The sequence below is a fragment of the Strix uralensis genome, chromosome 1 (genome assembly GCF_047716275.1).
Source record: "Strix uralensis isolate ZFMK-TIS-50842 chromosome 1, bStrUra1, whole genome shotgun sequence".
Lineage (NCBI taxonomy): Eukaryota > Metazoa > Chordata > Aves > Strigiformes > Strigidae > Strix > Strix uralensis.
The window spans coordinates 72,548,162-72,620,250 of NC_133972.1; the positions used below are offsets into that span (position 1 = coordinate 72,548,162).

General features: G+C 39.5%; 1 long non-coding RNA gene across 1 annotated transcript; it reads left to right on the forward strand.

The window, feature by feature from the left end:
- The first annotated feature begins 19,852 nt into the window (after positions 1–19,852).
- LOC141953848 (uncharacterized) lies at positions 19,853–51,252 on the forward strand. Its single transcript, XR_012632021.1, has 3 exons — positions 19,853–19,961; positions 47,616–47,838; positions 51,156–51,252. It is a non-coding gene; the product is annotated as an uncharacterized LOC141953848 (long non-coding RNA).
- The last annotated feature ends 20,837 nt before the right edge of the window (positions 51,253–72,089 follow it).

The window sequence follows — 72,089 nt, forward strand, 5'->3', positions numbered from 1 at the left end:
TTAGTGGTTATGACAAGATAAGCTGCAATGCTCATGTCCCCATCAGAAGCGGGTCTCCTAAGTTGTTTTGTGCCTTGATCAGATTGCCATCTTTCATTTGATCTTGCTCTCCTTTCTTAGGGAGGAGCTTTTTAACCTCCTGCTGAGTAAATGCTATGGGTCTAATGAAATTTGGGAAGTCTTACGCCTAATGTGTGTCAGATAAACAAAGTTGCTGAGTGCAACAGCCAATTTGGTACCATTTAGTTTTGCATCTGTGCTTTGTGTTTTGACTCCAGAAGGTAACACTGACATCTGTGCCACAGCAGCTGTGGATAGTTTGGAAAGCAAAGCAAATGGTTATTTTCTGTTTATAGTCCTTCATTACCTCCTTTTAGAAGTGTGAGCAGTGAAGAAGTAGTGAGAGAAGTGAACTAGTTCCCCAGAACTATAATAACATGGAGAAAACCTCATGTAGCCAATAGCCCTTATTTTCTTTTGTCTTCTTACTTTTTATTATTTATTCCTTAATTTGGCAGCATCTGCTTTTAAGTGCATTTGACCAACTGTTGGAAAATTAGATTTGTCTGAAGTTTTGACTTGCAAAAACACAGTGTTAAATGCATCATAAGGATGAATATTGAATTAATTGAAAAATCTGTTTCTGAATGTTAAGGTCACCTAGCCTCAATAGCTCACAGGCTTGCTTTCCAGATCTGATTAGTATTTGTTGACATTGAGAAGAAGGATACTGCTTTATATACAAGACTCATTTTTTTCCTCTCTTTTCATCATATAGCATAAAGCCATCTGAGCATAAAATGTCAGTCATATGCCATTGATACATTATGTCCAGTAACTGCTATGAAGTTCATTTTAATAGGAAGCTTGTCAAAAATTATATTGTGAATCATACTATTGAAGGACTTTGTGTGATCTGGCTGATGGTCAGTTATATAAAATCCAGTATGCAAAGGTAAATTCTTTTACAATTACTCTAGCTGTTAGAATTAATTGTAATTAAAAAAGTGAAAAATTTTGCTCAGCTTTATGTAGCACAATTACCTTAACACAAAAACATTGGAATGCATTTAATTTAGACATTTTTGAACCATCTATTACATATTTCTACTACCTAATTTTCAGGAATGCAGATATTTGATCTAGTTTTTAACCTACTGCTGTAATGAGGTAGTATGATAAAAACTGGCAACTGGCATGATAAGACACATCACCCCTTTACATTCTTTAATAGCAATGAGGTCAATAGAGTTAGAAAGGTCATTTTGGCAAGAATCCCATGATTTAGAAACAGTCTTCATTTCCTACTAGAGAATATAACTTTAGAACAATATTTGGAATATTTATGTTTACTTTAATCCTTTCTTCAAAGTGGTCTGTAAATACCCATTATTATAATTATATAATACCCATTAGAGTCCTGTGGGGTAGGTATTTCTTGTTCCCATTTTATAGATGGCAGCCGTGAAACATTAAAGAAAGAAAAAAAATTCATACTGGTTTTAGCGTGTCTTTTTTTCTCCAATATGAGTTGGACAGGAATCTCTGAGAGGGAAAGTTCCATGTTTCAAGTCAGGAACACAACTGTTCAACATAGTTTTTGAATGAGAAACTTTTGAATTGGGGGGAAAAAAAAAAAGCCTTAATTGTTATTTTTTTATAGAATCTGCACTAATTTTAAAATAATCATTAATATTGGAAATATATGGGTTGTAATTTCCTGGAAATTTGGATTTGGGTAAATGAAAACATATTTGTAGGAGTTCCCTCTCCCCTTCCTTCTCCCACCTTCTCCCTGCAGCTCTGTTTCTTTCTTTCCTCCCCCAATTAAAACAATTTTACAAAAAATAGGTCTTCAAAAGCCATAGAAAACAGACTACTGTTAAGACCTCTGATTATTTTTGTAAAGATTTTTGTCTGTGTCTCATAAAGGATGATACTGTACATTCACAGTGCTGAACTGTTCATTTATTTCTGAGAAAAGTAAAACCACTTTTAGGTCATGCTGCTGCTTTACACACAGTGGCAATGAAGATTGCTCTTGTACTTGTTGTTCCCATTACTATGCACTGCCACAGCTAATACTCAGAAATTATACAGGCCTTGATCCATAACTGTTCTCAATTGTTATTAGTCTCAGTTGCTTCACAGTGACTCTTCAGCATGTACAAATAAGCACTTAGATTTTTGCAGACTGAGGGTCTTAATATGTAACTGCATATGACCAAGTCTTGCCCTTGCCTCATGAAGGAAAATAAACCATACGTAAGCACAGAGCTCGTTAATATTTCCTTGAGTCCTTTCACCGTGGTTCAGTCACTGTCACTAATTTGTTATGATTGCGGTAACATTTCAAGAGTTTGCATATTTTTATTTTGTCTGAATGACTCAGTGGGGTCTTGGTTATTTTATATTACCTTGACCATCACAAGCAGAATCAGACCCAGATAAAATTATGTAAATGTAAATAAAATAAATTATTCTATTTTTGCAGATGTTCTTCATCTGGATTGAATTTGATTGTGGATGCTTGTCTCCATGCATAATGATCCAGAGCTAAAGGATGAAAGTGTTCTTGGAGCAAAGAAAACACATTCTGAATCTTTACTGTAAATTATACACTATACAAAATCAGTCCAAATTGTTCAAACCCTTGGACAATTACAATGTTATTCTACTCACCATGCTGAGTACTGTGTAATTATCATGGTTAGCAGCAGTTTGCTTGCTCTCAGCCCTGAAGGGAGATGCAGGCTTTACTGAACAAAAATAAATGCAGATGTTGGACCTTGTTTTGTTTTCTGACTCAGCAATTGAAAATACCCACAAAATGTGAAGGATTTTTTTTTTCTACTTATTTAGTTGATATAGTATTAACAAAAACAGTGCTATTGATCAAATATGCACTGTTATACATAATGGATAGTGTGGTTACTTGCATGATTAAGGAATTTGCTAGGTTGCAACCTCAAGCTTTATTTGTAAAAAGAAAGGGAAAAAAAAAATCAGTGATCTGGTTCCCAAAGGAGGAAGATCCACTTATTAAGAACCATTCATTTCTTCATTAGTTTTCTAGTTTATAGGCTCACCTTTCTCCTATTAAGTCAATGGTAGATTTGTTTGCATAGTTAATCATGAGTGAGACATACTTCACATTGAGTCAGTTTATTCTGTAGGGTTAGTTTACCAATTATACTCATAACGGTGATCAGTCTTCCTGACTAAAAGCCTTTCAATAGAATTAAATTCTGAGAACTTCTTTGGGGCTTATGGGCCAAGCTTTTGAACCTCAACAACTTCTATGTAATTGCTGGAAGGCTTTAATCTAAATCTCAAATACTTCTGCAAATTTTGGGTGGACCTACCTTACACTTGACATCAAAACTTGGAGCAAATCGCTCAGGAAATCAGTAATAGAGGACACCTTTGGACTGAAAAGTTAGGAGTTACATGTGGCATCAAGCTGTTTTGACTAGGAGATAATATTCATATATATTTTTGTATATTTTTATGGTAAGTTCTGTCTAATAAATCTAGTAAGTATTTATAATGTGCCCATAAAAATGCTATAAGAATATTAAGGAACAGTCTGAAAGATAGCAACCTCTGTCCTTCTGCTTCAATGCCCTGTTAGATACTATAAAGTCTTTCTCTCCCCAGAGAGGTGATCCCTGAGATGGGAACTCCGCAGTGGTACTGTTAGCTAAATTTGGTCTTAGCTAAATTATGTAAGTCTACCTGGGTCTTCTTCAATGTGGTACTGGCCACAGCACACTGCAACAGCTAGACACGTGGAAGACTAAGGCACTAGTCACTGTGCACATGCCCTTGTCTGAAGGGTAGCAGTTGAAGGAGACAGAAAATAGGATTAGTTGAAGTCTTTCCACTGTTTTCTTTTGCATGGTACAACACGTGTATTAAAGGAACTTAATGTGTGGCCTGAAACTGCTCCTTACTGTAGACTGACCTTCAAAGGTGTGTGAGGTTAGTAGTGGAACGGTTGATTCTCAGTATTTAGATTGCTGTGATACCTCTTGGAAGTGTTTTCTTCTGGTCAATGCACTTACAGCTTTGCCTCTGTATTGGCACAGATGTGCTCACTTTATTTCCCATTTTGCCTATGTCTTTACACATTTATTTCAGTAGCTCTTGGCACTGGCTGCATGTCCCACAGTTGAAAGATCTTTTTTCCATGGAAGCCTTATTAATTCCAGGGATCTGATTGCTTGCCTTACTTCCACATCTGTCTTCCTAACTTCTAAACATGTGCAATAGTAGAAGTCTTTCATTTTAGGGAAATTATGTATTCCCAACACCAATAGTTTTGGTAGGTATTTTACATTCCCAGCTAGGGTTGGAAGAAAAAGGAAAGTTTTCCATTAATTTCAGTGGACTTGGACCAGGTTTTTAATTCTGTATCCTTTTAATGTTGTATGTAAATGGGATTGGGCCATTCAGTTGTTTAGGTTCACTTGGGTTCTCAGTAGACTAATTTGGATAATTCTTCCATGTGCCAGAGCAAGCAAGAGCCAAATTAGGCCTTATGGGTCATCTTTTTATCTAACTGTGTTTAAGAGGGTGACAAGTACTTTTAAAAAAATGTTTTACAAGCAAGCTTTGTGCATTTTGTAACTACTGAAAAACACTTACATGCATTTACTATAAACAGCCTTGAGATCTAAGGATAAAAAACACTGCATAAGAGTGTAGCATTATTATTGTAATAGACTGTTTCTATGAAGCCAAATATTGTTTTGATTCCTGGTACTTAATTGCAGTTCTCACAAAATAGAACTTTTTCTACCTTTGATATATCCTTTTGCCAAATGAGTGAATAGGGCTCACTTAAACTCTGTACTGTTCTGTTCCTTTCTTTTTTTTTAAAAAAACGGAGATAATATTTTTCTTCAGTTTAAAATTCTTGATTTTCCTTTACTGCAACATAGTCTGTAAGTGCCAAAAAGACTGCAGTGCAAGGTTGTTTTCTCACTAATGTATTTTGTTTCAGTGAAAGTTCAGTCTCCAAGAGAAAAAATATATTTCTTAGAGGAAAAATATTGTGTTAATTGGTACTTTGGTGATATATTCACTGTATCCTGTTTTCAAATTTGAGTTGCTTAGAATGGAGCACTCTAACTTCTAAATGGATTTGTTTTTACAAAAAAAATTTGGACTAATGTTCTTGTGCATATGTATATTTTAGAAAGAAATGGACTGAACACACCACCACACCATTGAGTTGCTGTTGTATAGGATGTTTATTTCAGAGTGCTGCAATTAATCATGCAGAACTGAAAAATTAACCTATCAAGTGCATGCTAATAATGAACTCTTCAGAGCTGGTCAGAAAAAAACTGCTGTTAGCAAGTAGCATTATTGCAAGGCTTTATAGGTGCTGTGAACAAAATCAGTCATAAATGCCACAGTTTAATACCCATCTCCTATTTAAACTAAGTTAGCAGGAAACCATTTTAAGTATTTTTTCAGACAAAGGTCTTGAGTGGTAACTTGAAAACCAGTCATTAGCCATGGGCTTTCTGTGGGAGAAGCCAGCCCCATAGAAAACCATGAGGAGCTCAGATGTGAGCTGTTGCTCCTGGGAGGACCCTGGAATAGGCTAACCCTGGAGAGGAGATGATGCCTGCTAGGGAAGCAAAATAGCTCCTGTTAGTCAGCTGGGGGAATTTTGTGTCTGTGAGTGGTGAGGGTCTTGGACTCACAGCCTTTTATGTTCAGGGTTCAGCTGGCAGATACCACTACTCATTGAGAGCAGCTCTTCTCTCTCACTTTTGGCAAAAATTACTCATTCAACTCAAAAAGAGAAGGGTGGAGAGCGCCTCACACAGGGAAGATTTCCCCTAGGCTCTTAGCTTCTGCTAAGCACACTGCCTAGAGCTGAGTGGCATTTTGTACTGCAGGGAAAATACACAGTATCCTGGCTGCTGCTGAGCTTGGATCACATCACCACCTTTTTCAGCCCACGGTAATGTTGCTGAGGAGTACACTGTACAGCAGAATTCCCTGAAATTTAGGATGTAAAATTGCACTCCCTGTTGCATATCCTGGTTTTCTCTAAGTGTGTGACCAGTCAGTTGCTTTTGATATGGATTTGGAGGAGTCCTGTGAAAGGTTTAGTTGAGTCTAAGCACCCACAGCAGTGTAATCATGGAGGTGGCTTAAGAACTGACCAAGCTCCACAGGTATAGAGTTTTTTATTTCTTCTGGTTTGGCAGCTTTTTTTCTGTCTCCAAAATCAGAAATCTCTAAATGGAGCAACTGGCATATGTTTCTATTTTTCTACCAGAAAACTGGTTGGTGTCAAGTGGAGCTCAGTTGACCAGGCTCTGGTGGAATTTGGCACTGGTTTGCCATCCCAAAAAACTCAGTGTTAGTTTTACTCTCTTTTAGCCAGCTTTAACAACCTCACCCAAACTCTGCCTTCTGAGATTTGCCCAGGATATTGTACAACTACTTCTGTGCTACCAATTGAACAAGTTTTCTGAGCTAGCTGTGTCTGAGCTTGCTTACAGCATTTAGGACTGGAAATTTCAGACTAAGCTACTTGTGCTTGAGCAACAATGCCTAAATTCAGACCAGTTTTGAAGTCCTTTCCCCAACCAGTAGGCATTTTCTCAGTAGTCTACCCGGAGTAAAATGAGTTCCTGCAGAGTTATGGTTCTAAATCCAGAAATCTGCTCTACAACCACACTCCTCAGGGCTTACTGTAATGACATTAAAGTAGATTCTGTATTAAAACACTGAAAAGCTGACGTTCGAACATCTGTTACTGCTAAGTAAATATTATTAATGAATAAGTAGTTCCTCAAAGACTTGTCTGTGCTTATGCTTCATACTTTTATCAATCTTCTGTATATTTGTTTTTGTTCGTTTCTCCTGTAAGAAGGAAATAGCTTCCTTCCCTGAACTGTGGGTAAGAGAAGAGCTCTGAGGAATCACATTAATAAACTTGCACCCTGCATTGAATGGACAAGAATTTCTCTGTGGTCCACAGTTTTCCCAAGATAATTTTTTGTTTGTTTTCCACAATACTATCTGGTGAATAAACATGACTGTTCCCCACTTCCCATCTCTCACAGCTCGCTGTAGGTGACCAGTCAGCCAGTTGGTGCCAGATTAATGACAGAAAAACAGATTTTATTGTCCAAGTCAGCTGTGAATGATGGGACTCTGCTAATTCCCATGAAAGCTAACTCATCTTCCAATTGAAAGACTGCATTTACAGTCCAGGTTGTCACTGGGAGCAGATTTATTTTTTTTTTAAAGAGCAAAATAAACCACACACAGAATCTTTTTATTGGGGGGGGGGGGGGGAGGGGAAGGACAATTTAATCTATTTTCCTAAATTCTATACCATTGAGGCCCCTTCTCTTTTATCCCAGTGCAAATGTGAAAACTCTGGATCAGTCTTTCTTCTCATGGTCATGCAGTAGTCTCCGCTTTCTCCTTGACTTCTCCAGCAAGAGTAAATTTAAAACATAGAGAGATAGTGTGGGTTTTTTTGTGAGAGACTGTGTAAAACTTACTCAAATGTTGGACTTGAAGTTAGAATTAAGTGATATATTCTTGGCAAAAAATATTACAAAATAAATTGTAAAAATTATTTTAAAAATGACCAAACCATTAACGTCAGTGAAATGCTACTATTTATTTTGGTATTATTTATTTTATTACTTGTCTGTGACAAAATGATAGATAACTATGTATATGCAAGTATACATTTAGGAATATTATCCTGTTTCAAGTGCGAATCTTTGAAAGAAAGAATATATTGGCCCACTACTGATGCAAGTCAGAGTTGAGAGAAATAGTATTTGTATACAGCCTTTTTATTCAATTCCATCCCTGTCATCTTTGGAGGTTTTGATTTAATTTAAGGCAAAGTAAAATCATTCTTATTGTCTCCAACAAGTATTTTGGAGAGAATCCCAAGGAAACTGTGGCAGAATTGTTTGCTTTTACTTTTTTTTTTTTTTTTTTTTTTTTAAGTGTTTTGTGGGGAAGAAAAGATCTTCTATAACCTGTAAAGCAAAAATACAAAGATTACTGACAGTGGAGTTTATTTCTCTTTCATGGGAACAGTTCCAGCCACTAATCTATAATGGATTCAAACTTTAAGCAAGCCTGTCCTTTCCTCTTCTGCTCATCTGTGGAGAAATAGGTATTATGTTTGAAGGAGCAGTTTTTGTATGTATGTGCCCACACACATTTATTAGCAGTAGACTATTCAGGCATGCCTTTTTGAGACAGCATTAGACAAAGAGATAGTTTTAGCAAAGAGGCAAGAGTTGTGTGGAAATCTGTTTTATAAGGAAAAAAAAGCAAACATTAAGGATTATTAAGGATTGGCTGTGTACTCGTTGACACATCAAGTAGCCCATCAATTTACAGTGAGAACTAGGACCCTAGTGCAGTGGCCTTGCAGAGCCAAAATATAATTTAGGTTGGAAGGGCAGGACTCCTATTTTGTTTTGTCAGCAAACAGGGGAATTGGCCAGCAGTTCCTCAGGAATGACTTTCATACCATGCTTGGCCTGACAGATACTTCAACCATGTACTGGACAATACTAGTCATTACATTTTGTGCTTCAAGTATCTAAGCAGCTGTGGGAGGATCAAAAGTACATGCTGTTTAATCTGTTTGGTACCTTGGGTTGTTGTCTGACAAAGTCATTATTTGGGATGAGTGCTGCAGGTTTTGTCTCCTGAGCAGCTCCATCTCCCTGTGTCATACTTGATGAGTCTTTGACCTTGCATACTTGTTTTCAAGGCAGCATGCAACAAAATCAAACAGAAGCAAATAGCTCTGACTCTTGGAAGTGGCAGCAGTGCTGAAGGTAGAAAGCTGCCTGCTTTACCCATGCCAGAAAACAGAGTTTAATCTTCCTTAACAGCCACTCCCTGCCACCCTCCAGCACAGACCTCTGTTTCCACTGCACGTGTAGGGGCCGGAGGGTATACTTTTGGGAGGGTGTCAGCATTTGTGGTTGCTCTGTGGACTGACTTTCCCTTATGTATGTTAGGAGAAGGCCCTGTCTGGCTGTTTTCTGTGAACCTATCCATCAGCAGCACAGGAAGGTGAAAAAGGTAAATGAGGACTGCCTGAGAGGAGAAGTTGGGCAGCAGGGTGAGGGATAGCTGCTTGCAGTGGAAAGTCAGCCCAGGCGAGCACTGGGTGCTGAGCAGGAGGAGGTGTCTGCGGCTGCCAGAAAGGGCAAAGGTTAAGTTCAGCAGAAGGTTGAGGCACTACAAAAGACACCATCAGAATAAAAAGGCTTCTTCTAACAAGCCAAATCAGTTAATTGGGTTAATATATGTGATAAATATATTTTCTATGTAATTAACTCCAAGCACATTATTGATAAATTTTAATTACTTTATTATTAATGGCTAAAGCTTTTGTAGAACAGTTATCTATTTAACAAGCTACAGATAATTAGCTTATAGAGATATACATATATAGATAATTAGATATTAATCATTTAAAGCATGAACCATAATTTAGGAAGCCTGCTAATTGTCATGTAACTTTGTAAGCTATCATTTTAACTGCCAATGGCATTCATTTATATTTCTCAGCACTTCACTGCATATTTTCTATTAAAATAACTATAGGGGGAATTAGTTCATAAACAAATGCAATACAATGATCCTTTTATCTTTATGTTACAACTTGCTGATCCAAACCCAACTCAGTAGTGACTAAAATTTGTTGCTGCAGAACAATACTGGCAGAAGAACAAATGGATCCCGTGAATTAATTCAGGCTGATAATTAGAAGACAGTTTCTAACCATCTGGAATAGAAAGCAGCCTGCAGAAGGTTGTGGAACAGCCTTCAGAAGAATAGTGTAATGAGATAGTTGAAAATTTTTGAAGATGAAGCTTGATAAACTTCTGCATGGGATTGTTCAAGATGATTGGCCGCAACAATAGGGGGCTGAAATAAAAAAAGTTCATGCTGTTGCATTCAGTCCTTTTTGCAATGGGAGGAAATGCAATGTCAGACCTTAAGGCTGAAAATCTGTGTTATGGAATGAGGATGATGAATGTAGAGGCCAAGAACAGGATGGCCGTGGATCACTTCTCTTCACCAAGCAGAGGTGAGCTGTTGCCCACCACAGACCTGCTCTATTGTAAATCACAACAAATTATCACTGACATCAGTGGAAACAGGAAGCCACTTTTAGCTGAGAAGTGGCTTCTAAGTGCCTTTAGAGATGGCTTTGCTAGTCCTGTCTAATGCTTGTACTGCTAACTCCTAGATGCAAACTGACAATTGGATTAAGAGAGGAAATAGGAGTCTGTGTTGTCACTTAAGCTAAACAGTGGAAGAAAGGCTGTATTTCCCAAAGTCACGGCACCTAGCATTTTTACACAAAGTCAATGGTTTTGTGTCAGTGGAAGGTGTCAGAAGTTGTTACTGACAGGGCAGGGACACTTTATCTGCATCTTCTGTCCCAAACTGTCTGGAATTAAAAAAAAAAAGGTCAGGTGCTTGGTTAGTGAGAGACTGTGGAGGGCTGTACTGAATTGAGTGAAGTTGTGATGACTGTCATTTGCTGGTGGTCTGCCCCAAAATGTATACTCATTGCTTATTGGTTTTGCTGCATGAATTCTTCCTCAGAATAGATTCAAAAAGAGGACAAACAAATTCATGGAAACTCGATCCACTGACAGTTGCCAACCATTGCTCTGAATATAACTTTTGGCTCAGGAACTCTTAACCGGCTTATTAACAAAATTTAGAGGACAGGCAGGCATGAAAATGCTTACTAGTCATGTTCAGTTCTTGTACATTTCTCTAAACATTCACTACTACTGGGTATCAGAACTGTGACTCTTGAAATAGTCTAGAACCCTCACTCACTATGAAGTCCCTATGTTCATTCCTGATCTTCAAATACCATTTTTTCTCTGACTTTCTTTGTTCTGAAAGAAATAGATTTAAAGAGTTTTGAAAAATCAATATATCAGTTTACATTTTCAAAACGGTAGTTTGTATTACCAAATGGCATAAAGAAATATAGATGATTATTCAGCTTCCTAAGTGTCATTTGCATGAAACTTTCCCTGAGAAAAGAAATCTAATGGAAATATCTATTCATATATTGCTGTATATAGGATTCATTTGTTGCATGGAATATATTGAGTTGTTGGGAGATTTTAGTGTGAACTTTTCTTCTTGTAAGTTTGTCATGTAAAATGGAGCAGTCTACCATAATCTTAGAACCAGTTCAGTTAGGTGCTAAACTCTCACTGATGTTGGCAACATCAGCATATCGTAAAGTTGAATCTTTTATTTAACTAACAAGATTGATATTTGATTAAGATTATCATTAAATCACTAAATGTACTTAAAGTATTGTGCTTAATATTAAAAATGTCATAGAAATGAAAACTGTGAAATGCTACTGAATCAGGTAGTCTCAAACTCCTGCTTATCATCGCAGACTGTTACTTTTAACCAGAACTTCAAAAGCTCGTGATAGGCCAAAATGTTTTTGTTCCTTTCCCCCCTGCCTACCACTTGAAGCCCCTTAGGTGGTAGAAAACAGTGTACTATTTGCTCATGCCCTAACCTATTATTTGCTTCTGTCTTCACCTACTTTCTAGAAGCATTTCCCTAAATCTGTGTTGTTTTTCCAAATTAGAGGAAATACTTAAAATAATCTGTTAATTTGAATGGGATGCTTTTTTGTAAAGAAAGGCCTTCATGTAGAGGGGAACTACAGTGCAGGGCTAAATGCTTTTCTTCACAGGCAGCATAAACTTGGAGGGGCAAAGCCATTTGTTTTCTCTGGGTTAATGGCTTTCAGCTGGATGTCTGCTGAATAATGACTGAACTGCTACATCAGCCAGTCTCTTCCACTGCAAAACATGTGTTTGGTTAATGGCATTGACATATTGGAAGTTGGAATGAGCCTCCCCACTTGAGTTGTTCAAGCATGATACATCTTACCAGAGCAAAATTAAATAAGGAGATGTGACAAAAGAGGAGGATTCAAGGAAGATGATAGCCTGTTCTGAATGTGCAGCATCAAAGAGACTTTGGTTTTGACATCTCTTGTACCACTCGTTATTTAATCATTTCCATCCTGAGTATTTATTTTCTAAAAGGAAAAATTGGTTTTCAGATTTCGAGTCCTGTGGTTTTTATCTTTAGTATGTACTTGTACTACTGAGTGATGTGGAAAAAATAATAAACAGTAGAAAGCTTGGAGTACTCTCTCTAAAACTGCTGAGAGAAAAATTTCAAAAGTACTTAAGCAGCATGTAAAATTTTCAGGTGCCTCTTTCATTTAGTCATGGGATTAAGTATCTAAGTCACAGAGGCACTTCTAGAAAATATCATGGTGTTTCTATAGCAGGGATCAGTGTCTGGACCCATGGATACAAAATAAGTATCTTGACTGTACCATGAGGTATACCAGTTTGTGAAATTGCTTTTTTTGATGATTATAGCTGGGAAAATGCATTGTTAGCAACTAACAAGGATGCAAATAGCATGTAACAACACAAGAATTGATTTGAATAGTTATTGATTTGGTTTGGTTTTGCCTTTCAACACTGTTTTTGTAAGATGAAGTCCTCTGCCTGCCTTCATGTACCTTGACCTTCGTTGCTGCTAACCTGTGTGATGGAAGCTGATTGTACTGTGAAACCTGAAACTGGTTATTATTGGTGTGATAGATTTACATTTAGCCAGGCTAGCTTTTACTAGGCCCCATTTGTTTCACACTCAAAGGCTTCCAACCCCATCTGCCAGCCTTCTAGGTGGGCAAGGGTATTCCAGATAATGTGTGCAATGGCATTAAATGTGTAAAAAGTGGGAGTAGGAATTCACGAGGTCCCATGTGAAAGTTCATTGGCCGCCCAGAATTGCATTCCAGAAATGACAAAGGCTATCAGTCTTGCAGATACAGACCCTTTCGATTTACTGACAGTAATAATTCCACCCCTAACTCTTTGGTAATGCATTAGCATTAACTGTAATTTTTGCCTTTAGACAGGCTCTGCAGTACAGCATGACGGTTCCTACCCTGTAATTGTAGGATCCTCATTAATCAAAAAGAATATTATGACATTGTGAGCTCACAAGAAAGACAATTCATGACTGACACAATAAAGGCCTAAATTATGCTGCTTTGATGATTAGAGGTGCAAAATGGCTTTTTTTTTTTTTTTTTTTCTTGTGAAAATAGGATTTAGCAGCTGTAAGAAAGAACTCTCTATAATGAAAGTAAGGAGTGTTCAGAGGCAAGCAACACCAGCTCTATCTAGAAGAGACCTTTAATTCAAAAGGAAATTAAAATTTCAAAGCTCTTTTGGTAGTGCTTTTTTATTGATAAACCTGAATTTGAATCAAGATCTTGAGGAAGAAATATGTGAGAAGCACATTGCTGTAGCACTGTGTTTAGTAGTTTGCTGCTGTTACCCTTTAAAATTACGTATATTTATATATGGTTTTGGCCAGCTTCCAAAATGTGTTTTGACATATATGAAATTATTAATTCCTAAACATATCTCATAAATTAAATGGTTATATATGTTCTCCTTTGTTCAGCCAGGAGCCAGAGATTCTGAATGATAAATGAAGGAGAGAAGAAAAAAAATGTTAAAGCCAAGTTTCTTCCACTGAAGGTGTGTAGGCAAGCCCATTTTGTTTCTAGAGCAAGCATGAAGACTGTTTCAATAAGCACTGGTTTAAGTGAAGCCAGTCCAGCAGGAACTCTTGGGAAGATCCGACACCCCCTAGAGAGGACTGAAGACTGAAGGGGTGCTGAGTAGGTCGTGTGCTCCCAGGGGAGGATCTTGTTCCTGTTCAGTTGTGCGTGACAGGCCCCATGCATTCTGAAGTGCTGTGATTAGCAGGGAAATTAATCAAAATGGTGTTTTCTCTCCAGGGATTCCCTCCTCCAGAACAGACTGACTGCAGGACTCATGAACCAAGTAACCAATAACTTAAACGAACGTTTAAGATTCTGGGAGAGTCCCCAAAAGTGCCTCCCGAGTTGGGCTCCTCACATACGCAGGAGTTAAATGACTTATTCCAGGCACTCTTGTCTATCCATAGGTGTTTACATATGTTTTTAAGTATAACCCTGACTGCTAAGACAGACAGATTTCTTCTGAGTGCATTAGGAATTACTCCCCTCTCTGTTTTCTGAAAAAAAGATAGTTGAGGAAATGAGGGAAAAAAATGCTCTCTGAATATTACCCAAACCCCCACCTCTTCTCCAGATAATAAAGCATTTTTCATGCTGCCCCCATGTCCATTGCTTTTATTTGCTTGAGATTGTGATGTGTAGGATGGTCAAAATTAGTCATTAAGTGTAACTGCTGAGGAAAATAGTAATTGTTGTTAAAAAACATTTCTTGAAATAATATATATTCCTTTTTTTTAAAATTTATTTTTTAATTACATAAATGATTTAAACCAAGTGTTTATACAGTTTCTTTCAGGACTGACCCCATGGCAGTTCATAAAATCCTTGTTTTCTTCATCTTTCATGCCATGACCTATATAATATATACATGTTCTGGCACTACCTAGGAAGTAATCTGAGAGGATACCTAAAATTTTACTTTTCCTTTGAATTTAGGAAAGCTAGACTGAGATTGAGGAATGAATTCACAAAGACATTTGTCTTCCTATGGTCAGAGGAGTGATTGAGTAGGAGCTGCTGAAGTGCCAGAGCAGGTTAGGTGTGTCCACATTAGGAGTTGCTTGCTTTGCCCTGACTGTGCTTTTGAAGTGAATCTCCCAGCTGCTCACCTTGGTGTGCTTGGGTTTGCATCAGGGAGCAGTCCCAGAGCGTGCAGACCAAACCTTTCCATGAACTTCAATGGATTTTCAATGCACAAGATAGAAACTTCCCCTGAAATTCATGTAGTGCAGATGTCAGGCCTCCAGCATCAAAGGTTTTGGCCTGTAAATCTATTCCTATGGGGATGTGCTACTTGTGAACGAATACACTGCCTTGGCTGTTCCTTTCTAACTGAAATCGAGTGGCATTTAGTGGTATCTCAAATCCTGCTAGGTGTCTTTTTAAACACCGTTAAGAAAATATCCTCAATATCTGAATATTTTTTTACATACCTCGCATTTATTTATATCTCAGATTCTTGTAGTTTGTTTTTTCTGTCTTCAGGATTGGACCATGGGGAGCGATCTTAAGTCTCAGCCATTTCTTTAGCTCAAGCATTAGTTCATTGTTTTGGGAGGGCTCCAGAAGCGCAGAGCATTTGGGCTGTGGGACTTCTGTGCTTGTTTCAATGATCACATACAGATGGTATGAAAACACAGTGATCCAGATGGTTCCCACAATATAAAGACAAAACTACATGGAGCGGAGAATTCCTTCTGAGAGATTAAAAAAATGAAATCTTTCTACTAAAATCTCAGTCCCTGATTTTTTTGTTATATTGGACCTATCCTAGCAATCTGGGTGAAACTCTTGTGACAGGTGGCCAGTGTTGCTTTCTCCAATTCTTCTCCTTAAAGGGAACTGCCATGTACCCTTGCACTGATCTGGGGTCAGAGAAACATAACACAAAAAGATGGTCGTCTTAGTCTGCTTCACCTTGAAGAGTCCCATGGCAAAGGCCTTTTGTTGAAACTTTTATTTAGAAAGCTAGGTTTACCAAAGTACTATAGAAACAGTGAAATCTAATCCAAAGATACCTGTAAAACCAAGTCTGAGGTAAAGCTACATAGAAAACATTGTATACAGTATATATGTTTATTAATTTTAAAACTACTTAAATATGCATAGAGATTTTAAAAAAATTAAATATCCAAAATGAACAATTATTTATGTTATTGGAAATGATGAATTTTTGTATTGTCCAACTCTGCAGACTTGCATAATGTCACTAAAATAGCCCAAATGAAGACTTACAGTGATTGATGCAGTTGTGTTTTGGGTTTTTTTCTCTGTTAGTGGAAACTGGTCTTCCCTAATCTTTTAAACTGGATTGTATACTGCTTAATGAGCAGTATTACTGATGTCAGAAAGAGATTCACCAAAGTGCTGAAATCACAGAAAGGTCATAAGAATTCAAACAGGAATGATTCATACTGGGTGGTGGTGGTTGCATCTGTACAGAGGTCTGTTCTTCCCACTTGCCCTTCCAAACATTGAAATTCAAGCTATATTGATAAACATTGATTTTAAAAAAAAATTGTTTAGAGATTGTGCCCCTTCCTAATCATGTTTTAGTAATATGATTATTTGATTTTATACAAGTACTGTGAAGTATAATGTCAATTTATTAAATGATATTGTATACTAATAACCATGTTAAAAATAATCATATGCTTAAAATAATAATAACTACAGCAACAACAATAAAAGTAATAATAATAATAAAAAACCAGAAAGACAGCCCAAGTGTTTTTATCACCAGCTGGACAAGTTTTCTTCTTCTAGGTCTTATCAGCAGTGAATAGAAGTTAATGAAAACCTTTGGAGACTTACTGGTTGCAGGGAAGAAATTACTTCCATTATATACTGCAAAATGAAATCCATTTAATCTGTTTTAACTCCTGGCTGATCAACAACTTGGATGGGTCGAAGATTCCAATCTACATACACAGTACAGGTACTGTTCTTGGTTTCATTACATGTTCCTGCTTTTCAATAGACTGTGTCTACCTTGCCCAAAATTAAAAATTGGCTGTATGAAAACCACTGCCCTAGTAGATATGCATCTGACAGGAAAGGGCATAATTTAACAACAATTTACAATGATATAAGTATAGAAATAGTAATGGAGGTAATTACTTGCCAATAGCCCTTATTAAAGCTTTAGTATATTAGTCTCTATAATTAGTCACCCTGTATGAGGACAGCATCTGGTTCTTCAAATCTCCTCCTAAGAAAGGCACTGAGTTAGAAGTCCAGGTTTCTACAGACTCAAATTTTTATGGTGTATATATACTTTTTTGAAACTGTAGAAGGACAAGTTTTTTCCTCATTGGTATTTAGATTTTCAGGTTTATATGGATCTCCAGATCTAATAATTTAACTATGATATTTTAGATAGCCCAGCTTATTTTTACTTCTGTCTTTCTGTCCCAGTTCTTCCTTGTTCCCTGACACATCAGGCACAAGTCTAATTCTGCTTTATGACATGAATCCCAATTACAGCTAATCCTATTAAAAGCTCCAGTTATTTGAAAACATGTTAATTGGCAAGGACTCGAAAATGTAGAAAGTCCTGTGAGGACTTTGTGAAGCCTTTGCAGAGATTTTTACTTCATTCATTAGTATATTATTAAAAAAAACCACTAATCAAGTAGGTTTGTGGATAATTCCACCAAAAAAATAAGATAAATTTTAACACATTTTTGGAAGTAATTTTTTTCCCCCTTTTTCCCTCTTTGTTTTTTGGGTTTTTTTTGTTTTTTCTTTTTTTAGCCCTATGAAGGCCAATATCTGGCAACAGCAACTGGACAGATGGGTCAAGCTTGACTTGCCTGTTCATCAGACTAAAGCAATACAGAAATATTCAAACTCTGCTACTTTCAGCACAAAGATAAGTTCCTGTATTTTCCTAACTCAGCAGTCATGCTGAGTTAGTCTGCAAATCCAGATTCCTCCACTGAGTATTTAATCTTTCCACAGCATTGCTAAGGACAGGAAAATTATCAATTCTGAGAAGGGTAAGAGGCAGAATCAGCAGTGAATTTAACACAAAACATTGCAATATGGATCTCACTTGCAGAGACCTGCCTTGGAAGCCTTGTGTGACAATCACAGCCTTTTAGGCACATAATTACTGCTCCAGAAGCTCATCATCTCATTAATAATTTCTTTGTCCTTCTATTGTAAATATATATTTCTTGCCACAATAAATGTATTTTATGAAATTTCATAATAGAGATTGCACTTCATCAGGCAATAAAAGATTTGTTAATATCAAGTCTAATTGAGTCAAATTACCGTATTACATGAACAGCATTTGGGAATTTAAATAAGGAAGTTTTGTCCATACACGAGTAGCCATTATTCAGAATTAGTGTGGTGTCAGCTGGAATGCCCATTTAAATGGTTGAGCATAAATAATCTTAGCATCTTTTCTTTGTCTCTTTCCTCTTCTCTGATGCGACCTGGATAGTGTCAGAAAAGAATGGATTCAAGAGATCTGTCCTTCTGCAGCACTTCGGAAAAGCAGTAAGATAGAGGTGTTTTTCCATGTTTTCAATTTAGTTTTTACTTTTAGCTTGCCCATCTGAAAGCACATCACATTCACTGATGTAGTTTTATCTAAAAGGTAAGATTTAAATCAAACTGCTCCCAAATAGTCTGTCTCTCTTTCATTCTGTGTATTAAGTCTAAAGTGTAAATTAAAGATGTTTTGAAACCCCCATTTATTTATGTAAATCCATTTGGGACAGCAAGATGTAGAAAAAAATCTTAGATAATGACATCCAAGCTTGGTGATAGTGATAAAAATATAGTCATTTTGAAGTTCTGAAATACATAAAATTGCCACATCTAGTTTATTCTGCACTCCCCAGAGCATTAAGCTGTTTAGCACAAATCTAATTTCCCACCAAACAGCTCAAGGCAGTTAGTGCTCAGTTTGGTTCCAAAGAATTAAACACACTGTTATAAATTGTGATAGTCTGTGTGACTCTGTAGATAAAACCATTTTCCAATATATGTGTACCAAGCATGAAAAAATAAGAGGCTGCTGTTGTACAAGGGGTGATTACAATGGAAATAAAGGTGAAATTAAAGGAATATTTGCTTCAAGGCTAATTAATAACAATTAATAAGAGAGAAAGCACTTGTAAAGCTCAGTGAGTGAAGGATAAATTGAAGGATTTCATAGGTAAAGAATATTCAATGTCCTAACCCTTATGAGGTATAAATCTTGCCATGGACTACCACTTTGAGTCTAAATTTTTCATGTCACAGTGATGTGGAGTGAGATGGATTTTCTAGGCCACCTAATCTGCCACTTATCTAAAGTTGGGCAAGGGGCTGTGGTAGCTGTTACTTCTGTGTATTAATCTTGACAAAAGAGGACAGATGAGCTGAGAAACAGTTCTGCAGTTCTACTATATATGTAGCATAAAAAAGTGTCAGGGACTCTGGAATCTGTCTCAAGTCATACAGGGTATATGGGCAGAGAGATAGGAATTTCAATTTTCTAAATTCAGAGCCAAAAATGAGCCCAGGAGACGAGCATGGCAATAACATGAAAATTGAAATGGAGGTTTTGTCTCCAAACTGCATACCCTGTGACCTTTAGGAGGAGGGGAAATAGTGAGAGTAGCTCACTATTATGTAGTAGCAATTTACTGTATGTATTCTATAGTACACAAGTAATTGTGGCCATTATGTTGATATAGAAAATTTTCATAGATATTTTCAAACCTACATTTCAGAAGGAAAAGTTCAAAAAAAATCAGAAACTTAAAAAAAACTTCTGCAATTTAGAAATGCCTTTGAGAAGTTGAGAGGAGTTTCACCACTGACTTTGTCAAGGATTAAAACCAGGCTTTTACCCCTACTGTTTATAATGAAAGTGATCTTTTACATTTCTGAGTTCTCTGTCTGGGAAAAATAAGCAGAGGGATTTTGGCTGTGGAACCCGGGGATCTCCAAAAGTCAAATGATTGCTCACTGCCAGAATGCCCTTTTAAAAGGTTACCTATGGGGGAGCTTTTTTTTTTTTCCTGTTCTTCGCTTAGGGACACCTCTAGTAAGTTCTGCTAGAGGAAGTTGTTGTAAGACGTTCTGTAACACACCTGCTTCCTCCGAATGACAGTCTGTTATCTCTAGATTTGCTGAAGGTGTATTTTTTCTCTCCCAAAGGAAATGTGTTTCACAGCAATAGGAACCAGATTAAGAATATACTGCCTATCTAAGGGAGGAGAAGTCATCCTAACCTCAAGAGATTTGGAGACTGCCTTACAGAGACATGGTATGTACCTCCATTATTATTTATATCACGTTAGTCCCTTGATACCAGAACTGCACTGTGCTAGACATGGGAGGAGACAATCTTCCTTTGAAGAACTGATGCTCCTAAATCAGGAAGGATGGACAAGAAGGAAGATGTCCCTGGGGTGATGTTACATGCCAGTGATGGAGCTGACAACTGAGCCTTGTGCTGTAAACCTTCAGGTTTAGTTCCTGTGTTCACTACTGTGCCTGCAGTGAAACTGTGCATGCCTCTTCCAGCCCTTGGATGTTTAAGGTAGTTTTCAGCAGGTCCTGTGCTACTGGCTGCATGGGTTAAATTCACTGGTGTGCTGAAAGACAACTTGAGACCAAAAGACCATCGAAGTCCCGCTGTTTGAATGTATAAATAGGATGAGTGTATGTTGGATGCTTTGCAAAAGGGGGAGTTGTGCAAATCCTGCGAATCAGGCTAAATTCTTGTTCTTTAGTTGTTTTTCCTGAGTTGCTTCTTTCTCTGCACTGTTCTTCCTTGGTTAACCTGCGATGCCTAGTGCAACTTTGTAGTGTTTATTAATCTTACGGGTAGGGAATACAGAGTTCTGGTTTGTGCTGTACATTTGGGGTTACTAACGAATCCAGTGAGTTTCAGCTTAATGTGGCTGAATTACTAATATTCACAACAGTAAGCAGCACTGCTAACACACTTCATTGCTGCTTCTGCTCCAGTGTCAGACTCCTTCCAGGCCAGATGACCACTGTACACATAGTCCTGCACCACAGAGAGTAGCCACACAGATACCTCTGTTTGGGGTGTATAAAATGGAAGGTCACTGAAGTTAGGTCTTTGGACTTCATTTCAATTTGTACAGGAGCTTTCAATGACAGTTTTCTAGGTTTGCATCAGAAGTAATCTGTCACAGAGAAGAGTGTAAGAGAAAGTCAAGATTTTGATGGACACAGACGGTATGAACCTTATAATTAGTTTCTTGTTCCTTAATGTTTTTCTCTTCACTTTCTTCTAGAAGTTTTTGTCATAAGCAGATCTTCATAGCAGGGAGCCTCCGTGTTGTGCTGGAATATATGCTGTCAAATGTCAAAGAAAGTACACAAAAATTCCATTTTAAAGCTAACCCAGAATGTCATCTGAAGTATTTACTGTATAGATTGTCACTGCTGATGTCTTTATATTTCTTCTCAATCTTGCCCTTTAGTAGGAACAAAGAAACTGGGTGAAGGCTGTTTTGCTCTTTGCTGGTGTATTGTCCATGAAGGTAGAGAAGTGGTGAATTTTGCACTAAAAAGAAACATTTTTATTTTCTTGGTGATGTGTTTCCTAAGTTATTTTTGAGGATAATTATGTTGAAATGTCAATGTCTAATCCATTCTTCTACTGTACAGCAGGGATGAAAATAATAGTGCCAGACTGTCTGATCTCTGAATACTCTGACTTACAGTCAGAATTGAACAGTCTAATTTCTGCTCATATCCTTGAATTTCTGGCTTTCACCAGTCAGGTGCCTCTGGCACCTTGATCAGCAATGAAACTTAGGTGGTATTTAGGCAGTCTTAACATCACCCCAACTACATTCAAATGAGGAGCAGGTTTTCTGAATGTTGCACACCTTCTGTGAGCCCTTAGAGAGATGTTTTTAACAACTCAGCTCTCAGTTTCTGACAGTCTTGCCTGTATAAATAAGGCTTGGGAGATGAGGTGTGGGTTGTTTTTTTTTCCAGAAGATAGGTAGAATGGCAGCAAGAGACAGAAGCTGACAGAAGTTGGTGGGCAGACAGACTGTGCAACGGGGAGGAACAGTGCTGGACTGGGAGATAGATGTGCTCGGGGTGGAAGAGTGTTGAGCAGCCAGGTCCAGCTAGTCAGTGGGAAATGTTTGAGTCTGAAGGGAACGCTGCTGCCTCTGGCATATTAAATGAATATGACTGCCAGGCACCTGGGAAGGTATGATTTAGAAATGCTCAGAACCGTTGTCCTCACTGTGTATTACAGCTCAGTTTGTTCAAACTGGGCTTCCTGCTGGTAGTGCTGGGTGCTTGAGGGTAAATCACATTTGCATTTTTCTACCCGCAACCTAGATGCAAAGCCTTGTCTTTAGACGCCTGGTTACCTGACTGAAAGTAGCTGTTTCTGCAAAGAACTCTGACTGCAAAGAAATGACAGTGGACTTTTATTTTTTTTTTAAATACAATATTGGGGATGAAAGAAAATAAAGTAATTTGAAAGGAGACTGTTCAAAATTGGAGTCTATAGTATGTGTTATAGTTAGTCTATGGTGTTACAGTTAGAAGAGAAACTTTGTCTCTCTCTTTCTGGAATGTGGAGGCCTGCTGAAATGTAATTGTACAGGGTGGAAAATGAGAAGAGAAAAGAGGGGAGCGTTTTGGGGCACTGATGTTCTCCGAATACATAGGGTGCTCTGTGAAAAATAAAACAATCAGGTTAGCACATGATCAGCTCTTTGACCTTTCCATTCAAAACATCAGGCGTGACAGAACAATAATAATAATAAAGGCTTTTGGAAACTCTCTTGAATTGCTTAGGTTTAAGTAGTTTAAATCTCCCTCAGGGACCACTGCTTTATTCCACTTGATTAAGCATGCTTTGTGCTTGCCTCCAAACCATTCTTTTTTTAAGAAGATATTACACAGTTCTGCTTAATAATATACTGTGCGTTTCTTTACAGTAGATAACGTTAACAGGCCACAGTGCTAGCGACATCTTTTAACAGTCTCCCTCCCTTATTGGCTTTCTTTCCCTAGCAGGTATATTTATCATTTCTACCACTCTGACATTTCCAGCTCTGCTTCCCAGGACCAGCTTCTTTCTCTTCTCTCAGTAGATTAGTTTGCATTCTTCAGGATTAAAAAGGTTTAGAAAGCAACAGGGAGTTGGCAAGAAGAGCATGAGTTGTTTAGAAATGTCAAAAAGTGTCAAACCAGCAGCCATGTGGGGGACAGCAGCACTTTTCAATCAGTCTGCGCCAGAAATAGCATCCCTAAGAAAGGGCCAGTGTGCGCCACAGAGACAGTAATAAAACTTTCTTCTGTTCTGAACTGAGAAGGGAGAGAGATTTTCTCACTCCTTGAGGCAACCAAGGCCCAATAAATCAAGCAGCAGAGCTTATAATATAAGAAATAGCCAACCTTACTAAAATAGCTCCATAGGGGTGTCTAGAGGGGAGGACAGATATAGCAGGATAAGATGGCTCTTAGCTGCGTGTTTCTTTCCTTTCATTTGGTTTATTCTTTTCACTGTCCCACCTTTCTATTTTCCTCTGCTGTTTTTGGCTCTCATACTTTTAGAAAGCATGTGAGACTTGCTCATAATGTTATAAACTATAATACATCCCTCCTGTGTCAGAGATTAACAACAGTTCTATTGTTGGGTATGGCACAACAAACAGCAGCAGTATCTTGACAGGCCTCAGTTAATCTCCTTGCACTTAGGCTTCAGATATAAATTCTTCATAGTGGTGAATTGAATCTCCTGCCTCTCCTGGGCGATATGTGTGTTGGTTGTGGCTTTTTTATAGGTGATAAACTGTGCATGGAACAGCTTGTTCAACATGAGTATGGCTTGGTGGGAAAGGAAGGCAAGGGAAGAAAACCAGTGAAGGAGCCAAGAAGGTCCCCAGAAAGCCAAATGGGCTTCTAGTTTTCTTTTCTCACTGAGGCTTAACCAGATCCTTTGGTTTGTCAGACCTGATTCCTCACAACTCTGATGGAAATAGGCCATTTCTGTCTGATCGTCTCATCCTTCCACTAACAATTTTTCTCCTTCACTCACTCCAGCACCCCACTAGTTCACCATCTGCTTAGTGACAATCCCATTACAGGAGATGGTGATGCAACCATCATATTTATTTTGAGGACAAAGTTTTGTTTATATTTCATCTGTAATCTGGGGTCACCTATTCTAGGGATCTGGCAGAAGAGCTGCCTCAACTTTTTGCTCTGGAAAGCTGTCCCTGTTTCTTGCTCTTTAAAAAAAAATCGCAACCCAGTCCAGGTTTTAGAGGCTGTTCTATTCTCCTCTGGGTGAGTGTTATCTTTACTCAACATATAGATTTTAACCTGTTAAAGGTTTGGAAATAGTTTGCTTCAAGTGTTTAGCATCTATAGTTTTTTATTTAGGGAGGGGTGTGATTTCTCACTCGTGTTGGATAGAAGAGAGACTGTTGCTTGACTGATTGATTTAGGGGAAGCTTGAATATTAGACTATGGATTTTTATTATATCTTTCCAGAGGAAAAGGCTGATAACTGTCAGTGAAAATGTCACAATTGGCAGACAGTTTCCTGGGTTAGAAGGTAGTCAGCTAAATGCAGTACTCACAGATATTTTTCTACAATATAGCAACACTGCCTTAGATCGTCAACTTACAAAACGCAGTCCCAAGTCCTGCAAAGATCTACATAGCTGTTTAATCTTGACATCAAGTTAAAGTGTAGTAGGCTAAGAGCATGAAGCTAAATCTTTGTAAGCTGTTGCAGGGTTAGAGCACAAGAGAGAATCCATATATTTTTAAAAGAACTTTGACAGTATAAGAACACTTTTATTCGCAGAATCTAAATGAACCTGAGAAAAAAGGAATGAAACAGAAAAAGAATGTTTTCTTAGAAGACACATTATCCCAGTGCAAACCAAAAGACATACCTCTCTAAAACAGTCATTTCTGCATGGTTCAGACCTATGAGCAATCAAGTCAGTCAGCAGGGAATCCATAAAGCAAGAACAGAAATAAAGACTGCTGAATGTCTTAACTTTGATCCAGGTTACAGAAAGTCCTGGAAGAGTTGGCATTTTAAGTCTCAAAGATGATGAGCCATAGCTAATAACTAAGAAACCACTTTAAGTGCTTTCTTTTTCCATCACTTCTCAGACATTTTAGCAAACCAAATTTTACAGTATCATCTTTAGGTCTTTCAACATATTTAGGAAAATATGCCAAATGTCTGCATCGCAAGATAACCATGTGTCTAGGGCTCCCTGTGGAGGAACTGCTTTGATGTGCTGCGGGTTGAAGCAGAACTCCCGAGCAAGCACTTCAAATGCCCAGGCCTCTTGCTTTCCTCTGGAGCTTTAATTCAAGAGCTTTAAAACCAACCCCCTTCCTAACTTAACACACTGTGCTGTCATTCATTCATTCCCTTTCTCACACGGGTACATTTAGACTTCTTTCTAAACTCTCCCGTCTACCCCTAAAGTGCGATGTGAGTCCAGGAGAAAGCTTGGGGAAGTGAAGATAGGCCACAGGGAGGGGATGGAGATGGGGTAGCTTCACAAGATTACAGCCTCCTTATGTGGTATGACATGGACCCCCACCAAGGCTGGTGCCTCTTTCCTGGGATGTTCTGTTCTTCCTATGCTGGGATAAGACACATGAATCACATGGGTTTTTGCAAATAAAGGTGGTAGCTCTATGCACTTCGCATTTTATTGTCCCAGGTTCTGCTTTTTATTCCTGCCTAATGCAGAGTGATCTAAATCCCTAGGAATTGGCTGTAGGTTGGGAAAGAGAGATGTCTTGTGGGTGGGAAGGGTCCCTTTCTCCCGTGAAAATGCTTGGTGGAGAGAAGCTGCATTTCATTGCTCCCTTTGTCAGACTGCAGACTGTTGGGGTCTCCCATGATGATTCATACACAGTGCACAAATTATTGTCATGTTCATAATTTGATCTCTAGTATAGCCTGGACCGATGGCTTCATATACAGCCTTATATGTATATATTGTGTATTTTCTTTGAAGTGATAATGTTTAGGAGCACCGGCGGGGATGTGGGGGTGTGTGTCTGTGTGTATTAGTGTCCCTGGGCGGAAGCACCTCACTAGATGGCAGCAACACCACAGCTTTATGAAGTAGCCTCTGGGCATCCTTCCCCTCCCCCAGACTACTCCTGTCTACAGCAGCAAGGTAAAAAAAAAAATTTAAAAAAATACAATAAAATACTTCTGCTGTACAGAGCTCGAACTGAAAAGCTGTGATATGCTGAATTCTGCACAGTTTCATCATATCTCTCTCTGGTGCTTCTATATATACACATATATGTATGTATCCATGTGTGAATGTAAATATATACATGTATGTGAGTGAGTGTGCATGTATGCTTATGCCTAGGCTTTGCTTATAATTAGAAAGCTAATAGCCAAGACTGACTCCCCTAGAGTGACGGGAAAGGGAAAGTCAGAGCTGGGACAGGGCCACCTTTTGTCTTGCAGTGTCCCCAGCATCCCTCCCCAATGGTGGCCCCCAGTGTCCTTTGTCACAGGCTTCTGCACTGCAGTGCAGGAACGGGTAATTCTCTCCTCTCCCTCAAATCTGTAGGAACCAATCAGTCAGGAGTGGGCCTCATTGCCTGCTCTGCTGATGACGCTCTGTGATAGGAACTCTTGGTAAAGGAAGACAGCTGCTTATTTGGAAGATGCTAAAATTTGGTGGTGATTTTCTTTCTCAGAACCCTCCCAGCCAGTTTCCTGGACTGGTTCACAGTCGGCCACAGCTGCAGCCAATTTCTGCTGTTGTAGGATGGCTCAGCTAGTTAATAAATATCGTGCCATACATTTCATTGAGCCCAGGAATCACACCAGTGTAAGAGAATTGTTGCTTTTCCTGCCAGCTGCTGGCCATGTCTTCATCCCCACTATGGCTAATTGCATATGGTGAGTGTGATGTCCTGAACCTTCTGCAGCAGACAGGCACAGGAGTGCATGCATTGAAGAAACACGGGGGTTTAAAAGAATAATGGTCTTGGGTTTGCTTGGCTGTGGTACTCATCCTTGTGGGGCAGTGCAAGGGTTAGAGGTGGGATATTTCAGGAAGGAAAGCCAGAAAAAGAATCTCTCTTAATGAATCTGTTGGCCTCTCTAAGGCAAATACATAAAAAAATATAGTTTGGGACAGGGACTGTGAAAAATAACATCAGCTCTCAAGGTCGCATGTAGCCCTCTACTCATGTGTGCCTATAAGTCTACTGAGTTTGGATGAGAGCTACCAAGTTTTTGAAAAAGCTGCACCTGAAATTTGAAAACAGACTTTCAGTGACAGTAGTTGTTATCTATGTGTTATGAAGGCTATTTGAAGCTAAGAAGGGGAAGTATAGTGCTGGGCCAGTGAATCAGGGTTATTTCCTAGCTGTAACTTATCACCCAGCTGTCCAAGATCTGCTAATCCTGCTTGTGTGAAGCACGAGAGAAACATGAAAAGGATGATAGCCCAGGGAGTACCACTCTCAACATATAGCACCCATATGGGTAGAAACAGAAGAAGAAATTGTGGGGTCTTTGTAGCACAGCGTGACCTCTTTGAGAACAAAGATCCTCTGGGGCACTCAGGCTCAGAGGGGTCCCTTGTCTGGGTGAGGCCAAGGATGTTGCACTGAGGGGTCAGGCTCCCTTGCTGGCCCTGCTTGTCCTGACCTGCCTGCTTGGCATCAGCACTGAGCAGCTGCATCAGGCACTTGTGTTTCCCCAGTGCCCCTTAGGGACCAAAGCCAGTGGGTTTATATTTGGCTGGGAAAAAAGCCCAGACTACTCTTGTCTTTTAATTTAGTAGATGTAGTAGCGACAGTGCACTTTTATTTGGCTGGGTACACGCATAGAGAAGCATAAAGCTCCTTTTTGTAGCGTAAGGGTATTGTATGTATGACTTTGTTATATGAGTACATGTGTGTGAGGAGTTCTTGCACACACTGCTGATCTCCAAGTCCTCTATTAGACTGTTCAGCTGAACATAATTTGTGGCCTCAGAAGACTAGGTGCATGATACTTGCTGGTGTCGGTACTTGTTTAGGGGTCAGAACTAAAGAACTGCATTCACTCTTGTTCATTATGTTTCAGAAAAAAAAAAAAATACATACCAGTCTCAGTCCATGGGCTCTGTCTCTACTGCAAGCATAGCTAGTAGTGAGACAACAGTGGTATTATAGCTAAAACTGTGTTTGCATTTCTATGTCATTACGTTTTAACTGAGGTGAAGAAGGTCGAATTTCTGGAAACACTGAATTTAATTTTTTTAAGATCAATTCCAAATAGTTAGCATAGTTTGTGAGTTGTTTCAATATCTGTGTAATCTTATGGTTTAAAAATACTGTAATACTGGTTATGACTTAAAATTTCTCTTTGATTAACATTTCTATAATTTCTGATATATTTTCAGATTCTCTGACAATGAGATTCAATGTGTGTGATTCTTTGGTGTAAGCAGGTTATACCAGTGTTTGTTTAAAGCATATTAGTGGAATAAATACTTATTTAAGGTTGGGATAAAATGCCCGTCTCTCATATGGTGTGACATCAGGTCAGGATTGTTGTTCATGATGCAAGGTAAAATGGCTCTATCTAGGGTAGTAATTAGTTTAAGAACTATGCTGATAATTATGTCATGTTTTATCATGACTTTATGACTCAATGTCTACCTGATGTCCTGGTTGCCACCAACAGATGCAGTTGTATCATACAATGAAGACCTTTGTATCCTGTAGGAAACAGAGCCTAGAAAAGTCAATTAATAGATTTGCTCTTATCAAAAGATCATGCCTATAGAGGATGGTTAAACACTTGCTAAAATGCACACAAATCCTGGGGCCATTTTCTTCCCCACCCAGAAGTAGCTCATGGTTAGCCAGTATTGTCCTGAGTGTTTGTAGAAGTTTCTGGGTTATCTACTGCCCTTTACTTAATCCACATGACATTTTACCAGCTGAGGGTTTCATAGCATGCTTACACAAAACAGTCCATGGGGTATAAGACTGAGTGATTACTCTCACAGTTTCACATGGCAAAGAAGCTGGGACACATGTTGTGTGTTGATAGGCACTGGAAAAAGCAGAGAAGTCTCTCCTGGCAACTTATGCGGGTGATATGAAAGTGGCAACGAATCCTGGAAACTTTCCCAAAACTTCTTGTTTATAGATTGTGACAACATGGGGATTCCTACAGTCCTGGACTGTGTCTCTGTCACTTGTCCTTTGCCAGAAGGCTCTGGCTAGTGTCTCACTGGAATGACTCTTTCCATGTGTTGGCCTTTGATGCTTTTACCCTTCAAAAAACTTTAGCAGGTTGGTAGGAAACACATCCCAGCTGCTAAGGTACTCCAAATTCATCTTGGTTTCTAGGCACCAAAGGGATTTTCTTTTTGTATTTCTGTGAAAGAAATGTGCTTTGTGCTCACAGCATTACATGAAATCTTCCTCAAAAGCTGAAATAGTGTTTAAAAAAAAAGCACATCAAGTGCATCAAAGAAATAAACTCCTGATTACAAGTTTGGAAACACAGCTGTAAGAGAACACTATTAAGAGCAGGAAGGTAAAGATTAGCAAGTGCCTGATGTGAATCTCCCATTCCTGCTGACTCTGAGAGCTCCTCCGGGGTATCTCTCAGCTGAAGGGACACCATAGCACTGCTGGTCTCCTGGGGCTGCCTGTCAGAGCATGCCTCTGAGGTGTAGCCCCACCATAGGGTTTTGAGGACACCTCTGCTCCAAAAGTGCTCTCTCAGATGTGTGATACTAATTTGAAAGCTAAAAGCTGAATCCCCCTAGAATCAGGATGCTTAGTTTTGAGAGCTTGCTGGAGAAGCATTTTCTTCAAGTTGTCCTGTGTTCCTTTCTCTCTGTGTCCCTCAGCCTCATGGAGGATGTCGCTCTGAATATATGCCAAGCATGGCTCAGTTGTACTCTCTTGCATTCTTCAGGATTGGCATAAAAGGCAACTAGAGAAAATAAGATGCTTCTCTGAATTTATATATACACATATTAAGTATCCAGGTTGATGCATCTTGTGAAGTGAAGGGACACCTTTCTAAGTCTGTTTTGCTGAAGGACACTGTTTTGCTCTGGTCTCTGTCTGGGGCTACCAGAGGCATTGTTCAGCATGGGGATGGGGTTCACCACTCAGAGCAGGAAGGGGACAGCTGTGGCCCAAGACCTGCTAAATCTCACAAGGAGGAGGGCATGGAAGTGGGACTCAGAGGTGGAGGTGGCATCACAAGCTCACAGGGAGTCACAGGCAATTTGAGAAAAAAACAGGACGACAAGAGGACACAATCATAGCTAAGACAAACAAAACTGAACATTAAAACAGAAGGGCAGAGTTTGTTTAGGAAGGACTGACTGGCAGAAAAGATGGAAATGAGGTGTGAATAAAAGGATGCCTACACCAAAATGGTCCAAGATGTGAGGAAATAATCACCCTCTTGATAGTCTCAAGATCAAGGATAAAAGAGAAAGGACAGGGATATTTTCATGGGTCATTGTCTACCGTAAATCTATAATAAAACAGGGAATTTCCATCATACCAGAAGGATCAGATAGATGTGAATTTAACCTAGCAAAATTATCCAACATCTAACTGTCAACAGAGATTTTTAACTACCTGTCAGGGATAGACTGCAGCTGGACAGTAGGGATTGTCCAGAATTTTATCAGACTGTGCTGGGATAAACTTTTTTTGTATGGATAAGGAACAAAGGAATTAATGGGGAGATCTACCAGATTTGATGCTGACAATAAAGTCTTGCAGAGAATGTGAAGGAGAAAGGAGAAAGGCAGCGATTAGGAAAGGATGATTAAAGAAAATCAGTTGCAGGAAAGCAGACTTTAATAAGTTGATGAGTTTGATTTATGTTAGATCTTGGGAAAACTCTTTAACAGTGGAGATGGTTAAGTAAGGAGGTAAGAGTGCCAAGGAGGAGTGTGGAGTGTTCATTGCTGGGAGATTTGGGGGGATGAGAAAGCTGGGTTAGGGGGCTGGTGATCCTGCACTGAAGCAGAGGTTGCCCACTTGTGGCACCTCCTATGCTTATTTTTGATGATCTGATGATCACTAAGTTTAGCATGTAAATCACATCCCTGCTTATGCCTAATTGCCTATAATAATATTCTGTATTCCTATAAATGTAACTAACTGCTTTGTAAAGCACTTTGAAACATCAGATGACATGAAAAATGCCATTAACATGCAAGTTGCTCCATCACAATAAACACCATTAAAAAAGTAGTAAAGTTGCCAACATTTTATCTGCTATCCATAAACTCTTGGGGTTTTTACCCCCACTGTACTCACCAACTGTTGTTTTTCAGACCACATTTGATGAAGAGACAAGTCATTATTAAAATATATATTTGAGGAAGTGATAAATCCATATTAAAGCAGTTGAAGAAAAATGCATAGCACATTAAGAGAACACGATAAAAAGTGGCCTGGAATAGTATGGAAATACTGACAAATGTGAGTCTGCCAACATGGAAGGACACTTTTAATGCATTATTTATAGATATTGCTTTACCACCACAAGCCGTTGAGATCAAGGTCACCCAGTGGACTTCTGGGCAATGGGTCAAGACTTGAGAGGCAATATTGATAACAGCAGCTGACAGTTTCTTGGATACAGCTGGTATTTTTCTAAGCAGCAGCGCTTTCTAACTTCTAATGAACAATGGAAATCTGTTTGCAGTGAAACTGCTCATGTCTGTCTTGGTCACAACTCATTAACTGTAGTCAGTCCCAGGCTTGGTATAACTGCTCTCCCTCTTCCCTGCATCTTCCCGTAAATCAGCCAAGTAAATATATCTAACGAATACAAAAATTCTAGGTGGGGATTTTTTGTTTTAAGTTCCCCAGGCCCTCGCCTTCCTCTCTCCCAGTTCTTTGCCAGTCATATTTTCTAATATCTTGAGGTCTCAAAGCTGAACACTTTCAGTGTGCTGGGATCAACAACAATAAAATGTAAGCTGTGACTGAGGAAAACATAAATAGTCCCTGTGACTCCCAGCACAATGATTTCTCTGCCTGGTTTTAAAGGTTTCCACTCCCTTTATAACCTGTTCTTCCTATTGATTGTCATGACTTGTGCAATTTTGTTTTGGTTTTTTTGTTTGTTTTGTTTTTTGTGAATGTTGTTTATTTTTCTTAATGCTGTTTAACTTAATTTCTTCTCAGGGCAAGATGGAAGGAAAAGGCATTTTGATCTCTTTAGCCAAATCACATTCTTATTTAGCAATCCAAGTCACATCTCATAAGGTGTGTTCTGAGATAATTTTTTTCCCCAAAATGCTTTTGCCTGACAAGGCCTCCTGACCATGTAGAAGCTTTCCTCAGGCTTCTTGCTCGGATGTTCTTAACTTCTTCCTGACCTGCTCCTGTTCCTTCAAGGATCAGTTCTTATTGCTTGCCTAGTCCATGTGTTTACAGTCTAAACCTGTTAGTAAACTGCTGATGGAAGCCTTGATCAACATTTGATTAAATTCCATTTTTTTTTGTCATTCTTTTGTGTGTTTCTCTTACCATTACATTTTCAGTGACATTAAACTGTGTTTATATGTTCATCTCGTGTTGGCTAATACACCTTTCTTTCCAGAACAATCCTTCAGCTTTTGTTAACATAAATAATGATTTCCATTGAGAAAATAAGCAGCAAAACCAGGTGACCTCTTTTTAAGACGAGACTAATGTACACAGATAGTGTTAACTTTCTTCTGAGTGACCGGACTGCAAACTAGCTCAACATCTAATTTTAAGAAAGAAAAATTATTGAAAATAAATTACCTCTTATAATCCCCATATTTCTTTAAAAGGTTTTGGAAGGACTTCATTCAAAGTAATAATCCCTAAGAGTAACCAGAGTTAGGTGAAAATTGATGGATTCTCTCTGTACTTTCTTTAATCACTGGGAAAAAAACTACAAGATTATACAAAGAAAGCTGAAATCTGGGCACTGCATCTGCCAGAGCTACTGAGTTTCTGTTAGCTGCCAGACATTGTGGCATATTTTGCTCCTAGTAATAGTGGTGTAAATTATTCTTATTGAAATTGAAGGAGTTACACTGAAATTAATCTGGCATAATCTAGTGCAGACTTCCTCTCCTTCCTTTTCTGAAGCAATTTGGTTCATATAATGTATATACAATAATTAATTTAAGCTAACATGAAATAGCCCATTTATCCTGGAAAGGATTTGAAATTAGAAGACTTCTAGTCCAATTTTCAGGATGATTTCTGTTTATATGGCAAAACCACTTGCAAAAATAAGCTAGGGCAGCAGAAAAAAGAAGAAACTCCACTAACTGGACTTTGAATAGTTGTTTTGTAAAAGTTTGCCACACGAGTTTTTTTATTATTTGATATTGAATTATTTCCCTGTATTAGGTAAAAAAAAAAAATTGGTACTCTGTGATGGAGGACATGGCTCCATGTCTGTAGTCTTCAGGCACTGGTGTGTGTTGTGCTACTCATCAATCAGTGATTTTGTATTATTGCAGATAAGACCAATATTTGTCACTTGAAAACTGTGGCTTCTAATCCAATATTTACATCAGTTTTAATGGCTAGTGACTATATGCATGACTACAGAAGAAAGAGGGCTCTCTATTTGCTGGAGCAGTGGGGATCTGAGATTGCCTGGCAGGAGCGAAGCACCAATCATTTTGATGCCACTGGGCTTCATTGGAGATCTAGTGTAGGGACGCTTCAGTGTCTCTGAGAAGAGACAGGGTGGGTGCAACCATACGTGTTGGGTCCAGGTCCTTGGCTCTGGTCATGAAAGACCAGGGCTGGCTCCCACAAAATCCCCTGGGTGTGTCTGCAGCAAGCCCCAGCTTCTGAGGAGGGTGTGGGGCTGTCTTGTTTGATTTGGCACAATGCAAATGTACAGAGCGCTTGCTGGCTGGGTACGGCGTCAAGGTGGACAGGTCATGTGGAAATGCTGCAGGCTGGGGTGTGCACATAGTGCTCCTGGTGGCACCCACTTGGATCCCACATGCCCAGCTGGATTTATACCCAGGTGCACACCCAGCACATCTCTTTGCTGTTCCCTCTGCCATGGGGAATGCAATGCAGAGACACCAGCCCTGGCTCTGCATGGGCACAGCCAACTTTGAGCAGTATTTATCTGTTCTGGTGCCATGCTGTGCCAAAACTGCTGTGGTCTCTGCTGAGCTGAGCTGACCTGGGAGCAGTTTGCCCACGTTTATGTGGCACTCACACCTGCAATCCTGACCAGGTGACGGTGTCCCTGCAGCTGGGGCGTGAGGATCCAGCTGTGGGTAAATAGGAATTAATTGCAGGTCCCAAAGTGCTAAGGAATAAAATGCCCAATCCAGGAATTGCTTAACAAAATGTATTTTAAGTGGCAGGTGAGAGGTAATGATGAGTAACAGCTACATTGTCACATAGCACATCATTCCAGCACTGACTTTATGTACAGTCTCATAGCCAAACCCTGGCTTTCCTACACACCTGCATCAGGGCTTTGCATCATCTGACATCAAGGATTGTTCCTGCAGTATTTCTTTCCTGTATTGCATAGAAATCAAGGATCTGAGAAATGGATAGCACCTATCCAAATATTTATCTTCCTGTATCTTTCACAAGTGATTTCCATCCTAAAATTTTGAGGCTTGGAAACTTGTTTTCAGTTGCTAATTTACAACACCAAACGGGAACACATCCCTTTGCCCAGTATTTATATTAACCTTGCTCAATTTAATTCTTGCTTTTGACTTTGCTCTGACATTTGTATGAATTTTTTGATGTAGTTTGGAAAACCCGGTGATCAGTCAGGACTGTATAGTGAATTTGTTGAATTTCATGAGTAGAAGTATCAAATGTTCCTTCTCTGTTTGCAAGGTGATGCTCTCTTCTTCATAGTCCTGCCCACCATGAGCAGGCCAAGTATCTCTGCTAACCACTGCAAGGGAAAAACATTCAGGATAATTTTCAGCTTGCTTTGTTTTAATTGATTTTATACAGTTTGCTGGGTATAATTACTTTTTAATAATCAAGTCTTTTTTAAAACAAAATCATATATAAAAATAGATCCAAGTTGTCTACTAAAACCTGAAATCTGAATGAATATATCCAAGCTGAAAGCATAAAGCTTTACTTTCCAAACTGGCAGAAGCTGTGCTCAGCTGTATGTCACTGTAGGGAAGAAGAGTTAGCTTTAAACTGCTTTTATGCCTCTCTAATCCCAAGGCCAACTGGGAACCATGTTGGCCCCTGGCCTCCTTTCAGTAACCTCTGAGCTCTCATTTATGCCTCATTACCTATGACTCCCAGGAGGCTGATGTCCTGGATGGGGGGTGTAGTATTACCATCTCCGTGGCTACTGTTCCTTCCTCTTGGTTATGTCTCTTGCAATAGAGACTAAAAGAAAGATTTTATGTTGCTGGGAGTCATGCATGTTCTAGGTGAGGTGTTCTTCAGCTGAGCTAGTTTTTGTGCTTGTGGTGAAGCACATAGCATCTGGCACAGGAAAGGGGGATGAGGTTAACCCTCTGCAGCACAGCTAGGTGTATTAACTGAACACTCAAAGTGTTGCTGGACCCACACATTGCATGGGAGACCTTGGTGAGAATTCCTGACTGGAACTAGGTTTTGTAGAAAGTTGAAAAGAATGTTACCAGAAAAGTGGCATAGTGGCTGGTGGATGCTTAAGTGAGTCAGCGAAATATGTAGGTAGAGAGACTGCAGTTCCTGGAGATTATATTAAGTGAAGGCTGTCATTTGAACTTGCAATGTTGTGGAGTCAATCCTATTTTTCCTCTTTTTTAGGTCCAGCTTCCACCATCTTTGTTTCACAGTATTTCAAATACTCTTGCTACACCAACATATTTAAAAGTGAAAATCATAGACATTAGAAAGGGAAAGGGCTGTTAAGTCTAGACTGAGTGCTGAATCAGGAAACATAGCTCAGTTTTTTAGTCCAAATTTTAATGTTGCATCACTGGTCTACCTATAATAAGAACACATGATTCATTCCTACGCCAAGGCAGATTTATTCTTGCTGTACTATACGTTCTGGTGTGCTTTGTCCTGTCTATATGTAAATACCTTGAATGATTATATTTCCATCTATACCCTCCAGAGATCATTTGGTGGGCTGATACATTGTATTGTTAATGCATATTTTTTCCTAACAAATAATTGTGTGAGGTTTACTTCCTTTCTTTTTTTTTTTTTTTCATTGTATCTATCTTAAAATCTTTTCCTCTCTTTGTGATTATTCTTAGACATTTTATCATGTACATTTGCAATAGCAGGAAAGAGATCACTTTGAGAGTGAATTTCCTATAATAACAGAGTGGACGTATATTTCCTATGCTTGTGGTGGGACAGCTAATGACCAAGTAGCTGATAAAATGTGCTCTGTTCACTACTCATATTGTACCCACTATCTTTATTTTTAAAACAGTTGATGTCTTTCCCACCAATCGTGTTGCTCTTGTAGTTCTTATAACTCTTGGGGATCCTGAACGGAGACATGCCAGCTGCAGCGCAAAGGCAGGACAAGATGAACGTCTTGTTCCCTATCATGCTCTGAGGCAGAAGACCTCCGGTGCCAATGGCAAAGGGAAAGCAAGGAAAAGTAGCTATGCCTTTCACTTACTGAGTCTGAGCTCTGATGTTTAGCACCCTAAGTCTGGGTCCAAAGCTTTTACCTTATTGCACGTTAAAGGTGTGACAGCTGGTGATACTATTGCATTAATCATGAGCTGCTTCTCTCTGCAGTAAGTTGCTGACAAGTCTGGATGGTGTACATTTAAACATCGAACAATCTGGCTATAGATAAATACATAGAGAGAACTTTAAAACAGCAAGCTCTTAGAAAAGATGAGTCTGTGGCACTGTTGAGTGATGGTTTCAATTGGTATGAGACTGACTGGTACACAGTTTAACTCACTGTGTTAGGCTTAGATTAAGTGGAGAGGAATGTCCTTTGCAAGCAGCTGGACTCCCTGCAAGGGACAAGCATGGTGGCTGAAGTAGTTTTACCTGCTGGAGCTTCAGATAAAAAAAAACAGGGAGCAGGAGATATTCCTGGGTACATTTTCCATCAGCATTTTCAGGTGGAGAATAATGGGATCAATTCAGAGGCCAGGGATTAGACTCCAGTTAAAAGCATCTGGAGATTTTTACTTTGATTATTATGTTAAGAGTTAAGTTTAAGCCAGCTAAAGAGTGGATGTTTGAGCAGTGGCTGACATGATTGGCAGGATGGTTGTAAAGTCAGAACCATCTGAAAGTAAAAATAAGCAAGTCTATGTTGGATATGACAGTGGAAGGGAGCTTGTCAAGGGTGTAAAGGATGGATACTTGTGGTCAAAGCAGCTTCAGAGCATGGTGTCTGCAGTAGCATTCTGGAGAGAGCTCAGCTGTGCCAGATTACATTGTTCAAGGTCAGGCATTTTTGATGGAGAGTGCAGGAGCTAGATGTGGCATGAGGGGAGTTTCACCTCTGCAGCTGCATGCGAGGAGAAAAAAATCCAGTTGTTAGCACTGGGAGTCAGATTATAATAATCACTGTGAGGCTGAACAGGCTGTTGTCAAATGGGACACCCCACTGCATGTCCCTCCCAGTTCCATTAGATTTCATGGAGCCGTGCTGCCAGCAGGGTTGGAGAGCTGATCCAGCTCAAACCTCACCCAGGAAAATTGAGTTACACTTTTTGTGGCAGCTCACGCTTAGGCTGGTTTAAAATAATGGAAACTGCCAACTTGGACTGCTCTCCAAAGATGATATCCATGCTGCAAGCCCGAGTGACAAGCAGAATAATGGCATTGTCTACAGAGATTGAGAAACCAAGTGGAGGAGGAGGAATAGCAACTCTATTTTAACCACCCTGAACTTCATCTGACAGCTAAACACCCGTGAGGAGATGTCAGAGAGACAGGCCCAGATTTTAGCCTGTAAAGGAGGAGACAGGTCTGGAGCAATGAGAGAGGTCTATAGGTCATCAGGATAGAGACAACAGATGAGTTTGGATTGGTGGATAAAATTACTTGCATTTTTTTCTTGCCTTTATCAGAATTCTTTCCAATATGTCAGTTGATATATTTCTGTTAAAGAATTGCTTCACACTCAGCATATTGCGGCAGATTGGTCTTCATCAAGATCATGATGTGATGTCCTGTAAATGGAGATCTTAACTCTGCTGGCCCCTCCTCTGAGTTTGGGGTATTGTAAATTCATGCTCTGTTTGCTCTTTTCCATGCTTCTGCTCCGTGTTTCGATATTTTGGATTATTTCTCTTCTAACAGATTAACTGATCATTTTCCAGGGTGCATTTCTCTCTGATTTATTTCTTGGTATCCTTGCAGCAATGTATGCTGTGCTTCTCATTGTGCAAGTGAAATGAGGTTTGTATAACCACATGGTATGTACACCTTACAGCACAGTCTTTGTGAGATGACCACATAAACTGAATGAACATATAAAATAAGATGTTCCTTCTCAGCAATAACGATCATCTGAGTATTTCAGATTATATAATTTGCTGTTTAGCCTGTCTGACCCCTTCTAGTCTGTTTCCTTCCTATGTATACCTTGTGACATCGTAACCGTTTAGTTCCTATTTCCTCAGTGGTAACAAATCTTATGGATTTTGTATAAAAGTTATGAGGAGTCAATGACATGTTTAAAACCATGCTGTCAGCATTGTACAATGACTTAAATGCCTTACAAGTAATTTACAATGCATTTACAGGACATGACAGTTACATTATCAAGCATCACAGATTACTGCAAACATAGACTGTGTACTTTGTTACAAAAATTTTCCTTTTTCATAAATGGCTTAGACATGCTCTGAAAACATATTTAATAAAATGAGTAGCCTTTATCATCAAATAGAGGTAATTTTGCTGGCTGTCGACAAGTTATAACTATTTAAAAAGCCATTCAAAATAAATGACACTATTTATGGATATACAATGAACAATCTAGTAGAATGCTGGCAAAATGCTGTGCATTTGAGAGGGTATTTTTCTAATCAAATTTAAAATTGTATTTCTATTGTGAAATTTCCAACATCCTTTAAAAAGTATTTGGAATAAAAACTACCTTGAAATTTGTAGATTGCTTTGATCACATTTGAATATATTACAAACAAATAGAGCCACTTGGAAACAGTGTATGTGTTTGCAAACACTTCAGTAAAATATGAAAATTTAAAAATTATATGACATGCTGGGGGAAAAATATTTAATAAAATATTCCCAAGTTTCCCAAGAAAAAGTTTTCACTGGGGAAAACTACTATATTTTACTCCACTAGAATAAGATAGTGTTATTTTATGGAATAAAATCAACCGAAATTTTATAGAATAAAATAGTGCCTGGAATAAAGTAGTGGAAATAGAGGAGTTATTTTTCTAATACACTGGAAGAAAGGTTAAAAAGTCAATGAACTGAAGGCCTTCTTCCCAGACAAATTAGGAGTGAGGAACACCAGGGGAGAGAAGTGTGAAAGCAAGAGAGAACTTTTTCATCTTAATTACAAAAAGTTTCCATTTTGATTAAGCCTATTTTCCAGTCCAGACTATTGTGCTAGGAGGAATTTTAACAAAAGTTGCAAAGAATGGATAGCCAACTTACCTGATTATTAGGTTAACCCTCTGCTGTTTATTAATAGATGGAACTGAAAAATGATAAATCAGTTGTCTTTTTTGGTTTAATTATAACTATTAAAGCTATTTAATAGTGTTTCCAGGAAGAAATCAGAGGTGGGCTGGGTTTGGTTTAATTGTTTTGTGTAGGCTGATGAAAACTGTTGGAACAGGAGTGGAAATTTTTGTGATGAAAGGGTCATCTCCAACCACATGGAGGACAACAGAGGCACAAGGGCAGGAGGGGAAACCTGGATAACCCCCTGCCCCAGCAGCTCTGAAGGACCCCACAGGCTGCCCTAGGGGAATGGGACTCACTATGGGATGCAGGGAAGAAACTTTTGGGATTACATTAGGGGTATTGCGGGACTTTTAGGGTGGCACCAAAGGTGGGGAAAGGGAGGGATCGAAAAAGAGGGATAGGGGAATAGCATGGCCAGCCAACGGAGAACAGGAAGGGGCTGTCAGTGCTGCATGTGCCTGAGTGAATGCTGAGTGTGTCTGTGCTGGTCAACGTGGCCAGCTACATGCATGTGTGTATTAAATACAGGTGCACCTGTTGGGAATACATGCTCAGCCTTGCTGCTGACTGGACCTGGGAACATGTAGCTGTGGCAGCCTTGACTTGGCTGGACTTCTGGGTTTGGTAACCCCTGCACACTGAGTACCCTAAAGAAATCGCCAAATGCATATCATACAATACTTTCTGTCAAATGTGCAAGGTTCATTTATCATTGAGTAGACCGTAGCACTTTCTATGCAAGTATTCACTGACAGTGAAAAAGTCCTAGCATGCTAACTTAGCTGAAGAAGCTGGTGGAATTTTTACTGTAAACATTATATTAGTATTATTCGATATATTGTACTGATAAACGTATATATAGTATTGATACATTATTCTTTGTAGTATTGATACAATATTCTTTGATATATTGCACTGTACTTCTTTCCATGTTCTCAAATTGTGTCCAAATTAATAACCTGTCATCTAACTATACATTTAACCTCTCTCCCATTCTTTTTGGTGTGGTCTGGAAGTAAAACACAATAATGGTAGCTGGCTGAGAGCCCCACTGTTTTAGAGATCCGAGGGTGAGTGCTCCCTCTGTGGAAGGAATGCTGCTCTTTTGCCTTCTTGACATACAAATAAGGTGCATATCTGCAAGCAGAACAGACTGGGACAGAAAACCCTTCATCAAATTCATTTATGCTCTTCCACAGGTCCACACCTTTGCAGAGCATTGCGGTAGACTGAGGCAATCTCCGTGCCTTGGGTACATTCAGAGTTTCCCAGGGCAAACTGTGGTATGATGGTGTGTGGCAGGCAGCATCCAGTAATTGCCAGTTCCTCATGCCCATGTATTTGGGCCCCACACTGCTAAAGTGTCCCAGTAGCACTCAGAAACTGGTTCTCTGGGTATATGATATTTTTGGACAGTGTAGCCAAATCTGAGGGAAAAGGCAAGATGGGCAGGAGGCTGGAGCATAATAGTTTGCCTGCCCACTCTTGACCCTGCCTGCTCACAGCTTGGCTAATCTGTCCCTGCATGTATTTTACAATCCAAATTATGTAGACTAAGTACTCCTATATTTGGAAGGATCCTCACCTCCTGCAGCGTATGTCATCGAGAGTTGCAGAGAATTGACTTTGTACTTCCTTGTTTATGTAAACGTAAATTTTACATGCAGAAAAGAATGATAATACCTTAGAACTGACCTTGGGAATTGTTTTTTTTTGTTTTTTTTTTCCTGCCTTTTTTTTATTCTGTGCAGGTTCTGAGAGACAAAGGCAGCTCTCTGTTTTTAATTACTGTAAGTAGCTTGTAAGTAGCTGGAACAGCTTTTTATGCAACCTGATTTGAATATATTCCATGCTGCAGATAGACACCTATTTTAAAGGCACAGCATGCTCATCATGGCTTTCTGCCAATCAAACAGTTGTCACTTGCTAGACAGTCCTAAACAACTTCTGCTCCTTCCTCAATTTGCTGTCTGTCTGACTGATGGAAACGGCAGGGCTTCTCCCCTTCCCCCGCCCCTTTCTTTTCCCCTGAACCAGTGTCACCACATGGCAGGAGAATTCAGCCACTGCTGCTGAGAACAAGGCACTGTTTGTGCTGCTGGCCCCTGGGCTTGGATAAGGACACCCGAAACAGATTGAAGCAGATTATCAGTGTAATTCCCCAAGAATCCTTTGCTTTCCACAGCTCCTTGGGGTGGATATGGGGGTGAGGAGGGTTTAGCTGGTTTTATTTTTCTTTTTAAACTTTTGAAACTCTCTCAAGACTGACAAAAATGAAATCCAGATCTGTTTTTTCTTAAATCTGGGCAGCCAGATTATGTATAGATTCTGTGAGTATTGTGGTCTGGCCCTGTAACAATAACAGTCAGAGACCTAATCTGAAGCAAAGCTAACATGATAAAAGCATGGAAATATTTATTTTTCTGTTTTATCTCCATGGCATCGTTATGAGGAAGCTAATATCAGATCAGCAACAAAGCACCCAACATAGCTCAGCAACCCTACAGAAGACTCAACTGAACCTCGGTATCTTTTGCTTCATCTCCTCCCTTACCTTTTGCTAGACTCCTTGTTTTCTTGCTGGGCTATAGGCTCCAAGCATTTTGAAGAAAGTCCTAGAAATGTTCTCTCTGCACTACTGAAATATTCTAACTTCTTGTACCTGATTTTGAGACTTTGACCCTTTGGGACCCTTTATGGTTTTGTGTACATTTTAAAGACTTTTCTTTAGCCAGTGACTTTGTCTTAATTCAATCTAAATTTGGCTGCTGGCCATCTGGGGCAAAAACATACAGTGGTATCAATCCTGCACTTTATGGTTCATTATTATTTGTGGTTTCTAGGATTTTTCCACTTCAGTTTTCAGGCAAGCTTTACACAGCCAGCTTTGCTAAACTTTTGACCCCATGATGAAGAAAAAAATCTTAATTTTGGTAGTTAGGATTCTTAATTGTATCCTTAATATTACTAAAAATAAAATTATTTTTTTTCCTTGGAAACAGAAGTCTTCCATAGCCAGCCATCATGTCAGAGACTTTGGGTGCAAGACACATTTTCTTGTCTTTTTGTTCTTCCTTTGCTTGGCTTAGGTGAGATGCAATACTGCTACTAATTAATGAGGAGAAAAAGAAGGGAAAAGAAAGGTTTCCCTCCATGTCTCTTCTCTTTGCTGTTCATTTTCTTTCTGACTGAGCCCTTTAGAAGAGTTCAAACTGCGAAGGAGACTGGTCATGGTACAAAACACTGTTTTTTACCCATTTCTTTTCTTGTTTACTGTTACTGGTTTTAGCCATTGCATATGTATTTTCTTAGAACTTTATTTGAAGAATGCAGTAGTTTTTATTTAAATAATTATCTCCAATGATAACTCACTGCCTGCCAACAATGCCTTCTCTGTGTCTATGGTGTCCTGTGCATGGTATTCAGGTTCCTTATACTCTTGTCTGGGCAGTTATAGAAATGAAAAATCAGAAAATGCCCTGTTAGGTTATTCAGCACATTTCCTTGCCAATGTGAATATAAGATATTCTGTAGTTCTTCCTATATTTCCTATATAATATCAATTATATTCTTTAGTATTTCCATTTGTTTAGTTTGTTTTCTGCTTCCTTCTTTAAGTCCCAAACACTAAGGTAGTGCATTTTTAACCTTTTCCATTTTTCTACTACTATTAGTGAAATAGATGTCACCCATAAAAATCGACTCTGCTTCTCTGACTTGCTCTCTTGTGAGGCCACCCCATGATTATGTCTCCTTAATCTATTCTACAACAGCATGTGTCTAACTACAGAAATTCTCTCTGTGCTTGATGTTTATGCAGTTCAAATATGTTTAAACATCTATTTGTCTTTCTATCTTTGTCAAATGTTTGCCCTCAGCTTTTTCAATTTTTCCTTGCAAGGCAAGTTTTCCAGGCCCTATGTCTTTGTGTTTGTTTTTGGCTTTTTCTCAGAAGTCACAATCTGTCAATGCTAGAGCTAGTTGGGAATTTTCCAGTGAAAAGCTTCTTTGTTTTGTTTTTTAATTGAAAAGGAATTTTTGTAAAATTGGAGGCAATTCTCTTGCAGAAGGTATTTGCTCCCCCTGCCTCCAGATAGGTTTTTTAGGTTGGTATGGTCTGAATAGATGCATTTAGTTTTGTGAAACCAAATGGATGCTTCTTGCTTCTGGTTAACTGGCCAAAATATCTAAACTATTCTTAAATAGTTATTTGTGGAAGAATTCAGACACCTAATCACACATTAGCCCCTCATCTGGTTGAAACACGGTGTTGAAAATCCTAATAGTGGAAAACAGTGGAAGATCATGGGAGGTATAAATTGGCCCAGGCTTTCTTCTGCAGGAAAAAAACCCCAAACATTACGTATATGGCCAGTAAGGAAGAAAGGGACAATTATCAAACAAAGATGAATATTGGTGGTATTGGCTGCCTTTCCCAATGGCAGTATTACAGAGTAGTTATGATCCAGGCAGCTGTAGGTGTTGCCTAGTTTCAAACTCAGAAATGTTCTGAATGGCTCCTTGCTGCTGCAGGTCAGCAGCAGGTTCATTCATTACTATTATTACTGATTTCCCAGAAAGATGCGCTTAATTAAGCTGGCTGCTACCATCACGAATTTTAAGGCAAACTGCTAATGCGAGCTATTTATTCCATGCACAATTGAACACACTGCCAATACTGCCTATAATAATACAAAAATGTTGTTATGATTACTAAGAGTGTGTGCTAAAAGACTGAAGACATTTTGTCACTTGGCATCCATATAGGTTTAAAATATGTTGGCTAGGGTTTAGCATTAAAAAAAGCCAAAAAGAAAAGGAATAATTGTTACTAAAATATCTCACCACTCCTAAACACATTGTCTTGTAGCAGGGCAACTGGGTGATTGTTTTAGCTGGCTGAGGCACCTCTCCAGGCACTGTGTTTTCTGTATTTTCCACCCTGTATTGGGCTCACCTATATATATTTACTGCAACACAAGGTATGCTGGGACAATTCAGAGTAAAAAGAAAACTGGGGGATGGAAATTCAAAGCCTTAAGATTAGCAGTAACAAATTCTCAATTATATTGTGATGTTTCTTCAAAAATCTCTTTGCATACACAAGGCTCCATGAGTATGCTCATTATCTCCTGGTATGTAGAAATGTATTTCGCCATTGCTCAGCCAACACTAATGTATTTATTATTCATCTGATACTACACCAGGTTTTAAGCTGTGTAATGCTTTCTTTACCATTTCATTGTTTATTTGTTTTAAGGAATACCCATGAGCCAGAGTCTGAATGCAGACCTGTTGTTTTACTCATGCTTGGCAAGAAAGACTTCAAAAGAAAATGTCTTTTGTTTTTTTTCAAGGTGCTAAAGTCCTAACCAGAAGCTTTTTAAATTACAATATTATTTCTTCTCCTTTTCCAGATATTCATGTGCAAGGATATTGGAGCACTCAGCACTTTGCAAAATGAATTTTTTTTAACATTATTTTATATCATGGTGGTAACCAGGCACTATGAAAATCTTCGTTCATAGCTGCTTCAGTTCACTCCAGAAAATAAATGCATCTGATCATTACTAGTGTTGGTTATGAATTACAAAATTTGAAATTAATTAATATCTCTGAAATCAATGCCTCTGAGAAGGGCTCAAAAAAAAAGAACCAATTGAACAGGACATCCATATATGATGTTGGAGGTACAAGAAGCAATTCAACCCTTAGAAACCAAAGCAGGGAATACCAAAAAGTGAAAATGGAAGTTAATTTTCCTCTAGTTCATTCTAGTGAGACCTGGAATGGGGTATTTTATATACCATTCCATAGTCATCCAGTGGAAAAAATGCAGGAAAATGGATAACCTAATTCCCCATGGCATACCTAAGGAAATTCAACCTATTGCCTTTGTACAAGAAAATAAGAAGAAACTAAAAGAAATTATTTAATCATACTCCAAAATACCAAAATGGGAAGAAGATTCTTGAGAAATAGAGGTATAATCAATGGATTACAGTATAGCATGGTACAAAGCTAAAGCAAAGTGTGACACCATAAAAAACAAAGCACAGGATTGTGACAGTTAATGAAAACAACCATTGGGACAAGTGACTTAGTGATGCTGCCTAGTTCAGTCTTTCACTTGATCTGTTCTCTAGCCAAAGGTGGGAGAACAGATCAGGCTATCCAAATACCCCCTTTCTACCAACATGATCCTTGAATCTGCCTTTTGGTGTCTGCTGGGCCAGGCACCATCTCCCCCCTAGGGCTGAACCCAGGCAGGCTCCCTGCAGAAGGGACTGTGCCCCCTGAGCAGCAGTGTGGCAAGGGAATATTTGGCTCCTTTCCATCTGGGGCTCTTACTGAAAAAATATACGACCGCTTTCATTTTCCATTTCTTGTGCAGCTTGACTGACTGGGCTCACAGTTGGGACTGAGTACGTTGTTTCTGTGTGAGCAGCTGAAGTATCTCAGTTTGGCCTATATTCAGCTACAAAGAGTTTAAAATAAAATACTGAGAGAAATCAGCAGGAGAATGGAAAAATCATGCTGTATAAGTCAGAACATGTTCACCCTCTGTGAAGTTAAGGCTAATGATAATAGGCTTGTGCACTGATGAAAACAATAGGGTTTATTTACAGTGTGTTAAGTTTCTGTTATTGTAATGCTAGAGCATATACAAGCGTGTAAGTGTGGTAAAGTGACATGATCCAGGCCAAACCTTGATAGGCATGTGAATTCTGCCAAAGTACCTCAGTATGACAACTGGAAAATGTAGAGGATAAAATTGAACAGAGGGAGAAATAAACAATGGAGAAAGAAGTACTGGAGCTGCACTGGTCGTGTGCTCTCTAAAACAAAAGCAGCTTGTGCGGGAGCTCCCATATTAATGTTCCTGTTGGGTCAAATTTCATGTTCTTTGCTATTGCAAAAAATCCTGAAGTAGGTCTTCCATTAAGACAAGAGGCAGGTAGTAATAATAATTAATGAAGTATGTCGAGGCTGACTGGGTATTCTTAGGACAATGGTCTCCCTGGCTACATTTTTACTAGTAAATAAAACATATTGGGGATTGTTCCCTGGCTCAGAGGTTAGAGCACAACTTGTATCCGGAGAGCTAAAGGTTTGTTCCTAAAATAGACTGGCTGAATCCAGGCCGCCTGTTTGGCACCGGCCTTGGACCTGGGCTAACCTGTGAGCCATCACCAATCACGGCTCTTGTACAGGACTTCAACCCATCTTCTGCTTCACTTGGGCTTTTTGAGGAGCAGCAGGACAGAGGTCCTTCTCTAGCTACTCCTTGACTGGGCTACAGGTGAATGGTAAAGCAGCTGTATATGTTTTTCCAAAAGGATCGTAAGATCTTCTCAAATACTATTTTCTCAACAAGAAAAATGGAAAGAATACAATATCAGATACAATGTGAAATCAGCACAGCTTACTGAAAAGGAATTTTGAGGATATTGGGTTGTTGAGTTTCTTGGGTCCCTGTGCCCAAGTGGAGGTGGGATGAGTGGGACTCTGAGCCTTGCTGTGTGCTCCTCAGCTGTTTGGTACTTTTTTCAGTGACTCTCCAATGCAAAAACACACACACAAATTTTTCATCTGAGACCAGAAACCACATATCCCCTCAAACCAGAGACTCTACTGTTAGCTAGTCCACGAGTCAGGCTCTTCTCTTAGTCTGTGTCTTTCACTTGCCCCATAAAGATGAGGCATCACAAGAAATGGAAACAATTTGATCCCAGGTCAGTCTTGGCTGCCTCTAGGGATATGGGAGCAATCACATCAAGTCCCCTCAGGCTGAGAGGAGCCTCAAAATGGTGTCCAGCTCCTTGTGTGAATGCTGTACTTAAATTATTTCACAAAGCTGGAGAGTACCAGAAGTATGGCCATCATGATGGGCTTTTGGATTGAAATGTCTGAGTAACTTAATGATAAATCCAAATGCACCAGGCCGGTCTGGGCTCTGAAGTGGCATTCGGGAGTCTCTGCTCAGGTGCCTAGGGAGCTCAGTAGTCAAAGTGGAGAAATCAATTATTTTCAGGTACTTCCAAGGCTGAGGAGATGCCTGAGAATAGTTTCTCAGAACTCCTCTCCAAAGACAAGGCTCCTAGTTCCTCCCAGGTCAAATTGAGGCAGAATTTGAGTGAGAACAATTAATCTCCAAATTTTTCTTTTTTTTTTTTTTCTTCTGTCTTTTCTTATATTCTGCTCTCAGAAAAGAATGGTTCATAATACATGAAAAACAATGCAGTTTTTTTTCCAGTAACTTAAGGAAAATGAAGACACCTGAATGTGACCAGCCAACATCTCAGAGATATTTCCAAGGTTCATCATGGTCATGAGAACAGCAAATTACTGGTGCAGGACACCTTGTCACACCTGTTGTCACCATTGTATAATGGCTGACAGGACTGGCATTGCACCGAGCCCTGCAGATTTCTGTCTGTAGCTCCAGAACATCTCCAACAGTGCACTTGCTGCAGCAGGTAACCCCAGAGTGTCTTTCTCAGGGTGCTGGAAGGGTACAGCCCTGGGGTATGTCACTGTTTGACTGCCTTGGGAAGCATTTCCCCGGGACATGAGATGCTGTTTTGACCTGTGAGACGTGCTGCTCCTACCAGAAGCAAATGCTGGCAGTCAGGAACCTCATCTTTTAAGCAGCCAGACTCAGGTGGGAGAGGAGCTAACCCTCTGCTCTCAGCTGCTACATCAGCAGGACAGCCTGGTCTCTTCATCTCTCATATTAAATTTAAATGTCAGTGATTACTGTGTAGATATATTCCTGGTGTGATTGTATGAATGCTGCCACCATCCGCAGACCGAAGCCTCCTCCTAGGCACTGGTTTGTTCCAGGGGCCAGACTGCTGGCCTGGGACCTAGGAGGTGTGTGCAGGTCTCAGCTGTGCCCTGACGCTTGGCACCCATAAGCAAGAGGCTGCGCTGCCCTGTAGTGCTCAGCCCCACTCCTGCTTGCCCCACAGCCTGCTTGACCCCCAAGCTGCCTGGTGCCACCCATCCAGCATAGGGAAGATGGTCTTGGCTACTGTCTCTGAGTACCAGTGGAATAAAAAATGATGATAATGACTGTGGCTTTGCATATGGCCAACAAACTTCGATAAACAGGCTTCATAAAAATGGAAATATTTAAAAGGCTTCTGCAGTTTTTTGAAAGAGTCGAGATATTTCATTTGAAATGAGGAGAAATCGTTTAATGTGGGTTTTTTATCCACAGCTTAAATGGAGGCTTCAGAAAAATGAAAGGGACACCTTTAAATGAGTGCTAGCCATTTTCTACTGACCTCTGGATAGTTCAGTCCTACTTTGGAAAAATAATAATAATTATTATTTTTTATTATTTCTTCCTCAAGTGGCTTTTTATTTAAACAGATGCTTTCATTTGTAAGATGGAAACCTTTTTTTTATTTTCAATAAAATGCCAGGCTCTAGTGAAGAGAAAATGCAAATCTAAAATCACTCATCTCCTCTTTCTTGCAAACACAAAAATCTTTTGTTCCTAAACAGAAATTAAGGGGGAGAGAAAAAAAAATCCCAAACCCATGACTTAAAAAATAATGTAGCAATACTTATCAAGCTCTCCCTCTCTTTCCTTAGTATTTAGCAGGCTCAATTATATTTTCTTGTTGACATTAAGGTTCTTAATTATGCAGTTGTCTGTTTATTTTGAATAACTGAAAGACTGTGCCAGAAAAAAGAGCAGAGAGGGAAAGACAGAGAGAGGGAGAAGGAAAAGAGAAACTCATTACCTCTTGCAAACTGCTAATCATTGTAAATGGCCACAGAGGCCAGAGGAGACTGCAGAAAATTACTATCAAGCGTGAAGGAATAAAAATACCCTAGACTATATTACCAAAAAAAAAAAAAAAAGAAAGAAAAAAGTAAAGAAATCTTGGTACTAAAGCAACTAGACTGGAAAGAGTAATGGAAATGAAGCACAGTAAGGGGTCCTGGCAAGTCCTGTAAGCAAAAAAATAAATAAAGGGAGGTAGGAAATGGGGAAAGAAATGGATTTTATCGTTATGTGCTGAATATATTGCCAGAACCCATCTCTATATCAGAGGGTGCTCTTGGTCTTTTATTAGCAGGGGTCTGTGAAACCTTGTTGTTATTAATTTTTTCATGTCACCTCCCCGTCTGTTTCCCCTCTCTTTGCTCTGCTGTCTGTGAGCTGCAATGGGGAGAGCAGCTCTGCTTCCCAAAGCAACTGGCATCAGGCCCCTCTGCTGAGTCAAATGGGCAGAAAGCCCCAGCCTGGCCGCCTCAGAGGGGGCAGCAGTGACATTCAGCTCTGACTTTGACCTCCAGCTCAAACTCTTTGCCCGTGACCATGCTCTTGAGGATGGATCAATGTCAAGGATTACAAAAGAGGCTCGGCCAGATGCAGGTAGAAAGCTCCAGGCATTGAAAATAATATCAAAGTAGCAGCCTTTGCAGGCCCTGCTTCATGAATTCTTCACAGAGCTGGCCCCAGTGGTCCCTGAGCCATTTAAGGGGTTTATTGCTTGCTCGGCAGCCCAGGCTAGAGCCGTGTTGCTACCAAGTGAATTCTGTGCTAAATACTAGCAGTGTAGCTAAGAAAACTTTCCCTCTCCGGTTTTACCTCTATCAATATTGAAGAAGATAAAAGTAAGTCACTGCATGGGAATATTGCTCCTAGAATTCAACAAAGAGACCTACTGAACCAGAAGAGCATAATTTAATGACTTATATTTCATAAGAAATAAAAAAGAAGTATCTGTGTAAACAAAAGAAAAATGAACTTAATTTTCCTAAAGAACAGTTTAGAAAAAGAACTGCAGAAAATTTGTGTCCTGCATCCTGAAATTTTTTTCCTAGTTGTGTTTATGTCTTTTCATATTTAGAGTTAGCTTACATTCAGGACTTTCTTTTGATTGGATTCTGGTTTTGAAAATGCCTAACTGATATAAAATCATGTAAACAATGCCTGATGTCCTTAAAAACAGAAAAGAAACATTTACGTTGTCTAAAAAAACCTGAAAATATACATTAACATTTATGTTAGCATTCAGCTAAATTTCCAAAGGGAGTTCCTACAATTCCATATCCAAACCCTTGCATGTACAGATATTGTTTAGCATACAAAAACTAGAAATAGCCAGTTGTCTGGCTGCAGCGGCAAGACACGGTAATCTTTCCTTTTTATGAGAATTTATTTGATCACTTCTGTGTTTTAAGAAGGAATTTATTTATTCAAAAAGAGCATTACCTGTTTTGACACAAAGTTTCAGCCCAACTAGTGTCTGACTTTGACTCCAATTATGACAGCAATGGGTTACACAAGACTCTTAGTTCAACCTCTGCTTAGGGTCTCTACTACCCTCCTGGTGGTGTCAAATCATGTTGATTCTGGATAATTCTCTATCCTAAAACCTGAATCTGCAAAACATGACTGGCCAAAGTAAAAGTCTTTTTAATTCCTTCCTCCTGCCATCCGGAAAGCAGCTTTATTACTGTGCCCCTCATGGTTGCTGGGATTGGTGCATCGAGTCTGGGGTGGATGGGTGAGTGGTCTCTTTTTGGAGGGTGTCATTAATTCTCCGGGGTGTCATTTTGAGTGGGGATGTGTGTGTGGGTCCCATATGAGACTAATTTTTTCTGTGAAGAAGGAGTTTTCTGAAGAATTTTTGATTCCATAGGAGTTAAATATACAGGAAATATACTTGTCTTCTCTATTTAGCATGAAAAACCAGGGTTTCTAAGTTGAAGGTTAGCAGAAGAGCTTTATCCTAAAGTTCTTTTCTTTTTCCAATGTTCCAATGTGCAGTGTTGAGCACTTTTCACCACTGGCATCACACTGGAATCTAGTCATGTTCAGCAGCTCACCGTGGTGAAGTTTCTTCAGTGAAAACATGAAAGACGAATGCTTGCAGATGGCCTATGTGAGGATCATGCTTTCTATACATGTGGCAAGATAAAGTTAAGTACACATTATGTATATGTTTTATGTTTCTGTTTTATAAAATAAAAGGCTCCTGGCTGCTGTTAGCACCTATGTGTTGCTGGATACAGGATCTATGTCCAGCACCAGTGTCAGGATCTTGCCCAATTTTCTTCTGAAAACTAAATTAAGTTGTGATGTTCAATCCAATTCTCTTGTGAGGACCTGTGTGAGAAACCTATTGGATGACCCTTCATTCTGTATCGTCTGGTTTAGCATAATGCTAGTTATTATTGTGAAATCCCTTGGGAAAAGGGTAAAAAGATTTAAATGGAGGCATTATTAGTATGGAGTAATAGGAAAATAAAATTTAGATTTGCTCTAATTCTCGAGTTTCTGCTTATGGGAAAAATGCATATAACCTAGAGAGTTGAGCATATGTGTGATTTGGTGTTACTTTTTATACTAGAGGCCAATAATTCATTATTTTTTTAGGAGGCAGTTGATACACTTTTATAATGAGAAGGAATGGGAAATGAGGCTCTTCTGGGGAAGCCCTTGCTGGTCAGGCTGGGTTCTGCACGCTCCCTCTGGGGACTGTTGGATCTGCATTGCCATTCTAGGACTTGGGGTAAGTGCTTCCATGTCGGCTCATGTATGTTGTTGATCTAATGAAAACCATAAGAGGTTCGTTTCTCAAGTGATGTTCAGTTATAGGCCAAGTTTAACAAACGCTGGACTTGCCACTTTCCTTTGGTTGATCTGTTTTTTTTTCTTAACCCAAATCTACTATGTGTTCTGCTTATCAAAACAACAGCACATCAGAAAGCTCCATGGACACATACCCAGGTCAGGAGTGCTAATAACATACTTACCTGACTCTGAAGTGCAGTTTCTAACCCACATCTCTTTTCTTTCCCTTCATTTTTACTTCTTCTTTCTCATCCTGTTGGCCCTATTACATTTTGTGGTTCGTTTCAGAAACGTGTCTGAAATGGAGGACTTTTGCCAGTGCCCAAAAGAGTAAGGAAATGAAAAAAGTACTACTCCATTGTAATTTTCTGGCTGTTTGACACTTGATTGTGATTCTATGGCCTGACATCCTCTTTCCTGGGAAAAGGAAAAAAAAAAAAAATATCAGAACACGAGCATGTGCCATCAACCCGTCGCAAAGGTACAAACTGCTGCTTCATTCTGACTCTTGCAATTTCCTTTTTTTTTTCCTGGCTGAGCTAACGTTGCTAGTTTCTTGTTTATTGCTGGTACAGATTTGCTTTTACATCTTGATATCTCTCTGGCTTCTGTTCTCATGTGCCCCGTGTGCTGGTTATTATGTGCTGAGCACAACATCCCAACCAAAGGAGAACAACAATGCTATGTGGCAGCAGTGAGCAAGCAAATAGCTCTTGGCAAAATCTGCTGCTCTCCCTAGTAGGACAATGTCAAGTAGCTACAGCCCCACTGGCAATGATGAATGGATTGTTTTCCAGTGTGCTGGAAATGAAGTGCCATGGCTTTATTTTGGAGAGGTGAGACACAGGTCCTATGCAGCTGATCATCTCAGAGTCACCATGCATATTTAACTGGTGAAGTATTAAGACATAGATGATAAAATGAGCACTGAGTAGTTCAGATTTACTGTTTAATTTTAATCAGCACACAGCTCACTGCAGATCATCTCAGATACAACTGATGGTTTCCATGAACCAGTTATTTGACAGTAATCTTTTTTATTTTACATATCTCAAGTTTCAAGACATTTTTCTAAAATTCTGTTTCCCAAGAGAAATCTTGCTGAAGAGATGCACAGCCTTGCCAGAGAACTGCTTTCTGTAAATCTTAAACTGGCAATTCAGTCTCAACATTTCAGATCTGATACCTACTTTTCTTAAAAAAAAAAAAAAGAAAAAATGCGTAGGTGTCCTTCAAGAAGTTTCCATTCCGATATGGAGCAGAGTACTACAAAGAAGCAGCATGACCTTCTTTTAACCCTTCAAGAAAGTTGCTCTTTTCAGATTGGAAGCTTTCCACCAGTAGCAGTAATCTGGGCTGAGTATGTTTGCGTTAGACCATGCAGAAGTAGAACAGAAATATTATGATAGCAGAAGTGCAGTGGTGTGTTCCTTGGCACCAATACCCAGAGATTTATTTGAAGAGCTTAAGGTAGTGTCAGATGCCTGGTCTGTATTCCAGGAGACTGTACCCACAACACATGTATGGGGGATGACATAAGTCACAGCGCTGTCAGGTTGCTCACAGTGGTGTCACGAGATACAGTGTGATCGTGTGACAGCGCTAGAGCTGGAGAAGCGCCTTGAGCACAGTGGAGGTACCATGCTCCCTGAGCTGATGCCTTACAACATCTCCTCCGCACAGGGCTTTGTAACTGAGCTTGTATCACCAGCTGGAAAACTAAGTCTTTTTCTTTCTTTCTCTCTCCAGAGGGTCCCCTGCATGCACCCCGGTTAGAGCCTTATGCCATCCTCATTACATCCCCTTTTAATTTCATACCCAGTCACTCTTGCACACAGCACTGTTTTTGACAAGGCAGACTAAACTTGGCTCTCCGCATTGTGAAAGTCGGTTCCTTTTGGTTGTCTGGAGAAACTGAGCAATGCCCAAGCTCTCCCACTCTCACTGGCATGTAGAGAAAGGGAAATTGTGGTCAGATATCAAACTCCTTTCTGCCAAATGGCAGCTCAGTGCAGCACCATGAGTTTGCCAGGCAATTCGCACATGCCTCGGTGGGAAAGGAAAAGGCAAAATATGAACTTGTTCAATTTCCAAGACTTTTGGGAAGCCATTGAATGAGCTGTAAGAGCTCCAGTAAATTTGAATTATTGTTTGATCTAATTATTCTGATAAACAATAGATAATGCAGGGTCCAATGGCAACAAAAGAAATGGATGTGTCCCAAAAAGATGAAGTGAAACATGGATAAAATAAAGTAGTCATAAAACAACATATTACCCTCCTATATTTAGAATTTTTTCAGCAGCTAGCCAAAGACAAAACTTGCTCTTGACAGACTGAATTTATAGCTTAAAAATGGGAAGGACTTTACAGAAAAGGTTTTGTTGCAGAGAGGATAGGAAGGCTAGGGTTTTTTTCCTAATGGCATTTTAGGTAACTGGGATTTTGACTACTCATTGGAAGACAGAGTTCACATACTTCAGTCAAACTCCACTAAGCCTTCATCCTGAGAGCTTCACTAGAGAATGGAATGACTGACATTTCTGTAGGATCTGTTGGTAGTATCTGTTGTCATTCTGCTCCATTTTAAAAACAAATATGCATCAGCCCACTTTCCAATAGCACCTTCTTTCAAAGAGGCTTTCTACCATGCAAGGTAGCTATTTTCAAACACTGACTTCAAGTCAGCCTGGTGATTTTTAAGAGCATGTGTGTGCTTGCAAGGGAGTAGCGCAGTCCTCAGTGGAGTTATTCCAATAGTTTCTAACATATGTGTTGTATGAAGAATGATTATACATATGCAACCCTGGGTGTGACATGCTGTGCTGCAGTGTAATGTCTATCAGAAGGGTGGAGCGTTACAGACTCTGTGTTCTTCCCCTTTGCCTCTTTTACACCACAGGACTTTTTATCCCTGTTCCATTTCACTCTGCTTCACTAGTCTAGCAAGCAGCCAGAGAAGATCAGAGCCAATCTAGTTCAGAAAGCCAGACTGGACAAATAGAGAAAAACAGTGTGGGACTGATAAGGAGGAAAGAGGGCAAAGCAAAACTAGTTCTTTGGAGCTGGTGAAGAACAAATATTGGAAGCTTCTGTCCTTCTACACCTAAATGTTGGGACAAAAGCTTCTCAAGAGAAATTATAATTCAAGGATTTTCTTATTCTAAACTGTAAAATTTTTATATATATCTTCTTCCTATTCTGGTAAGACAGATAGTTTACTGCACCTTTAGGAAATTCAGACCTACCATACCAGGCATGTTTATGACCCAAAAGAAACCAGTTGATATGTAACACCATTTTATACTATAAGAATAGCAGAAAAAAAAAAAAAAAATGGTACAAGACACTCCATCAGCATAGTACAAGTGCCAGTGAGGGCTGACTTTCTGAAACAAGAGGAACACAAAGAAAGTATTATTCCTTGGAAACACAGTGCAACAACAGGGTCTGTGATGAAAAGTGAATAGTGCATCAAAGATATGGATCAAAGTATTTCTTTGTAATAAAAATAATGTTTATATAACTTTGTGGATGATGAGTGACCCAAACCTGTTGGATTTTCTATTTTTATTTTATATTTCTGCTTTGTTATTGCACTCCAGAAATCCCAGGGATTTTCAAGAATGCAAGACTACAATATGCCATTGAAACATAGTATGTGAATTGTTCAGTTGTGATATCTGCATATAACCTGGCATGATTAAAAGAAATCACATCTGTGTGTGACAAACTTGTCTTGATCTGTCTTTTAACACAAAATCACATCTGAAGAGAACCAGAATTTGTAAAGCACTCGTCAGCACGCCTAAAGGAGTTAGAATTGGCTGAGCAGTAAGGGCGGTTGTTATTATTCTTTTAGGAAAATGTCACTTTAACTACCACATCATGGTTCACAATGGCTAAAACTGACCTCCTGTGCAGTGAGACTTGTCTCTTACTTACATCCCATTTATAGATTCAACCATGTTTTGAATTAGCGATAAGCTAAGTATGTGCTTGCCCTTTCCCTCTTGTAGGAACATACTGGACATGTAGGTAATCATGTAACCTAAAGTATTCCAGATTTTCTCATGTCTTTCTTTAGGAGTGAGGCACAGCGATAGAAATTTTACCATAGATAAATGGTTAGATAAATTGTTCTATTTGGGAACAGTTATGAAATAGAGCTGGAGGTAGTAAACAAATATGTGGCAGGCAGATGAGGCTTCATCTTCACTAAAAAAAGACTTTATTTTAAATTATTTTGAACAACAAAAGCCAGGTGTTCAGAGACTACTCATGAAAAATCAAGTCAGATATTAATTCAGTAGGGTACATCTTAACCCCAGCTGTAATAGAGATACTCTGGAGACCAATATACAACTTTCAGACCCTATAAAATTATAATCATCAGCAAAATTAGCAAAATTAGGCAAACAAGAATAATATGAGCCATTTGTTTTCCCTCCATTTGCTAAAAAGCAGTAGGAACCTAGGAAGCTAACCTCAGTTTAATAGCTACCACTGAACTGTGGGGTTTTATGAAATGTTTTTCTGTCTCAATTCTTTCTACTCAGTTAATCATTTAGACTAGAAATAGCTGGTAATAGAGCTTAGTTCATGCAAAGCCAATCTGATAGTCTTCATGTCAGCTCGTCAGTTTTGCTCAGACATGTGTCTACCTAACATGATGGGGACCTTCCATGCTTTTTTCTACCCAGGTATAATTTAGAAATAGAATGGTATCATAGACTCATCTCTGGGCATATCCAAAGACTGACTTCTCTGAATCCATCCAGTATGATCCCACTTGACAATCTACAAACTTAATCAATAGAGTTACACATTGGTAATTACTCATTAGAAAGGCTCCATCTGCATTGAGATTTGCACATATCAATTTATCATTTCATTTTCATGCATGCCAAGAGAAATACATTTATCTTTCTGAAACATCATTTTCACAGACAAGGTTAATACTAATTTAATTCACTTTAACAGTAATCTAAATTAAATGTCTCCAAGAAAATGTATCAGAGAGGCTTGTGATGAAATCCAATCAGATTCCTGCTGTTTCAGCGGTACAGCTTTATCAAATGGTTTGTAGTTAGCAATATTGCTTTCTTCTGTCGATACTGTTAGTTTGGGCAGAATGTCACTTTCCTTAGCTGGGCTAAAATTATTGGAGAAACCAGTAAATGTTTGAACTATAAGTCTTGGTCCAGTACCCAGGATCAACACCCACCTGGTCCGGAAGGGATAGACATAAACAGATATAGACACAGATCTATATAGATATAGGTTATCTATCTGTCTAGATCTATCTAGACATCTATCTATAGATAAACACCTACAGATATCTGTCTAGGTAGGTATTTATAGCTCTAGATAGATATCTGTATAGATCTAGATATCTATAGACACATAGATCTATATGTTCTCTTTATCTTGATACATTTATCTGTCTATCTAGATAGATACAAATATTTATATAGAGCTAGTTAGCTAGATATCTGTGTATCTATCTGCTAGGAGATAGGATATGTAGATATCTATATCAATATCTATCTATATCTAGATGTTGTAGGGAGATAGATATAGATATCCAGATATCTGGATACTTATATCTATGACTAAGTCTATCTGTATTTATGTAGATATCTAGATGTCTATATGTATCTGTTTTGCAGATCTCCCCATCTTGGAGGAGCAGGTGGTGTCGGAAATCTCTTTAGGTACCAGTGTTTTGTAGGAGCATGGCAGGGAACAGATCTCCAGTTCACTCTGAATCTGGATTCAGAGCCGTGGTTTTGTTCATTTGGGCAGGGGGACGATCAGGATGGCCATCAACTGCTTCACGTGGAAAACAAAATATTGCATGATGACAAAAGGACTGAATTTGCTGTTTTCTGATCCCTTGCTCTCAGGATGACATCAGTGACTATACTGCCACAGGGAAGGTAAACCAGGTGAATGCCTGGTGCCTTTCTTTTGTCCCCTTCTTTGTTGCAGCTTGGGAACAAGAGTCTCTGGTGTCAACTCAGGCTGTCAATGAATGCGATATAAGCTAACCAAGAAGTCAATCTCAGAAAGCTAACAAGCCAAGGAGAAACAATCATGTTGCAGCAGTGTTTTAAGCATGGTGGGTTTAATGAAAAGGGCACAAAGCTGAATGTAAAAGTGAAGATCAGGAGTCCATTCTCTAGCTCAAAGTTTATTTCAGCCCCTGAGAGAGCATTTTTCATAGTAGTCTCTCTTTTCTCATTCCCTCTTTCCCCCTGAGTAACCTGTCCCAATAGTTAGCATGAACCCTACAGAACTGCAGACACTTTTTGCTGGGTTCTGAATGACAGCTGATAACTGTCATGTTCCAGTCTAATAATGATATGAGATCCTCTTCAGGGACTGTTAAATAACATCTCAGGGTTGTGCAGCATCAGGTTATTAAACCTGAACAAACAAAGCCAACTGATTGAGTCAGACTACAGAAATTAGATGTTTTTCCATTCTTCATGCATGCACCTAACACCATCATCAACACTAATTGGAAATGTGCATGCAGATGTGACTGCAGAAGTGATTGCTTGCTGTATGTCTCTGTTAAGTTATTTATCGTGCTGGAAAATGACAATCCTTGCAACCTTCACTGACAGAATGTAGGTTTCATTCTCCTTAAACCAAAAGGGTCAAAACAGTGAATTAGTTATTTAATATGTCAAAGAAATTGTGGACTTCAGTACACTGAAAGAACCGACTTTCAGTGTAAAAACATAATAATGTTTAAAGAATTATTGGTGCAAAACAACACTAAAGCATATCTAAAATATTACACACAGCTGGCTTAGCAAATGTACACACAGATATGATTTATAATGAGGTCTGTGGTTTACTGCACATTTTCCAAACATGCACTGTCTCCTCCCTCCCTCTCTCTCCTAATTTGCTTGATTGTCCTCTTCTTTTCTCTGTGTAGAAAAGCATCTGATCAATGTAATCTTAACACTGGCTTTGTAGTTGAAACCCTCAGTCTTCAGATAGCAGCTTCCCTGTCTATCCTGAATACAGTTTCATCTTGTCACTATAGTGTTGCAGTGCTTCTTTCTTACTGCTCTTGTCCTCCAGTGTTGTGAAGAATAATGGTAAAATCATTGGATGCTTGTGATGGGAACACAAATGGCCCTTTGAGCCTGCTCTCTTCCAAGTCTGAATGGCTCTGGTCCATAAGTAGCGTAAAATGGATACTACCTTTTCCTGAATGTTGCTCTGTTGAAAGATATGTCTGTCAGGCTGCGGCAAGGGCAGGCTGTGCCGCAGGCGGAGCAGGGCAGGAGTTGCAGGTGAGAGAGGCTGGCACGACTCCACAGCAGGACACAGCCCCACCGTACCTGGGAGAGGTGCCCATAGGCAGCTGCACACACCAGCCAGCCTCCAGGAGGCTGGGGAATGGCCTTGTGGCCCTGGCCCTGCCTTGCGGGGAGACCACAAAGAGCCACGTGGAATGCATGGTGCACTCGGAAAGCCCGTAGGGTGGAGAGCCCAAACCCTCAGTGACAAGTAATAATCCTACAATTGCACATCCTCCAAGAAAAATCCCCTGACTTTCAGATCTCGTGCTGTGTACTGCAGTTATAATATTTTATGATACCCCCTGCTTGATGCCTTCCCTTGAAAAGCAACATTATTCAATAGAGATGATACAGGGAGAAATCCCTAAACAGATTTATTACGTTTTTATAAACCAACCTTCCTCTTTTTAAATATTTGTATCACTGGGCAGCTGAAGCAGGCTCCCTCCAAACCCTAGTTAGCTGCACTGTGTTTACCTTCCTTCCCTGCAATCTGAGTGACTTGGCTTTCCCTTTCAGTCCTTACCACTCAAATTTATTGGGTCTCCATTCTTTGAAAATTGCTGTGGTTTGGCCTTGCTTAAGCTACCAAAAGTAGCTTTGCCTGACTGGATGACCTTGAGTGGAGCTGGCTGGCTTGTTACCAAGATAGAGTCTATTTCCTTCCATGACTTGCATGGTGTGGAAAGTCAAAGACACTTTTAATTTTGAACTAGTCATAATGATGAGTCAGTTATTACTGCTTGGAGCAAAGCTGGTTTTGCAAGGTCATTCTTAAGGAGAAATATTAAATTGTTTATACTGTGAGTGCATTTGCAGCCATCCTATATGCAACTCAGCTAAACATTTATTTTCATAGGTATATTATTGAACAACTGTGTTATTTTGAACTCCCCTTTTGTACATCACAATGGGGCTTTTGGAAAGAGATTGAAGAATAAACAGTCTGAGATAAGTATTAATTGGATATTTTTAAGTGAAAATGAACAAAAGCCTTGGAAGGCTTTTTTGTGGGGCCTGGATGTAATTTCTATTTCTTCACATGAAACACTGTATGTGGGAGTTTTATGCTAAGAATATTTACAACATTAGATGCCATTTCATATATTAAGCAACCATGTGTGATCCATGTAGTGTTACTTATAAAATTCATATCTCTTCAGTAATCTTTTTCATTGACCTGACAAAAATATTTTTCAAGAAAATAAAGCAACCAAAATTTTGCTAAGGAATTTATCTAGCCCTCTGCAGATGCGGTACATGACAATTGTTAGTGAGAGAGGATGCCTATACGTTCAGGGCAAAGGCTGGGCAGTCTGAGAAACAAGAGTAGTACGAAAGCATCCGTCCCTGCCTGTGTAAACAAGACAGTACACTCATCCTCTAGGGCTAACTGGAAATGAGCTCTATCCATTTTTTTAATGAAGACTCAAGAACAAAGAAATTTAAATGCAACTAATTAATTTAAAACTCCTATAATTAAAAGTATGATAACAGTGATCTAATTTGGGAGGGCAGTAATCAATACGTAAGGAGATCAGCTAGAGTGCAGCCAAAGATACCATCAAAACCTACTGAAGATATAAAAACACCCGGGAATATCTCCAACAGAGTTTGGATAATGCCTTGTGTTGTTGAAATCAGTGACGCTGTTTTGTTTGTCTGTAACTTAGGAAAGATTAGCGTGTGGTTATCAACAAATTAGGCTTTTAATAATAAATAATGCTTTGGAATAATAAATTCTGGGCTTGACCACTGTGTTCTTTCCCTGTGGGGTACAGAGAAAGAAAGGAGGAAAACCCATTCTGTAATAGGCATGGGCTATTGAAGAGTTACCCTGGAAACTATACTTCTCCCCCAAAACTTGCATAGTTAAAGCTGAATATATATGATGGATTGAGGTTAAGTGAATGTGGTATAAATATTTATACTACACATTCACATCATACATTTTTTATATAGTACATGGGCAAAATATCCTGACAGAGAACATTTTGCTATAAGGTACCATTAAAAGCTAAAAAGTGCAGCCTTTTTTCAAGTTTAAATGTTATTATACCTCAGTCAAATAATACAAACAATGCATGATGTAATTGTTGTGGGGTTACATGGAGGGCTGATGTAAAACTACATCAGGCAAAGGTAGAAACCCACTTAATTCTGCACTGAATCTTCTACCCAAGTAATGATTGACCTATGGCCACTCTAGGCAGAGCTTCATTTTTAATGTCTGGTGCTCTACAGCTGAATAATATCCCCAGGTTATCTCAACTATCCCCAGTTAAATTAATCAAATATTGATGACCATGACTTTGAGCTTGAAAATATGGTAGAGAAACTTTGGCAAAGAGAGAAGCAGATTGCATGTGAATGGAGAAATTCATCATAATGTCACTGAATACCTGGGGAGTGAAGTTCAAGCTGATTTATTACAATATTGTTTTTCATTTTTACTGGACACTGATCAGGCTTAGGCTAAAGCAATCTCACTGTGATCTCCAGTCAAGCAGTGAGAGTGACACTGCTACTTCACAGGCACATTTTTTATAGGTTTTGTACTGCTGCTAGATAACACGCAGCTTTTTGAGGCTGTCAGCTCTGTTGGTATATACCTCACAGTGTCCAGAGATGTGAGACTGCAGGAGAAGCCACAGCAGAGAGATGTCTTGAGAGTTTCAGCAGTGGGAAGCATGTGTCTGTTTACAGGATAATACAGGCTGCATCATGAGAAGACAGTGCAATGCATTCAGAAGTCCTGAGGCAGATTCCCTCTGATGATGAGGTACAGTTAGAAATGTGAGTTTTTCAACAACAGTAAATAAGGATCATAGAATCATAGAATGGGTTGGAAGGGACCTTACAGATCATCTAGTTCCAACCCCCCTGCCATGGGCAGGGACACCTTCCACTAGACCAGGTTGCTCAAAGCCCTGTCCAACCTGGCCTTGAACACTTCCAGGGAGGGTACAGCCACAACTTCTCTGGGAAACCTGTTCCAGTCCCTCACAACCCTTACCGTAAAGAACTTCTTCATTACATCTAATCTAAAGCCACCCTCTTTCAGTTTAAAATCATTACCCCTTGTCCTGTCACTACATGCCCTCATAAAAAGTCCCTCTCTGTCTTTCTTGTAAGCTCCCTTTAAGTGCTGAAAGGCCGCTATAAGGTCTTTCTCAGCTGCAAAATACCAAACAATCACACCATTGGAAACAAATGCAATAGAGTGGCAAAACTGCAGACACACAGAACTTGTTCTTTCCAGTCAGCTTTTCTGGGAAATTCTGAAGGAGACATCAAATATAAGAGAAGACATCCATCCTTCAGTCTAGGAGTCACAGCATAACCTCTGTGTTCTCCCTTCTTCACCCTTGTTCAAGTCATTGGCTCTAGAGTTGATGTGAGTGAAGAGATCAGTAAGGGACACTGAAGTTAATGTACCAGGTTATGAACGTCAGTAACTGAGGACTCAACCCCTGATTTTTCCAATACCCCAACCATGGCAGAAGAGTGGATAAAAAACTGTGATCCCTTCAACTCCTGCTGCCTTTTGTGTTATAGTTTGCTCGTGGAAACTTGAGGGCATGTGCTCTTCCACGCCTTGCTGCTTTCACGGCTATAGGCATGTTTGGGGTGCTGCCACTAGGATGTGATGCTGACACTGAAGGGTGTTTCCAGCGCGAGAGGCTGAAGTCCATGTAACAGTGCAGCAGGAGAGGACGTGGCACATGACTGGCCTAGAGCAGTGCTCGGGACCCAGCACTAGGCTTTGTGCTCTATTTACCTGTGTACACAACCAGGTCCTGTAATTCCCCCACTGCCTCCCCTGTTCAAAAGCACTGACTCTTGTATAGGTTTTGGCTTGAGTTTCTCTGCTACCCCTTGTACCTGCTTCTTGCTGCCCTGTGATGACTTATGGAGTGGTTAATTCATCCCTGCATGATACTGTGGCTCTAGTACAGGATACTGAGGTTCAACTTAAACAAAGAGGTTGAGAATGCTTCTGCACGCCCAGACTTCACACTCTTGCTTTTTGCCAGCTCGCTTGTACGCTGAGGGTTCCCCAGCACCTCTCTGGTCTCATCCAAGGCTGTGAATTTGTGCTGTATGGAGAGGAGTCCCACGCTCCAGCCACCATCTCAAGCAGGCTCCTGGCTTCTGGGCATGCAGGGGCAAGGGGCTGGCAGTCAGAGGCAGCCGCTGGGTAGGGATACTGCAGAAGAAGTCAGGAGTGGCTGGGGTGTGACTCCTACTCACCCATACCAACTGAGTACAGCAGGAGTCAGCAACAGTGGGTGGTCACATACTGGCTAATTTTTCCTTGGGAACAATAAATTCATATGGAATGATGCTGACCCTTCAGTTTGTGGTTTACAAAATAAACTAAGAAATTTTAAAAGTATGTCAGAGGAGGAACAGGAATGGAAGGTACATTTCCAGTAGTATTTACTAAGAAAATTAAGGTAATAAGACCCCAAGAGTACCATAGATATTGGTTCCTCATAGCTGAAAAGCAACGATCTATTTATTTTTTTTTTTAATCCAGAAGAAAGGCCAGTGATGGGAGATAAACGAGAAAGCGCCATGTCTTCCCTGTGCCTCAGTGCATGACTCCAGAGGGCAGCTCCAGCTGGCAGCAGGTGATGGTCCATTCCCTTTTGCACCAGAGGGCCTGCACACCTGCAGGCAGGAGAAACATTCTCCTGTGCGATTTCTGGTGCGTCCCTCACACAGAGCCCCTTTCTTATTAATCTGCAGTTACTGTTTTTCTTTCTGATTAAAATGTGCTCTTGGGAATACAGGCTATTTGTGCTGTACTCTTAATAACCTTTCTACTGCATGGTGGAGGTGAAATGTCAAGACAGATAAATACTGTGAAGGGAACCCCCAAAAGACAGGTTTGGATACTGCATCATTATTTTTGTCAGCCAGGGTAATTTGGCCAAGCTGTTAGAGTATCGATTTATACAATTTCACTATAACTTATGTAAGTATGTGTGCATGAATGTTTGTCCAATGTTAGATCTATTTATTTGGAAATTTAGAACATCACATGTTCCTCACCTTAAATTCAATGGTTTTGTAAGAACTCAAAATTGTAAGCATTTTTTCATATTGCTTAGATTTTTTTTTTCTTACTGCCATTGAAAGGACGATATTTTCTTAATAATTGACCAGTTTTTCTCGGCACTTTGATTTTCAAATGAACGTGGAGGGTAGATTTCTTCTAGTAACAGAGAGAAATATTTTCATAAATATTATCATTTAGTATTTTTACTGGGTTTTAGTGAGAATAATGAAGAAGGTATGAGATACGGAAGACTGAGAAAAATTGATGGGTGAAGGGAAAACAATGGATTGGGAAAGAAAAACAAATAACATGACTTAATTAGGACTTAAAATAGAAAAAAAAAGACTACCTCTTATAGAAATATGGGGGGGCTATATATATGAGGTGAGAAACCTGGTTGGAATGATGAGTTCATATCATGCTGCTAATTGCATTTTAACTGTAAGGCTGTAATGCACCTGAGGTTTATTTTGGTTTTGTTTTCTTTGCCTAGCAATGAAATTAAGGGGGTATGATCACTTGTTGGAGCTGGCTTCCCTTTGTGTTATTTACTTATCATATAAAAATAATTTTCACCAAGAGCCACAGCTTTGGGCAACTTGCATCATTTACCCATTTCCCGGATATGAATAAAACATTGAGAATAAGCTTTATGCAGATTAGGCATCATTGTTTAATGCAACAGTCTGGTTCAAAAGTCTTCAGGAATAACTACAGACTGTTAAGTCAGATCAGATAGTATAGCCTATAAAATAAGTGTAAAAGCACTGAGAACATGGTCTTTTAGGAAGGGTGCATGGCTTCTTCAAAGGGAAGTCCTGTCTCAGTAACCTGCTGAAGGTCTTGAAGGGTGTCAGTGAGCATGTCTATAAACACATGGTTAGAGGATTTCCCTGGGGACATAATGTGGAATTTCCAAAAATTGTTGTTAAGGTTCCACACCAGAGGTTATTATGGAAAATTAAGTTGCCATGGGTTTGGAGGACAGGGTCGTTTATGGTGTTAAACCTGGTAAAAGGACAGAAAGCAATTAGTTGTCCTTAAGGGTGACTTTTCTGGATGAATGAGTCAGCAGTTTGTTTCCTCAGGATCAGTGCTAAAAATCAGTTTTATTCAGCACGTTCATCGATGTAGTGGTGGGAGTTCGTAGTGTGATCTCCAAGGCTTCAGCTGACATTAAGCTCTCTCAGACATCCGAAAGCCATGCTAATGGCAAGGAACTTCAGAATGACCTCAGAAAACTAAGTGTGAGGGTAAAAAGGTGGCAAAGGAGTACCAATGCAGATAAATCTGAACGAATGCATCCAGAATTAAAATATTCTAAACGAGCCTACTCACAGTGTTAAATGTAGAGATGGCAGTTATGGCTCAGGAAGGAGATCTTAGCTGTCACTGAAATCATCAGCTCAGCATGCAGCAGCAGCCAAAGAAATGTTGGGTGCTATCAGGAAGGAAGGAGGAAATTATACAAAAGCTTGATGGGTTCACATATTGAATGTGGTGTATTTTTCTGTTCTCCACCTCTCAAGAGGATATTCTGCAGCTGGTGTGGAGGAGAGCAACAAAGTGTTCAAGGGGTTGGAGCAGCTATTTTACCAGAAGACACTAAAAAGTTTGGAACTGTTCAGCTTGAAGAGGCAGCTGGGTTAGGGGAGATGTGATCAAGTTTTATGAAACGGTGAAAGCCAGTGGATAAGGCAAATACAGAACTGCTGTTCACCACACTCCACAACAAACAGACTTGAAAGCATTTGAAGCTAGTAGGAGATTGGTTTAAAAATTCTTTACACAGGGGGTCATGAGCTTTTGCAACGTGTTGCCATTTGAATCCGTGGAGGCAGAGAATACCACTAAATTCAGAAAAGAATTAGAGGAATTAATGGGTGTACTGGTTACTACAGATTAATCTTAATCTGTTTTAAAATCCGAAGTGGAGTAGTCATGTGTGTCCTGGATCGTCCTTAAAACAGTCTTTCTCGATGCCCAGGGTATGTGAGAAGAACAGATGACGAAAAATGGCCAAGCTCACGTTTTCCCTAAATTGCACTGTCATTTTGACAGTGTTGGACATCATTAGCTTTACCCAACAGGTATTTTTTATGTTCTCAGAAATAAAAATAACAAGATAATTGGGATGCAAAGAATTTTTCAGAGTTACTCAGCTCTTCTTCTGGACTAACGACTCACATTTTTAATGTCAGAGTGGCAATGATTTTAGAAAAATTACATGTTAACTTTATAATGCTGTGCTTTCTCAGGAAACAATACTTCCATGTTCTTTCTATCAGCAAAACTCTTCCCAGATGTTTATGTGAGATTTATGCTATCCCAAACCACACCAAATTGCGTTTGGAAGAATAAGCCCCTTCTTGTTTTGAATGCAGCCAAGAATCAAAACCTGAGGAGGTTCGAAGCTTGAACTTTTCCTCCAACCTTGAATTTCAGTCACAAGAGGTGTTCAGGTTTAAGGTTATGATTCAGACCAGTTTCCACTGAACTGCTTCCAGTCCCTCTTAAAACTGAATTGCACGTAGTTTAACACAAAATGCCCCCCCATTCAAAACAGCTTTTACTCATTTATTTTTTCCATTAGAAGAAAGAGAAACAATATGGAATCAAATGCATTGATGACATGGCAACCACAACGTCAGCTAAGGTTTATAACACTATCCCAACATTTCATAACAGAGGTTTTCTCTTGCTCCTGTTCATGCTTGCAGCAAAACTCCCAAGGGCATCCAAAAGCACAGAACAGGGTCTTGAGTTGTTAGTAAATTTGGGAAAACAGATGTGAAGTAAAAATGGGAAAACAGATGTGAAGGAAGATACCAAGATGGCTTTGGGAATATTTATTCAGGAGCTTACTACAGTACATGCAGAAGGCTCAAATACAAAATGGGCATAGAAAAGATGGCATCAGAGGCTAACTGCATTGTAAAAGATGATTTCAAGGAGCGGATAAGTTGTGGAGGGCCTTGGAAGTGAAACCAAGGGTGTCATAAAGAGAAGGATGCCACTGGAAGAAGGTGAAGAGAGGTTTGATACAGTCAACCCAACCAGCTAGGAGAAAAGACAGTAGCTTTCTAGAGAAGTGAGACTGCTTTTTTTAAGGCCATGGGAAGGAACACTGCATTATTCAAGATGGGGAATGAGAGTTTCTGCTCTGAAGGAAAGGCTATAAGAGATTTTAAGCAGGAAATGTTAACAACTTGCATCAAGGCAGAACCTAGATGTGGCACCTCTGTACAAAGCTTGAATGGAAGATATTCTGCGGACAGAGGATTCAACAGCAGGCCAGCAATAATGATGGTTTCTGTAGTGATCAAGGAAGGTGATCTAAGGAGGGCTGGAAGGGGAAATCGGGAGGTCTTTTGCAGTAATGCTGAAAACTTGGGCTGATGTAGCATATCCATAAGGAAATATTAATGACACTGACTGAAACATAGGCTAGCTGATTTGAGGTATTCCCTGTTTAAATATCTGTTTGCTTTTGTCAATCTAAACTATGCTAATAGAGTGGTGTGGGCACTGTTGTGTACAAGTCCTTAAATTTCCATCTTCCTATCACTCTTAACTTTTAGCTGAGGTACTGTTTACAGTCCTGGGTCTTCAGGGGCTTCTCAAAGCTTTACACCTTAAGGGGTTGAGGATGCAGCTCAGAAAAACAGTTAGTAATAGTTTCCAGACAATTTTTAAAGTACCACATGGTTCCTTAATAGAGCATATGTTAAATGTACACAGAAAACATTGTAAACTGAAACATTGTAAATTGAATTTCAAATAAGCTCAATGAATTTTAAACAAAACTTACTAAAGCATTTCTATTTGTATTCCTCATAGAGTCTCCCCCACTTTGTTGCTGTTGTATATCCAAACATGAGGTTCTGAGCACTTTTTTTTTGCATACAAAGGCACTCCCTTCTCATCTTGTTCCCAAGACAGTTCTTAAAATTTATGACATGACCACAGTATGTGTGTGAAAATGTCATCTATGCTCAAAGTTTGAGAAGACTGTCCCTGCCTCAGCATTTTCTCACTGCTTCACTGGCTTTCTGAAGCCTGTCAGAAACTTTCTGCAGTGTCTGACTATTCTTCCAGCAGTTCTTGTCTGAACTGAAACTGATAAAGGTCTGGGACTTGGCCCTGCCAGCAGATGTATCTTTTGGTTCTTCATCAGTCAGGCTCAGGGCAGTCCTTAACTTTCACATTTATAAAATTTCTCATTAAGCAACTGTGGATGATGCACCAGATGGCTTTCCCACAATGGAAAGTTTCTCAAAGCTTCAGAAACAGTTACCAAATATCTGAGCATATTTAATAAGTGCCATATCCTATGTCTACACATTTCTGTGTAATCTAGCTGAGTTGCTCTATCCCACAGTTTTCAAATGTTTGGAGATCAAATTAGATTCCATATACTTTTCTCTGGCTTGCTTCCCTTTTCTTGAGCCAGGAATAGCAAATGCCACAATACAGGATATGTGACATTTCCTCCAATTTTTCAAAATGTAACATGTCAATATTTGCCCTCCCCTTTGGCAGATGCAGGCCCACAGGTCTTCCACCATCATATGAGTGTTCATGCATCTGAAGACTCATTTTAGTGAAGAAGACAAGGACTATTTCCTTTGCATTCATAACTGGAAATTATCCACCCTTGAGTGAGAAATAAAGTGTATCTTCATGCTCTGCAGAGTTTTTGGTCTCTTGATTCATGTAAGTAAAACGTAGGCTGTCTCAGTGTGTGAAAAAATGGAAAAGTTACATTACACCAGTGGTCTCTTGGTGTTGTATTTAACTATCATCTTATATGTTCCAGAAGGTATGATTTATCTCAGCTCTCTGCAATTGTTAATATTCAGTCCTTTCTCATTTAGTTAGAGTATAACAAGAGAAGATGATTTAAAATGTCTTTTGATTTCTAGCCATACCTTCCCACTGGAATAATGCTGGAGATACAATAGCTTGGAAACATACTTATAGTCTGAAATTACTTCCCGTTTGAGAGAGGCAGGATTGCTGATGAAATGCTATTTTCTGTTACTTTAAAGGCTATCTACTCCCATTCTGATGGTCTAACCTGGGTATGTTTTGCCTCTGTACCAGTGGCATCTCAGGAAGGTTCTGCTCTCTTGAGAGCACATTTGGTGACTTGGGTAAACTAATGGAGAGAAGCTGGAAGGTAGATGCTTGCTAGCCTTACAAATGACTCCAGATTTTACCACGTATTTTTGCTGTCAGAAGCATATTTTTAATTGGCAGGGGCAGAATCACTAGGGGACAATTTGCAGTTGATGGGAGTTGCAAGTTCCTGCTGTAAATGTTGGAGTGAGGCGATTAAGAGGCTCTGTGTCCTTGCAACTATAAAATCTGAATGTTCATCAAATGCATTGTTTTGCCGGTTTGAACCTGGCCTCATAAATCTAATTTCTTTTTCAGGAGTAAGATCTTTCTTGTAACCAACCCAAACCAAGAACTCAGTTCAGCTTGGCGAGTTTAAATCTTTATGAGCCTTGAATTTGCTTATTAATCTAACATAAAGCCAGAATTAAGATTAAAGGGATTCTCCGCATTTGAACAGTCTAGAAAAACACATTTAAATTCACTCAAACCATTGTGTCAATACAGACTGTCTTAGGCAACTGTGTTCTTTCATACAGGTACAGTGATACTGTAAAAAGCATGTGTATTCAAGAATGCAGCTTCTTCATGGGGAACTGTGATAGAGCACTATTATAATCCCCCTCATCATTATGTGTAGACAGCATATAGATAGCAGTCAGACAAATGGAGATAGAATAGGCACCTGACTTAGAATATTTTAAAATAGCATCATGATAAAATATAACCAAAGAAGAAATGTGCTGGTATTCTTCAGGGATTGATTCTCTGAATAGCAATTCACTGTAATACTGCCTCCCTCAGCCCTTTCTTGATTTTGGGGTAAAAGAAAAAGAAAGCCCTTGTTAGTGTAGTTTTAAAAGCACATAACCTTGAAATGACAGGATGAAGCTGTCATTTCTCCAGCCTCCCAGATTCTGCAGCAAGGATGGATGGTGCAAGATGTGTGACAGGAGGAGGGCCTGGATCACAGAGGGGACAGTGAGATTTTCTCTGCTCACCACCTGCCCATGTTATCCCATTCTTTCCTTTGCTCCCCCAAGTCAGGATGTAACTGGCAGTCAACACTCAGGTAAAGATCAGTGCTGAAGAAGCTCTTGGAATAAGTTTTGTGTCTACTAGTGAAGCCAGCAGTGATGGCTCAGGAAGACTTTGACCTTTCTATAAAAGCTTACTTAACAATTTACTTCATTTCTTTGCCTCCCACCACTGATGACTGCAGCTTATTGTTCATGTAGATCTGGGCTTCCATCCATTCTGACAATGGCTCACACTGCATTCATTTGAAGTGACAGTTGTCAGACAACCTAGTTTTGCTTATTTTAGAGAATAGGGAGGGGATTTTTCATCCCCCTTCCCCCCCACCCCACCCCCCCACCCCCTCACCCCCTCCTTCTCAAAAGAACTGGGCTGAGCTGGAGTGAGCTGGAGGCTTTTTAGGCCTTGGACAAATGACTACAGAACAGTTAGTTTGAGGAAATGTTCAGGAGGAAGCATGGAAAGATAGAGAAGTTGTGTAGTTATGAGACAGTATGATACCAAATGGCTGTCTGAACCTTACAGCCTGTCACAATCAGAGTTTAGCAATTTTGACTTAAAAAGAGAAGCTAGGGACATTTTTTCCAGCAGCCTTGCCTAATGGTGTGTCAAAGCTGAAAACCTACAAAAGGCTGTGAGCCCCAAAAATGCTAAGACAGAACAAGCTGAGATTTTGTTAAATGATCTGAGCACTTGGGCATAAGAAGTGGATGTTCAGGTAAAAGGATGAGCAGTAGTTTATACGCAGTCATAAATCAAACTCATCCATGCAGCTACCTGCCCATTTAATTGGTCAGAAATACCCAGAGATGCTTGGAATACTTATCCCTATGAAGTGGGAAGGCAAGTGTTGCTGGCAGACAAACTTACCTTGACACTCAGGCGCTGAGATTGTCAGCAGGAAGACAATACCTTTAAAAGTCCCAATTTTTTAGGAAAGTAGCCAACACAAGTAGCTGTAAGTGTCATTTAAGACATTGTCTGAGATGTTTCTTTTTGTGAGTGCCTAGAAGGTGTATTTATCACAGGCTGAGAAGAGTCGTGCACACGCACCGTCAGGTTAGTACAGGCTAGGGAGCTGTATGTGAACACCACACACCACATCAGGAAATTGGAAGCAGAAAAATAATCTCAGATCTAGAAATGCTAAAGAGCCTCCCCAATATCAGTGATGCTCCCTATAACCTATGATTTATAGTATCAGATTTCACCATTTTTCCTGAGACCACTGGTGTTTTCCACATTCTGAGCTGGACATTGCCCTTTGAAAGTCCAATCACACTTTACCCCCCCTATTTATCTTCCACATTTTGCATGGCTCTGACTCCTGCATTGTGCAAAAAACATTCTGTGTGTGCACAAAGCCCAAGCTGAAGGGGTTTGGCAGAAATGAACTGAAGTACATGGGCCGGTAAATGGATACCTCGGAAAGTCAAGAGATCCACAGAGAGGGTTGCTCAGCCTTGCTCTTCACCATGCCCTGCATTGACCATCCATAGGGTAGAATTTACCCTTTGCACGATTAAAACTCACACACACCCAATGCCCTGTTTTAAAGACTTAAATTGAGTG